Here is a 72,089-nt window from a genome sequence, read left to right on the forward strand (position 1 = left end):
AGACCTATGAAACTCCAAGCCAGTGAGGGAGCCAATGCCCCTTCCACTAAGGGAGCCAATGCCCCAATCATTGCAGAATCACGGTGCCCCCATCTGGTGGCTCTAGATGAAGTTCCTGGAATCCAACCCTTGGAGCTGGTGGCAGTACTTCCTGTCCAGGGCATATTTGTTAGTTTGACAAGGATTAGGGCCTTCTGGAAAAGGCAGTGGGGTATTTTTAGGTTTCAGCCATTGTGTGGTCATTCTCAGGGAAGGGTGAGGGAAGCCCCAGCATATGGGTTTGAGGGGGTCTATGGAGGTTTAACTCTCCCACGGCAGAGAACGCCTCCTGCTGGCTTCGCTAACCACAGTGAAGGAGGCACTGCCTTATCCCCAAGGCAACTCCTTCAGTCAGAGAGTCATGAAGGAGTGTTTGAGAACCCAATGGTGGCATCAGAGGAAGAGTTTTGGATTAAAACAGAGCTATTTAACTCCTCTCCAACGATATTCTGTCACTGAAAGCATGTGCCACTTTGTGAGGGGCAAAGGGATTACCTAGAGGCAATCTGGCTGCTGAGCAGAGCCGCACAGGCCCACTGAAAAGGGCCGTGAGGGTCTCGGACACCAGGCAATCGGTTAGTTGATCAACTGAGTAAAATTGTTTTTTAAGAGTCTGAGGTAGGTTGTGAGAAGGGTGGTCACCCAGGCCCTACCTGTCACTAGAAGGGAAGGATACTGACAATAGCCGAGAGGATTCTAGCACAAAGAATCCCAAAAGGGCCAATGATGACCCTGGGTTATTCCAGTAGATGCCACCTCATGCAGAAGACTCATTAGAGGTAATTACATGCCCAAGACTGCCGGGCTGTCGTGGCCTTTGACACAGGTCAGGGGTGCTTCGCGCCTGCCTCTGGCTGTCAGGGCTGTCATCGTGGGTGGTTAGGACTCCAGACCTCCTGGGCAGCATGATACATGGACTTACCTTGAACCACCCACACGTCTGACTCCTGCACTCTGGCATGTGCCGACTGCCCCCGCGCACCTGGGCCTCCAGGAGCTCCTTGTCGTCCTCTGCCACAAACATTGCTTTCCCACCTCCTCAAATACATCTACAGAGATGGAAAACATTTGCTTGGGAATCCTACTCTGTATATCCATCTGAATTTGTGTGTGTTGTCACAGGGTCAAACAGTTAGTGACCTGGAGAATGCTGTTAACTTCCTGGAGTTTTCCATGTCTCACCTGTAAAAGAGGGTACTGACTTATTGTATTGTTGTGAAGCTTAAATAATTCTGTCTATGAAATTGTAACACCATAGGTAAAACGGGTTTATTAGTAGTACTAACAACTGTGTTTCTAGTACTGAATTTTCCCACTCCATCCATTATGTTTACAAAAAATAAAGATTTTTACCATAAAAAAACTGTGAAATCTATACACTATTTGCTGTGTCCTTTGTCAGATGTTGCTTCCAAAATGCAGGGGATATTGCTTACACCACTGAGAACTCTTACAGTCTTTTAATCAAAAGAGAGATCTGTTTAGATGATTATTCTATCTCTGTAAACAGGATCATTCATAGACCAAGCAGTTTATGCTCAGTTTGGAATGTCAGTTCCTGATGCTTTTACTTGCACTTCACCCTTGTGAGAATCAAGTCTCAGGTATATTCTCCTGACACATCAATAAATAATTCTGAGTGGGATAAATGTGTATGTTGGGTCCCCTTTCTTTTACAACTATCTTAATGACCTGAAACTACTTTTTCATGAGCTGTCTACTTGTACTCAATGGTAGTATATAAAATAAATAAATCTTCTTGACAAAAATGAAAGCATTTTATTTGCACAATCTAAGAGTTGCCTTTATGGATCACTCTATTAGGTTCCAAAAGAATGGATTGGCTTAATTTCTAAAGCAAAATTTATTATTTTTCTCAATGAGCTCCAAATTTAATTGATAATTATCCAACAATTTCATATAGAAGCTATATGTTTAGTGATGACAATTTTACAGAATGTCACTTAAAATCAGAAATATTCAGAAAACTCCAGGGAAAATAATGTGATTCTTTTGTGTTTGTTCATAACATAAATTTTGTAGTCACTCTTGTCTGTCTCCCTTTTAGCGTTGGATTCTAGTTAAGGGTTCAGTGTTGTTTTTGTGGTTTGATGGGACTCTGTGTTGGATATATTCCGTGTGTTCCTCCGGACCCACTCCCCCTTCTTCTCCATCCTTGCTATGCTCCTGGAAACTGATGGGCCTGTGTGGATGGCACCAGCAGCTCTCATTAACCTTTGGCTTCCAACTGTTTTTGGTGGATGTGAAGTCTGAGCAGGAGATAGAGGAGAGTGAATTCAAGGTATTTATTTCTCCAGTTTTGTCCCCTAGAGGGGAAAAACAGAAGTATCTGATTTTCTAAAGGTGGCCTGCTCTATAAGACTCTCTCTTCAGGTTCTACCAAGTCGTCTTCCTCTCCAAACTTTAGGCCTAAGAACAAATTATCATTTATGGTTCACCTACAATTTCACTTTTGTAAACTATCCCTTTGTAAATAAATTACAAATTCCCTATTTTATCTGAGCCATCTATTTTCTTTTGACTTGGATTGGTGCAGACCCACTAGTTCACATCTTTGCATCCTATCTTTTATTCTGGCGGCATCTCTCTTCTTACCTACTAACACTATTCCTTTTTCTTTTTGAAATCACCTTTACAAAATTCTGCTTCAGTTTCACTTTGGAGTGAGACATGATATGAACAAAATAAACTAAATAAAAATTCATTTTTTATTTGCAACTTTTTATGTCACTTCAAATCTTTTGAAAAATGAGGTAGAGATAAGTTCAAGGTAAAAGAGGAAATAAAAAAGAAAAGTAAGAAAGAGTCCCTCAATGTAAGTATATTCAAGATGATTATCCTAATCACCATCAACAAATATATTTAATGTTCTTTTTATGTAATCTGGGCTCTGAAATGAGCAAATGACTTGACCAACTCATAAAGCCTCAGAATAATCCCATAAAGTAGATACTATTCCTCCATTTTACAGATGAAGAGAGGAAGGCTTAGAAAAGCTAAGTAATTTGCCTAAGGTCCCACAGCTAACAGTAGAGCAGAAATACAACTGAATTTCGTCAAGGCATTACATGAGATGGAAATAATCATGGTTTCTCCACTTTTTCTGTTATGAAATGTGGCGCTTTTGAAAATTAATCGGTTAAGCAGATCATTTTTAGAGCAATCTGTCAAATGAACAGCACTGCAACAGTTTCAAACCCTTCTTGCTAACCTCTAGCATATTCTTTGTCTAGTGCCCTGAATCTTAACTTGGAATCAAAAGCTCTTTGGGACCATTTTCCCTTAACCTCTTGACCAGCCTCACATCTGAGTGCTTCCAAGGGACCTATATCTAAGCTGCCTGATTTTATTTCTTTTTGGCTCAGTTATTGATAACTATTTCCTCTGTAAAACTTTCACATGATAGTCTTTGGCAACAGTAAATTTAAGACAAGACTTTTTTATTTCCTGCTATCAGAACAACTAAAGGTAAAAAGAAATTTGCTTCTGAGGACATATATACTGATTGTGGCAGTTGAGAGAAAAATTATGTTTGTAAACTGGTCTGTTTGTTCCTCTGGGTGTGATACCCTTTGACTGTATTAAACTCAAAGGTTTTATGTTTACTTGATAAAAGATTAGGGCTTTGATTCGACCACGTCAGTAGGGCATGACTCAGAATTGAGTCCCCACCCCCTTGGTGGACAGACATAAATGGACACTCACTCAGGAAGACATACAGAAAACATAGGAAGAGAGAGAGCTCCTTAGATGCCAGGGGAGAGAACTTTACCATGTTGATCCTGTCTGCAATGTGACAGAAAGAAGAAGACTCAAACAACTAAAGCTTCAGGGAGAGATGGACTATTTGCCAGATAGTTTACAGCTGACCTTGGGAAGACAGCTGAGACGATAGGGGAAACCCTGAGAGACAAGCCCAGATGAGGAGCCTGAACCCTTGCAGAGATCAGCAACCAACTTACTTCAACGCATGGCAACTAACATTGGTAAGAAAAAAACTTTGAGTTGAACTCTTTAGGGCCTTATAACGGTAAGCTTTTACCCCAAATAAATACGCTTTATAAAAGCCAACAGATTTCTGGTACTTTGCTTCAGCACCCCTTGGGCTGACTGAGCAATTAGAAGGAAATATTTTTCAACTTTACCTCCCTCCTTCTTCCCAAGAGATTTCACACTTACATTAATTTGAAATAAAGACCTTGAGTTAATAGGGTTCCCATGGCAGCTGACATCCTCAAGAAATACCCTACCAAGGACTCTAGCCTCAAAAGTGCCTCAGATGAAAAATTTGCAGCATAATTTGCAAAATGGCACTTCGTAGAGAAGTACATTTGACCATGGTTTTAACAAGGTTTTTGAGAACCAATTTAAATGGTTCACAATTTGACCTTATTAGAATGATAGATTCTAATAGTCACTGAAGTTTCAATTGCCAGCCATACAACCTCACTAGCAATAGTCAAGATTTTCCAAACGTCTGCTTTAATTTATCCTTTTATTTTCTCAGATTCTCTCTGAGTTCATTGGCTGACCTTGACATCATAGCCAAACCCCAAGTCAAGGCATTTATCATTCTCCATTTTTTTTCCCCAAGAAGGTCTTGAGTTTTTCTTATCCAAGCAATAACAGATTCCATCTCCAGGACTTCTTATCTTTTCTTTAGCCACATCATAAATAACTGGAATTTTATGTTGACAAGAGAAGTTCTGTCGTACATTTTTTTGAGGAAACATAACAAGTTAAATAGGTTATCTGGTGACTTTATGGAACCTGGTTGGTGCATCTCCTTTCCAACTTATGATGACAGGCAGGAAATTGGATATATCTACATTTAAATGAGAAATTAATCAAAATTTGATCTTAAATAACATCAATGGATTGCCAAGTTGAAATAATATCAGATGCCTTTGAAAAATTATAATCTGATTATATGTTTAGGAGGACATAAAATTCAGGGGTCTCAGAAGGTTAACCCACAGAAGGATCACAAAATGGTCCTAATTAGGAAGTCTCAAATCTATCTTTCAAATTGTTGCCCCAAAGAAGTTCAATGATTTATCCAAGGTCACATACATGGACTTCTGCCTAAGGGAATCTTCTTCCTGTTTTCTTGGGCACTGTGTCTGAGAACTGAGTGTCTAACTCATTCTTTCCTAATCCCTAGAGGGACAGTGTTATGCAATTCTCCACAGGTATTTGGCAGCTTCTTGGGACATCTGACTCAGGGATCATCTCTATTCCCCTGAGGAGAGAATACACATGCTCCTTATGAACATGAGACCACTACGGCTGACGGTCACTCCCGGAGCAAGTTCATGGCCTTGTAGTATTGAAGGGCACCTGTCTAGGACCTAGGTGCTAATGGCATTTTTTACACACCAACTTTGCATTGGGCACTGAACCAGATGCTTCCACAGGGGCTGTCTGCCTCAGGCCAGGAGGGTTGCATTCCCTACCCAGCTATTGCTAATTAGCCCTGAGTCCTTAACATGAACTGGAGTCTGTTTCTTCTTTACAAACTGGAGAAAAGTTACCTGCTCTTCTTGCTTCCTAGAGTTGTTCTGTGGGTCAAATGAACTGACAAATGGCAAAACACCTTAAAATCATTTTATTGAAACGTAAAGTATATGCAGAAAAGCACATAGTCTTAAACATATGGTTTGATACATTTTCACAAACTAAACACAGCATGTAACCAGCACACAGATCAAGAAACTGAACATTATCCCAGAAACCCCCTCATCATACTCCCTTATGGTCACTATCCCCCAGTGGATAACCACTGATCTGACTCTAACAGCACAGATTAGTTTTGGTGGCTTCTGTGTTGTATGTAAATGGAATTATACACAATAAATTCTTTTGTATATGGCTTCTTTTCCTCAGCATTAGGCTTGTGAATTTCTTCTATGTTGTATCCTTTATAGGTTCCTCATTCTCGTTGCTGAATGAATTCCATTGTGAAAATAGTCAAGGTTTTATTTATTGATTCCACCATTGATGGGCATGTGGACTATTTCCAGTTTTGGATTATTACCAATAATAAGCATTCTAGTACCTGTCTTTTGACGAACACATATTCTTATTTTTCTTTTGGGTAAATACTGGAAGAGGAAATGCTGGGTAATTGTATATTGGGTAGATGTATATACAACTTTAGGAGCTGCTGTCAAATGAGTTTCCAGAATGGCAGTTCAAATTTATATTCACAACCTTGGTGCCTGAGAAATACCAACATCCGGTATCCTCAAGGTTTTTATTTTTTTATTTTTCATTTTAGTTAGATGAAGTAATTCTTAATGTAACCTGATTATCATCAATTTAAATGACTGGATCCTTTTTATCTCCATGTATTAAGATTGCCTGGTATTTCCATACCATATGTGTGGCAGTTTGAGATTATTTTATGAATCCCAAAAAGAGAAGGATTATGTTAGTAAAACTAATTTATTCCTCTGGGCATGATTCCCTTTGATTGTATTAAATTTAATGAGGGACCTCTGATTAAGTTTACTGGATAAAATCAGTTTAGGGCTTCTGATTGGGCTAAGTCAGTAAGGCATAACTCAAGTTGAGTCCCCGCCCCCTTGGTAGGCTGATATAAACAGACACTCAAGAAGACAGACAGGAAGAAAGAGCTCTGTCATTTTTGATCCTGGTGCCCTGGGGAAAGATGAGCCATTCACCTGATAGTTTGCAGCTGAGAAAGAGAAAGTTCTGAGAGGCAAGCCCTATGCCAGCTTACAGCTGAGATCAGGAGGAAGCTGAACCCATGGAGACTTCAGAGGAAAAGGATGCCCAGGAAGGAGAGAGAAGACAGAGATCAGCGACCATCTTGCTTCAACATGTGGCAACTGACTTTCATGAGAAAGCAACCTTGAGTTGAACTCTTTAGGGCCTTGTAACTGTAAGTTTTTACCCCAAATAAATACCCTTTATAAAAGCCAACAGATTTCTGGTACTCTGCAGCAGCACCCCTTTGACTGACTAATACAGTATGTCTTAGGAAATTTTTATTATTTAACTTTGATATATTCAGCATCTGGCTCTGTGACAGCTAACTGAAGTTAGGACAACTTGAAAATAATATTCATATTTTTACTATTATATGGAAATAGGGCAACCCAAATTTGGCTGAATCTTCTGCATTAGAATGTACATTTCTCTGTTGGTGTTATGCCGTAGAAATGGCTATTAACAAAGAATAATTTTACTGAATAAATAGCCAGTCTTTGTGTCTCAGGACGAAGACATTTGGCTTGAAGAATTTCTTTAGAATGTAAATCTTCAATTTGGGGGCATTTTGGAGATCTGTTGGCCTACTCTCTCATTCTGTATGTGAGTAATTGAGGCCCAGAAAAAAAGGATTACCTGAGATGTTGAAGCTAGCTAGTAGCACAGCCAAGACCAGGACCCAGATTCTCAGAGCCTTCCTAGATATCATTCCCTTCCTCCCTGCTACCAATTGACCAAGATTTCTTGAGTAGTTGAGGAAAAGACACTCCTGCGTAGTAAATGACTGTAGAGGAAACCTGTTATGGACAAAGCAGTAGAGAGAAAGGCTGCTGTGATTCAGTGGAGTGAGTGACTGTTGGCAAATGAGGATTCAGACAAACACTGTAGAAGAGTGGTGGTAGGACACCCTACTCAGTCACACCCTAAGGCTACTAGGAATGTCCAGCCAAAGGTTAGATGAGAAATCACCTGGCAAACAGTCCCTATCAGTAGCCCATCCTCCAGCCACACTGGCCTTGTGAAAAATTCCTCCCAGGGCTTGTTCTCCTTCCCATCAGAAGGTTCATGAAGTCCCCTTTGTTCAAATTCCTCTTCCTGCAACATTCTCTCATGCTGCTCCTCCTTCTACCCAGCTAATTCCTATATACCTTTCAGATCTTCCTCCCCTGCCCTGAGAACTGTGATGAACTCAGAGTACCCTGTAGCTGTTAGAGCACTTCATATACTTGACTATATGCCAGACATTGTGTTGAATGTTTTACAGGCATTATCTTGATAACCTTAATCCAAGCCTTTGAGGCATCTGCACTCTCATTTACAGCTGGGAAAAACTGAGATCCAGCAAGTTTATGTAACTTACCCAAGGACAAATCTTTACAGGGAATTGTAAGGTGCAGATTAGAACTCAGGTCTTTTAACTCCAGAGCCTGTGTTTTTTTTGGTTTTAAGTCAATTTTATTGATACATATTAATAAAGCAGCATACAATTCATCCAAAGTGTACAGTCAATGGTATTTGCTATAATCCCATAGTTGTACATTCATCACTTGAATCATTATTAGAACATTTTCATTATTTCAATAACAATAATAAATATAAAACCAACAAACAAGAAAATTCCTCACCTCTCAATCTCTCTATGCTTCCCCTACTGTACATAACTATTGTTTCCAGCTATTCTATCCAAAATGTATAATCACAATGTTGTATATTCATCATCTTAAAAAGTTTAGAATGATTTCATTATTCCAAAAATAAAAACTCCAAACCCCTTAGCATCCCTTCCTCAGACCTACATAACAACTAATCTCCTTTCATCTTTATGAAATGATCTATATTTACATTTTATATAAATGGAATCATACAATATGTAGTACTCTGCATCTGTCTCCTTCACTTAGTATAATGTTTTTGATGGTTTTTTATCTGATATTAACATTGTACAATATTAATTTACATTTATGCAGCTTCAAGGAAAAATAGTCTTATATATGTAAGTCTACCCATATTCATAACATATTTATATTTCACATAATTTATTTAGTTTAGGGCAATCAAACAGTATTTTTCCTTTTAAGGCCAGAGCATGTTTTAATCACCATATTATTCCTCACCCATGCCTGGTACTTGGTAGGTACTCAATAAATAGTGATAAATAAGTGAATGAATAAATAACTATGCTCTTTGGTACAGTCCTAGTATAGCAATAGAGATGGAAATCCTGGCCCTGGTCAACTCATTATAACTTATAACTTCTTGTCCTTTTCTTTGATCTTTTTTCTTTTGGTGGTGGTGGTTATTGTCTACACATAAAAACTTTGCCCAATATTTATTTTAACATGCAGCCAGAGTTGAGAACCACTGGGATAGAGCAACTGTTATCAATCCTGGTTTCACATGAGAATCCTTTTTTTTTTAATTAACATCTAATTTATAAAGTTGAAAGTCAACTTTTATAACTTTTAATTTTTAAATATTGTGTGACCCATAAAGTTGAAAGTAAAGATACATTTTTAGAAGCAAGTCTAAGTGAAGAAGCCCACTTATTTACCATTCTCTCAAAAAGTGATTTTGCTTTTCTACTCCTCTTTGCCTGTCTCCCTTCACCAGCAAAAAAGAAATTTAAAAATGTAGAGAAGAGAGCAAACAAACAAAAAATTACAATGTGGTAGAATGACCAGAGAAGAAAGGAGCCAGTATCAAACTAAGGGAGAGAAATATAAAAACAAAGGGATTAGATGACATCATGTAATGATTTGCTCAGGAGACAAGGAATGTTGGAACGAAAATGGCAAATTCCTGTCCTGAGGGACAAGTTTCAATCTGTAACTGTTAAGCATGAAAATATAATAGGGCTTAATCTCACCAAATATAGATCCACCCCTAGCCAAGTACAGGAATGTAATTATAAGAGTTTTATTTGCCCTTCCCCTGCCCACTGCTTTCCATGATCATATCATGAAAACGGTGCCTAAGTAGTTGAGAAGAAAGTAAAGAGTGAGTTAGTGAATTAGATTCTCCTGGCATTCTCCTAAATGGTTTCTCCATTACCAGTCCCTTTGGGTCATATTCCAAAAGAATATGAATGTTGGAAGGAGGTAATGCATCTTGCTATTAGTATCTGGTAGTCAGTGATATGTCAGTTATGCTGACGGTTTATGCAGCCCTGTAAAGTTGAAGCTGAACACTCAAAGGTGGTTACTTTTCATTTAGTTGGGAGGAAAGAATGAAAGAGTGGTTAAGAAAGCAAAAGCTGGAGGCTCACCCACTTAGTTCTGTGAACTTGGGCAATTTTCCACCTCTCCATGCCTCAGTGCCTTTATCACCAAACCAGGAATTATTAGTAAGGATTGTTAGTAGGATTTAATTAGTTAATTAGCACATGTAAAAAGCTTGGGACTGTGCCCGATACATACATAATATGAGCCCCATATGTGTTAGTTATGATCGCCCTTAGCTACTTTGCTTACATGATCAGCTCTGCAAGAATGCTTGTTTTGAAAACGTGAATTTGTCCCAAACAATTGATATTTCAAGGAACAATTTGAGCACAGTGCAGATTTTGAGTTTGCTATGTACAATTTCTTCTACAAAAAAGAGTAGGTGAATGAATGCAGGAAACTGCACCCAGCTGATCTGAGCCATGTAGGAATACACAAAACGCAGGCACCCGTGCATGCCCTGGCCACCGCAGCTCACCACCAGCATGATGGGTCTCACCCAGCCATATCTGCTGTTGCAATTTTTCCTCCAATTTCCAATAACCTCGTTCCAACACTTCACAATAACTCACAAGCTGCAAACCCTCTGACAAGCAAAGTACTACAAGCAAACTTCAGGGTTATTTTTTCATGGTAAAGCTCTTTGTGTATTGCAGCAGCTAGTGTTTCTAAACCATTCAACATATGTAAAACTAACTGCACTACCATTTTCATGAGGTGCCTACCTTCTCTCTGTCACTGATGAAGTTTTGAGTGCTGTGTCCCTAACCCCATTTTTGTCATAAGCCCTGTGATTTTTGCTGTGCAAAGTTGTATAGCACGGTGATTTTTTGGGAACACGAAACAGCCATTCTAGCAGAACTGCCTGTTATTAGCATATTTTGCCACAAGGCAGATCAATCATGTGGTTAACTGAAAAATAGGCTACTTTTCACTTACTTTATTTGTAACATCACAAAATCCACTTTATTAAAATAAACTCAAATAATATTACTAAATGTTATATATATTTTTTAAAGATTTATTTATTTATTTCTCTCCCCTCCCCCCCACCCCAGTTGTCTGTTCTCTGTGTCTATTTGCTGCATCTTCTTTGTCTGCTTCTGTTGTTGTCAGCAGCACGGGAATCTGTGTTTCTTTGGGTTGTGTCATCTTGTTGTGTCAGTTCTCCATGTGGGCAGCGCCATTCCTGGCAGGCTGAACTTTCTTTCGCACTGGGCGGCTCTCCTTCCGGGGCGCACTCCTTGCACGTGGGACTCCCCTATGCGGGGGACACCCCTGCTTGGCAGGGCACTCCTTGTTTGCATCAGCACTGCACATGGGCCAGCTCCACATGGGTCAAGGAGGCCCGGGGTTTGAACCGCGGACCTCCCATGTGGTAGATGGACGCCCTAACCACTGGGCCAAGTCTGCCGCCCTAAATGTTATATTTAAAGATCCTTTTCATGAAAACTTTCAAAAAAGGATCCAAGGCAGCTCTTTCACTAATACAAGTACCTGTTTCATCTCTCTCTGAACTTATTTCTAGACCTGATTAGAATGACTTTTTCTGATTTACAAGGAATCCCTACCTAGATTTCAGATTTCTGCCCAAATCCTTGCAAAAGCCATTGAACACCCACAAGCTGTCAGCTACAGATTCTTTAGTTTAGGAATAATTTCTGTGATTTTCCCCATCTATTCACTCAACAGTACTGTACAGGCCTACTGTCTTCAAGGAACTAGATTAAGTATGAGAGGTGAAGGAGAAGTTGGGCACAAGGGTGAAGAAGGCACTGTCCTTTACCTAGACAAACTCATGCCTTCATATTCCCCTGATGGAGTATACTGTGTAAGAGTTTGGCTCACTCATACCACTGAATTAAACAAACTAACAAAAATTGTAAAGTATTATAGAAAGAACACCTGCTATTACTTTCTATTTCTCCTGCTAATAGACATCCAAAGTAATAGCCACTGACTAGTTGTTTATTGTTGTAGTTTTGTGTTGTTTTTTAATTATAATAATCTCTATGAACTCCTTTACAGCACACAATTAGGCTTCAAATACTAACTAGTTTTTTTATAAAAGGTGTTTTAATTTAAAAGTAGATGATTACATTTTTTTCATTTCTTTCTTTTTAAAGATACATCGATCACACAAAAATGTTATATAAAATATGTAAGTCCCATATACCCCACTCCCCGAACCTCCCACTCCTCCCACATTGACAACTTCTTTCATTAGTGTGCTACATTCATTGCATTTGACGAGTACATTTTGGAGTACTGCTACACAGCAGGGATTATAGTTTATGTTGTAGTTTACACTCTCTCCCAGTCCATTATTACATATTTTTAATGGGTTTTTAAATAGAATGCCATGTGTTAAAAAATAACTTCAGCCTCGTTTTAAAAAAGAAATAATGAGTTCTTGAATAGAGGATACTGAGCTTTCTCACATCTCTGTTTATATCTGAACAAGAGGAAATATAGTTAACCTAAAAGAGGGTAGGGTGAAAGAGCAAGATAAGAGGACTTGAACAGAGAATACCTTTCCTATGGGGAAAGTGGGAGCAGCATGAGAGTCTCTAAGACAGTGTTTCCAAGAACTTTTGGTGTCCATCTGGTTGAGGTGATTGAGAGCTCATCCTGTGTGAAAGCAGAGGAAGGGACTCTGCCATCACAAGAGGGACTGTGCCTTTCAGTGTCAATATTTGTATCATCTTGAAGTTTTAAGTCAACTTTTGGTGTTTCACATATGACTAAAGGTCATCTCTATGAATCTCTTATATGAGGCTCCTGGAATCTACGTTCTTCTTTTAGTGTAACCTTGGATTCAATGAATTATAACTTTTACTTAATCTCCAATTTTAAGTCTTCAAAATTTTGTCAAGTCAAAGTGTGAATTTCTAATCTCTCCAATTGTCCAAAGTCTCAAAACTGATAAGGAGCAGGTCTAAGATCTACCCAGACAGATTGGAACCTTAATATTCTATCTACCCTATCTTTGATATGGTTAAATGGTTGTTAATAGGAGTCAAGACACCTGAGTGGGAGCATTGTTTTAGTTTGGGGATTTATTGGCAAATCCCAAGGTAAGGTATGCAGTCAGGAAGAAGTCCTGGAAAGCAAGTTTAGTAAACAGGAAAAATAAAACATTTACTGGTCCTCATTTCAAAGCCCTACTTGAATGTTTCAAAGACCACAAGCTGAATGCCAATCCATTAGAAATATTATGAAATATATGAGGACCTAAATTTTGAAAGCCAATATATATTAGACCTCTCCTCTTAAAAAATATCCAGCTGAGGTTGCTGGAATTAAAACAGTTTTTAACCACAGAAGAGTTAATCCAGACTTAAATTTCTGGAGAAAATGCAGAGCAAACTATGTACAAAACAAAAATTGAGAACATTCTTTTATAACCAAGTTAAGCCTTTTGAAAACAAAACATCCTCCCTTCTCCATCTCTCTCTCTCATACTCTCCCTCTTCCTCTCTCCCTTTCTCTCACACACACATATTCACACACTCACTGCCCAAATTAACTTTATAACTACAAAAAGGAAAGATATTTAAATTATACAAAATAAACCCTAAAAGCATCTGGAGTGTAGGGAATTTTATTAATAACAAAAATAAGGAATGCATAGAATTTAAGCCCATTTCCCTTCACACTTGGTTTTACAATCTGTGTGTAAATGTCAATCAGTAGGAAGAAATTGCCTAATGGATCAGAAATCTCATTAAAACGTTTTTAAGTAAAAAGAATATTTTTCTTCTAACTAAATAGTACTGATGCCAAAGGAAGGAAGGCCAAAAAGTCACCACCCTTTTTCTTTGCTAATTGATAACTTCTTGATCTCTCAGTTGAAAAACTGCAGCTATTGCTGCTTCAGATTTTCTCAGAAGGTAGTCATGAAATTACCCCACTGAAATTCACATGTACTAACCTAAAGATTCCAGTGCCCTGAATTTTTATAAAGAACCCTTTCATTTTCATTTAACAAACAAAATCGTGCGTTGAACTCCTGCTACCTGCTACATTTTGTGCTCAGATACCACTCCTCAGCACTGCCTGAACAGGGAAAGTAGTTCTGCTCCATGTGAATTCAGGACCCCAACTTGACCTTCATCAGAGCTTCATGCACACTCAGAGAGAGAGCAGCCCTTGCTTGCGCTTTCAGGACTGCCAGGGCATGTTTAGAGAAAATTGTGATCCAGGGTACATGCCTGTTTTCTTTTCTACCAGAACACAACTCCACAACTCCATAACACTCAGAGGCAGGTTTATCAAACTTTCTGAAAAAGAGTCACCTTGCTGCATTAGCTGCCCTGACATGCAGCCACCCTGCTACCAACACATGCTGCCAACTGTGATTCCTTTACTTTTACTATGAATTACAAAAAAAGACTCTGATTGAATTGTTTCCTTCATGTTTGTGAGTCTTGTTCTGATGCTGTCGATGACAGGTGACAGCCCCGAATAGGTAAGTACTTTTCTGGATTTTCTCAACACAGCCATAAAAAATAATAATAATAAGAGGATGACAAATACAAGGGGGTGAAAAGACTATTTTTAAGACTATGAGTCATCTGGTGTTGGGCACCTAAATCAGAAACTATGTTCTCCTCCCCTTCCCAGGAACATTCCAAAGGAGATGAGACAGGGGATCACGCATGTGTTGTCACACATGTGTCTGATTCTAGCTTGTGATGGGGATACATGAGCAGCTGGTGTCTTGCAGTGTCATGCAATGGAACACCCTTGACCCAGAGCTCTCTCCATTCATCCTTTCGGCATCTAAACCGAGCCATCTGGGTGGACACATGCTGGGGACAGTTCAGAACTTCTCCAGGGGAGCTGATTTCGCTGCACAGACAGACCCAGCACAGAGAGGGAAAATAAACCATAATACAAAGTGCAAGTTCTCTGGAAAGTAGCCAGAGGGAGACTGGCCTTTAAAAGGTGAGGGAGAAAATAATAATAAGAGTCAAGGTGATTGAAGAGATCAGGAAGAGAAGTATCAAGGTTGTTATCCTAGTTCTAGAAAAACACTTAGATTAAAGATTCCAAAGTGTTTAGTGCTGATATATAATTTAGCACATGGTTTGAAAGTTTTAGAAATTCTTGCTCTAACCATTATCAGCTGTTATACAGGGCAGATTGATCTCCATAAGTCTCAGTTTCTTTGTCTCTAAAGTAGAGATAGACTGTGATTTCAGAAAGTCCTAAGGATTCATCCAGTCAATATATATGAATTGAGCATCTACTACGTGCTGGGTGCTGTTTCAAGCCCTAAGGTTACAGCAATGACAAGACTGATAAGGATTAACAGTAGTGAATAAATGAGTTCATATGTGAAAAATCTCCATACAGAATGACACATAGAAAGCAATCAATAAATATTAGCAATTATTATTGTTAACACTGTTGATGAAATTTATTTGAAAGCCTAAAAGGGAAATTTTGAAAATGGCTAGCAAAAAAGAGCCTCCTCCATACATATAGTTAGGAAAATGGTATTTATTTTTAAGAATTTTGTTGTAATATGCCATGATCAAGTTTAAATACTGTTCAGTTTTTATAGCAGAAAGTTACAGTGCAGGAATCAAAGCATGTTTATTGCATGAAACAACACTCAAATTCCTTTGTTTATATAGCCTATATGAATTGACTTGAATATGTAACCCTTAGTGTGAAGTATAAAATATGAAAAGTAAATAAGTGTTTGAAATTCAAAATTCAAATTATTGCCATTCATTTTTAGGTTATAATGAACTAAATTAAGGTAGCCATCCCCCTCAAAGATAAGAGATGAACAAAATCCTAATGCTTGCCCTTTTCAATGTTAATGATAATTCTTATGACATAAATGGTAAAACTGCACTCCTTCAAAAACAATTTTAAATGTTGCATATGCAGCTGTATGTGGCTATTTAGCTTTCAGCCTAACTCTTCTCACACAGAATTGTTACCACTTACCTCTTTCTTTGCCCTGTTTTGGTCTTGCAAAGAATAAAGCATCTCTAGGTCACAAACCAAAACAAGGAAATACATACTGCAACAACAACAACAGAAAATGTTTTTCTCCCCTCCAGGAAGAGGCTGTCATGAATCTCTCAATAGACAATTAAATGGCTCATTGCTTTGTTTCTATTAAGTCCCCAATGGAAAGGCAAAAATGTTTTCATTCACACCATTTTCTCGCCCTCTTATTGTGTCCCTGGAAAGTTCCAATTCCCTTCCTCAGTTAGGACATGGTTTTGTTTTTGTTTTTTTTTTTCTAAAACTGTGTGACATTGAACTCTTTCTCAAAAAAAGATGTGCTGTGCGAAGAACCAATATGATCACTTGAAGTGGCAGGAGTCTTGAATTTAGAAATGGCCAGATTCCTCTCCCTAAGCTGAACTCAGCATATAAATACATTACCTTCCCCCCAGCATGGGACATCATTCCTAGGGATGAGCCTCCCTGGCACTGAGGGTTTACTACCAAGCATCAACTAGCAATGCAATTGGAAAAAGCCCTTGACCAGAAGAGGGACAAGGTAAAGACAAATGAGTTTATATGGCTAAGAGACTTCAAAAGGAGTCAGAAGGTCATTCTAGAGGTTACTCTTATACACATTGAAGCAGGATCTCGTTAACTGCCAAAGTGGATACTATCCCAAATAGTGGTATTCCTGGGGGATCTGGAGACATCCAGATACTATAGTCAGGGCAGATAGTTCAGGAGTTTGGTGCCTTGCCAGTGGGCCGTACTTTGGAATTTATGCTCCCCAGGGTAACAGAGTTGGACTCAGTTGTGGTTTCCCTACACATGGCTCTTCTGTCTTTCTATTTGAACCTATAATTAGTACTAGAGTTGGTAGGTATACATCCAAGAGACTTAAGTCTTTGGGCTTCCCATGTGCCATCTGGGCCCTGAATCTCAACAGAGTTGCAACACCTACTCTCCAGTTCATTGGTCTCACCCAGGACAACTAACAAGGAGGTCATGATGGACAACTACCATATCAAGGAACTGAGAGAGTCTACAACTCCAAGAAAGTAAGTCCAATGCATTGGCCTCGTGGGATCACAACCCCTCTCAATTATAAGTGGAGTGGACATCATCATCCCAGAACCTCAGGATTGGGGAATGAACTATGGGCTAAAGTAGACTTACTGGTATTCTATTATAGACTTACCACGATTCTAGCAATGGAAGAAATCGTATTATTGATGTTGAGACTGTGACCACAGGTGGTTCTGAGAACAGGGAGAAGGAAAAACATGTTTAACACACAGGTATTTTCGGGACTTGGGAATTGTCCTAAATGACATTGCAATGACAGGTGCAGGCCATTCTATATCTTGCCATGATCTGCAGAATTGGGTGGGAGAGAGTGTAAACTACAATGTAAACTTTAATATATGCTTAGTGGCAATGCTCCAAAATGTGTTGTTCAATTGTAATTAATGTACCACAACTAATGAAGGATGTTGTTAATGTGGAAAAATGTGGGAGGTGTGAGGAGCGGGGCATATGGATATATATATATTTTTTTTTTTTTTCCCCCTATCTGGTTACATCATCCTCTTCATGCCCTGCAGGGATATGCACCTCACTGTGCAAGTCTGGGAAGATTTTTTTTTTTTTTTTATGAGGAGGTCCTGGTGATTGATCCCGGGTCTTCCATATGGTAAACAGGAGCTCAATTGCTTGAGCCCACCACCACTTTCCCCCCTGTTTTTTATGTAACATTTGTGTAATCTAAGTATCTTTTTAAAAAAAGAAAAAAAAAAGAATTTTAATCTGGGGATAAAAAAAAAATGGCCAAATTCCTGGGAGTGGAAGGTCTACTGAGGGAACCCCATGAGGCTTTTTCTGGGAGTACAGAGCAGATACAAGCCATGAAGTAGCACTCAGCCATCATAGGAATTAAACTGAAAAACAAGTCTCATTGATTTCAACTCAAACCTAGCTCCAGGGCCAAGTAACAATATCTCTCTCAGGAAAAGAAAAATATAGACAAGATGCAGCATGGAAAACATCCTGGTCTTTATACCTTCTTGTGTAAGTGGATTTCAAATGAGCCTTCAAAGTATTTCTATGCCTAGCAAGTTACATGGAGATGTAGGTGAGCATGCCGCAAGACTTTTCACCATGAAACCAATAAGTCAACCCTTTTTCAGGAGAGAATGGGTCATCAGGGTAGAGTGACAAGCATGGACTCCATCATTAAGTATCCACCTGAGTCTTTGCAGTACTCAATTAAAATGAAGGTTTTTTTTAAAGATTTATTCATTTGCTTACTTATTTATTTCTCTCCCTTCCCCCCGTCCCCCCCCCCCCCACAGTTGTCTGCTCTTCTGTGTCTATTCGCTGTGTGTTCTTCTGTGACTGCTTCTATCCTTATCAGCGGCACCGGGAATCTGTGTTTCTTTTTGTTGTGTCATCTTGTGTCAGTTCTCTGTGTGTGTGGTGCCTTTCTTGGGCAGGCTGTACTTTCTTTTGCACTGGGTGGCTCTCCTTACAGGGCACACTCCTTGCGTGTGGGGCTCCCCTACACGGGGGACACCCTTGCATGGCACGGCATTCCTTGTGTACATGACTGTGCATGGGCCAGCTCCACACAGGTCAAGGAGTCCCGGGGTTTGACCCTTGGACCTCCCATGTGGTAGACAGATGCCGTATCCATTGGGCCAAGTCTGCTTCCCTGCAGACCTCCCATGTGGTAGGCAGACTCCCCTTTAGCCCTCAATTCACCTTGTTGGTTTGATTTTTGCTGCCTCACATCCCTGCTTCAAACTCTGGTTCTTCTCTTCTGAGTCTGGAATCCTGCCTGATCCCTTCCTGCTTTGAATCTGGCCTGACATCTTGTCTTTTGCCAGGCCTCTCACTGAAATCTCCAATTGGAGTCCTCTCCATATGGATCCAAAAAGTCATCAGCAATCAAATTTTTAGTATTTCTGCTATAAGAACCCCTACTACCAATCTCTACACACCAGATCATACCCAAGGAACAAGAACAGTGAGGTCAGCTTGAGTGACAGTCCTATCACATAGTGTATTCTCCTAATCAGGAGCCTTCCCCATCACTGGGTTTTGCCACCCATCCTCTAGTCTCACTTCTTTCCCCACCAGAATTGGTGTCACTGAGGTTCCAGGATGCTTTGAGTCTGAGCTGACTTCCTTAGCTTTGGAAGAATCATTTCTAATGGAGTACCGTATGCATCATGTCCCAAGCAACACCAGACAATAAAGATATCTTAACCTAAGCTTTAGAACCATGATATCTCAGGTCAGGACATAATTCTAGAACAAGAATGGTAAGCCACAATAAAATTGGGACTACAATATTGGTTCCCTCTTTCTCTCTTTAGTAATTATTTCAAAGTATTGTGTGACTAACCATTCCCTGCACCTCCATGTAGAGAACAAATTCATAACTATTTCTCTGGAAAGGGCCACATGCTCTGCCAAGATGTCATGCTGCACCCAGGCACAGTGTGCACACACACGGATGTCTCCCTGCCATGGAGAACTTTGGCCTCTTGGCCTTGAACCAGACTGAACCAAAATAGGAAATGAGACAGACAAAGCAGCAGACGGAAAGCTGCTGGTAGGGATGAGTCAGTCCATGAACATCTATACATCCAAGAAATGAGCACAGGTTTTCAATACACTAAGGCACACCTGAGGCAAGTGGCAGGAGGAGGTGTTTGTTTGAAATATTTGGACATCTTGAAACATCAAACCAGGACTAGGAATAGTATGTTACTGCAAGAACCAGGACCATTTGTAGTAAAATCAAGTTGTCAGTGGTGGGGATTGGAGGCTGTGAAATTTAAATCTTATTGGTTTCTTCCTCTGTTCTTACATTTGCTTTGCTACTTAAAAAGGTGGTTTTCTTTAGTTCTGAGGATGCTCTGCAAGGAAGATTTCCTAGACATTAATAAAGAAATGCCCAGTTCACAGGAAATAATCACCAAAACTCATTCTTCTCTAACACAGTGAAATCCTCAAACCATTTTCACAAGAAGTCTACATCACCAGAAATCCTCCCTGATAAAAAATGGAAGTAAATGAGCACAGAGATAAAACTTAAAGTGCTCCAACTATTTTAAGGAATACAGAGGCTAAAATATTGCAACCATTTTAAAGAACACAGAGCTAAAGCCTAAAATATGGTGATCATTTTAGGTTATATAGATCTAAAGAAATATTTTCATATTTTAAAATATAATTTAAAGTGCACAATGCCTCCTTTTTTAAAAAAAAAAGATTTAATTTTTATTTATTTCTCTCCCCTTCCCCTGCCCCCCCTACCCCCAGTTGCCTGCTCTGTGTCAATTTGCTGTGTGTTCTTCTGTGTCTGCTTGTATTCTTATCAGCAGCACCTGGAATCTGTGTCTCATTTTCTTGCGTCATCTTACAGCATCAGCTCTCCGTGTGTGCAACACCAGTCCTGGGCAGGCTGCACTTCTTTGCGCTGGGCGGCTCTCCTTATGGGGTGCACTTCTTATGTGTGGGGCTCTCCTACGTGGGGGACACCCCTGCATGGCATGGCCCTCCTTGCACCCATTAGCACTGCATGTGGGCCAGCTCCACATGGGTCAGGAGGCCCTGGGTTTGAACCTTGAACCTCCCATGTGGTGGACAGATGCCCTATTCATTGAGCCAAATCTGCTTTCCAATGCCTCCTTTTTAATTATGGATTCATGGAGATATAGTCCACTGAAGAATAGTTAAATACAGATGTTCTGTAGCTTTTCCAGTGGTATTGATGGATTTCTCTTAAGCTATCTAATCCCTTCCACATCAGTCTTAGTTTCCTAGCTGCTAAAACAAATACCATACAATGGGTTGGCTTAAGCAACAGGAATTTATTGGTTCATAGTTTGAGTCCAGGAGAAGTCCAAAATTGAGGCAGCATCAAAGTGTTGCTTTCTCCCCAAAGTCTGGCATTCTGGGACTGGCTGCTGATGGTTCTTCGTCTTTGACTTTTCCACCACATAGTGGTGTCTTCTTTTTCTTCCGGGTTCCATTGACTTCCAGCTACTGGCTGCTGCTCCCTGTGGCTTTTCCTTCCATGTCCAATTTCTTTTGCTTATATAAGGACTTCAGCCATATTGGATTAAGGCCCACCCTTGTTTCATTAACTAATAATATCTTCAAAGTTTCTATATACAAAAGGGTTCACAATCACAGGACCAGGGCTTGGGACCCTAATATGCCTTTTGTGGGGACCTGATTCAATCCTCAACAGCATCTTTGATTTCTGTTGGCAAGAAGGCAGGTTTCTGGAGCTTTAGTTCTTTCTGAGCTCTGGGCCATTGCAAGGGCCATTGCCAAGCCCATGCCCACCAAGGAGTTACAAATGCATGAATCAGAGCAATAGGAATTATTCTCAGATATCACCAGAGAACACAAATGGGCCAGGATGGTGAATCAGAATACCATGAACAAACTTTAAAGCCATACTTTACAATGAAAATAACGTCAAAAGTCTTGAAATGCACCACCAACAAAGTAGAGCCATGTGCTTTTCTTGTAGAGGGCAAGATTCAGATTTACTAAAGGAAGCATATCCACTGTAAATGTACACCCTTAGCAGTTCCAGGCTGCTTGGGAATCAATGAACCCTACATCCAAACTTCTGAGCTAAGGCTCTTCCAGAGAAATTTGCCTTTACATTTCTGTCAATAATATATTCACTGCATAACTAAATTAAGGTAGGCTAGAAATCAAGTTGTATATAAAAATAGGCCAGCCTCCATCTGATTATGTTCAAATGATACACTAAGAATAAAAAGCAAAAGTCAGCCTTATAAATGTTAGGGATTGGTTTCATTTTATTTTATCTTTGTGGTTCATGAAGGTCATACAAATGCTTTGCTTAAGACAGTATCACCTCCAATAGGATCTTCTATGTAATTGCAAGCTTTGTCCCTATTGTCATGTAATGATGCCTACATTTCTACTTCTTGCATAAATTAGGGTTTCTTCATGTAATAGTAAAAAGTAACTATCACTTGGCTGGTATTGTAAAACTTTCTTTAGAATACCCTGGGGAAATTTGGAATAGGTCTAAGAAGTGGGCTTTAGAGGAACTAGAAGTCCATGGGGTGGGCCTTGTGCCATTTGAAGTGGCCAGTGTTATAACCATTACTCTGACTAACCAAAACAGTATGTGTAACTGGTTGCCTGAGTTCAGTCTTCCTGACAGTGTCAATCTAAATCATGTTTTTATTCCCTTAGCAAAGGGGGAAATTTTCTCTGTCTGATACTTCCTTGCATGTGGAGGACCATGCATTATCATAGCATTTCTAGCTTCTTTCTATATCCCCACTCTTCCATTGACAGCACAGAAAAATCACACCCTCTAATACCAGCTTTATCGGTAATAATGGTGATGCTTTGGTCTCCATTCACCTTACTTCTTTGTCTCATTTCTCACTCATTTTTGTATTTGGGTACAAAAAGGGGATTTTCCCTAGAAACTCTCCATACGGGGTATATTGGTTGAGAACTCTGAGAAACAAAACTAAAGAGTGGAATTTGGGGAAAAATAAACATTTCAAAGATTTTAAAGGACTTTAGCCTTTGGATTTTTGTGAACTGTTTTGATCTTAGTGGATGATGGAGGGATTTTACAATTTTACACTTGGCTTTTATTTCTGAGACTTGGAAAGAGGGCCTTAATCTTTAGGCTGCATGATATTTTGACCCTAATGGGTGATTGCAGCTTGTCCAGTAGTTGCTTGATATACACAGACTGTTTTTTATATGTGGCTCTTTTATTTTGCTTATTTGTTTCTTTTATGGATGGTGCCAGTCTAAAGCAAAGTTTCATGATGCTTGGCATAAACAAAAGTCCCAGAAAAAAATGTGGGACCTTTGGGCCTCAGCATAGTGGTGGCTGAGGGCCTCAGAAAACCTGGGGCTTATCCAAGACACTTGTGTTGGAATGGCCTCAGCAGACACCAACTGCATGGGGCCTGGTAAAGGCCCAGGCCTCAGTAGGCATAGGCAATCTCATGGTGAAGTCTTACCTCTAAACAATACAACACCGCTGGTCTGGTGGTTCAGGGACCTCAGCATAGTCTAATAGGCCCCAAGGTCACACTTTCAGTAGTGGCTGAACTGGGATTGGAAACAATGCTCCAGGGTCCAATATCTTAACCACTGGTATTAGGTTCCTATGGCTGCTGTGATAAAGTACAACAAAGAGTGACCTAAAACAACACATATTTATTATCTTACAGTTCTGGAGGACAGAAGCCCAAAATGGACTATGGTAGACATTCTTTTATAGACTTATTAATATTCTAGCAATGGAAGAACTCTCATCATTAATATAAAGGCAGTGGCCACCAGAGGTTCTGAGGGATGAGAGAGGGAAGAATAGGTGTAATATGGGGAAATTTTCAGGACACTATATTTGTCCTGCATGACATCACAGTGATGGATACAGGCCATTGTATATTTTGTTATAATTTACAAAATTGTATGGGACAGAGTGTAAACTAAACTGTAAACTGTAGTCCATGATTAGTAGCAATACTTCAATATGGGTTCAGCAATTGAAAGAAAGGTACCACACTAATGAAGGATGTTATTAATGTGGGAAAAGTGTGGAGGGGCGGGAGTGTGGCATATGGGAATCCCCTATATATATGTAATCTAAAACTTCTTTAAAAATAAAAAAATTAAATTAAAAAAAGAAGCCCAAAATGGGTCCTATTAGACTAAAATCAGGGCATTGGCAGGAGCATGTTCCTTCTGAAAGGTCTAGGGGAACATCTGTGTTCTAGGAGCCTTCTCCAGCTCCTAGAGAACACCAGCATTCCCATGCTCCTGGCCCCTTTTTCCGGCTCCAAAGCCAGTAATGTAGCATCTTCCAATCTCTCTCTGACTCCCTGACCTTGCCTCCCTCTTATAAAAACCCTGGTGATTATATTGGCCCACCCAGATAATCCAGGGTAATCTCCACATCTCAAGATCCTTAATTTAATGACATTTATAAAATCCCTCTAGCCATACAAGGTGACATACTCACAGGTTCAACAATCAGGATGTGGCCATCTTCTGGAGGTCATTATTCTTCCTAACACTCCAGCATATATACAGCCTTGACTTCACTTGCACATTGCATTTTGGGCCATGGTCTTTGACAATCCACTAAGACCCACATTCTGGAAATGCAATTTTTTTTTCTGGGATAATTGCTTTCGAGGCTGAGTTTTGGCTTCTTTTCTAAATCTGGTGGGTGTGGCACATCAGTGAAATATTAAGTTTTTGAACCTTTTAAACTGTTAAGTTCATTAAAAAAGACATCATTGAACAATATCTTATTTGAGGTCCTGCAGAAACCACATCAGTCCCAGTGAGAGAGAGCTGCGGCTGCAGGCACTGGCAAAACCCTTCACTCTACCATGGCTGTGGAAATCCCTCAACCCTGCAGTTATGAGAAGCTGGAAAGATTTTAGTTACTTTGGACTTTTAATTCACAAGAGCAAGAGGATTTGAGTTCAGATTTTATTTCCTTTGGGTTTTATCATGTTTAGACTTAAACATATTAAGGGATTAGTGTTTGGATTTTAACTTTTCTGAGGGAGTTTTACAATGAAAGGACTCAGATTCATATTTGGTGCATCTCCACATAAATGGCACTTTATTAATGGCGTTTCTTTCTTCCTTTTCATTTAGTTTTATGCAGAACTCTTGATAGACTATATCAGACAGCTGTAGTAGGGCAGAATTTAGAAAGGGAAATAGAATAGGGAGAACATTTTTGGCCATGGCACCAATGTAATTAATGCATGGTTCTGACCCCTCCTCTCTGCAGAAGGAGACCTGCCCAAAACAGCCCTGCTGGGTACGTTGGTTTAAGCCCAGGAGTCACTATCAGACAGCCCACCTTCTTGTGGATATAAAGAAGACTTCAGCCCGCAGTTTTCTGCAGGTTATATTCTTGAGGACTCAAGTGGACACCACTACACAGTCCTCTTGAATGGTACCCCAAGGGTTGTGGAAGCCAGTACATGAGTGGCTTCTCTAATACCAGGTTTGTCAGTTATTCCATCTGGTCTATTCTTTTGTTTTCATTTCTATTGCATTTAAACTTGGATGGAAAACTGTGGTTTTTGTTTTGGACTCCTGTGAACTTCCCAATAATTCTTGTTTCTCTAGATTATATTGGGCTCCTAAATGATGTTTCTCTTTCCATTTATAAATCCTTTTTGCTATCTGCTTGCCCTGTAAGTATCTGAGCTTATAATTTTTGCTTAGAGCAGGAGCTCTTAACTTTTTGTGATACCATGGGCCCCTTTGGCAGCCTGGAAAACCTAATGATGCCCCTAAGACTAATGTCTTTAAAAATCACAAAATTCAATGCTTTACTGAGTAAACTAATAATACTGGAATACAGTTCTCAAAAATGCTGAAAAACACATTTGAGATATAATAACGTATATGACACTTTACTGCTGCATTAAATACCAAGCTCTAGTAGTGAATTTAATAAGTATCATAATTTCAATGTATTAATGAGCAGAAATATTTCCACCCACTGCAATAGAAGAAGGAAGTTATTTGTAATATAATTGGTGGTAGAAGTCACAGGTACTGATAATACTGCTGTCATGTGTTGCCCACATTTATAAATGAAGAAAATTTAAGATAGAGGTTAGTGAAAATAAATATGTAATTTGTTCCTCTCCAAGTTCATGGACACCTTCCATGGAAACCCAAGTTTCCTAGCTTAGAGTGGCTGTCAGTTGCTTATCCAAGTTATTCTACTTTCTCTTTAAGGTTCTCTGTCATAACTAGCCCTAGTCCTTCACATTCACCAATACCATCCTGCATCACTCCTCAATGTCGATCCACTTTTATCTGAAACATCTGATTTTTAACACTAGTATATGAAATATTTGGATCTGTACACATTCAGTTTCTTCATCTTAAGTGATTGTTCCAACTCCTGAGGCTTATGTACTATGCATGAAACTGTACATGGTTTTGCTAATAATCTACTGTCTATATATGTATATGAAAATGCCATAGCACCTCATCTAATTGAAAAGATGTGAAGACACACTGAGTTTTCATAGGTATTAAAGTTCTATGATAGCAGAAATTTCATCTGTCTTATTTATTGCCATATCCCCACTTTCGGGGCATATAGACAGAGCTCAACAGATATATGTGCAACGAATAAATGATCCATGATTCAATGATAAATTCAGATTTCCCAATGAAGTGAATACTTATTTTAAAAGGATAAAATTATTTGGTGATGGTAGAACAAAGTAGTAAATGTAGTTAACACCACTGATTTGAATACTTAGAAAAGGTTAAAGGAAATTCTGAGTTTATATATATATATACACACACACACACAGATGAATATATGCATGCTGTAATAAGTATAAACTTAAAAAAAAAAGTTATTTGGGAGACAAAGGCACATTCTTGAAGAAATTGGCCTTAATTCTTAGAATGCCTATTTCCTTATTAAAAGAAAATATACAGGTTTCTTCTTGCAAATGCTACACATATAAACAGAGACTGAACAACTACCTTATTTATTACACCTACAGAAGATACAGTGAAAGTGTATTAATTACCTTATTGTCTTTCATGGAGATAAACGTAAGTCCTTTTCTTGGAACTGTTCCAATCAGGGTCTTCATAGCTACCTCCTGTGTTGGTGTTCCAGGTGCTTTAATAAGCATACTTGCTCAATGAATCATGTAAACCTTTGCTCCTTTCATGTTATTCAGTATTTCAGGACTTTGCTATTTTTTCCTGTAAATATGGATCATTTTTCAAACAAAAAAGTTGTCAGTAAAATGTAATCTTAAGTATTTTGAATATGTATAGATAGGGCAGTTGTTTTTCAGTGGTGGTTGTTATGAGTAGGGGGTTGGCTTGGATGGGTTTATCTTTGAATGGTGATAAAGTTTAATGCTAATATATCATAATTTCTTCCTAAGAGGTGAAAGTGGCTTTCAAACTGCAGATTTAGATCCATCAGTGGGTTATGAAATCATTTTAGTGGGTCACAGACATTTTTTAAATGAAATAGAACAAAGTAGTGTAGTGCTTGGTGAGAATTTTAGTGAGTTGCAATATAAACTCTATTTTTTACTATGGGTCAGGATAAAAAAAAACATTTAAAAAACATTAACTCTACCCGTTTTATTGCATTTACAGACTAAGAAAAAAACTGACTCCAACAGAACCCCACCTAAGGTCACAGAGTTATAGACTATTTAAAGACTTGTGTCTTCTGACTCTGATTCCAATCCAGTGTTCTCTCATACAGAGAGATTTTTGTTTTTGTTTGTTTGGATTTTGTGTTATGTTTTATTTAAAATGAATCAATTCTGGAGAGAAAATTGTCTGGTTAAGTCACAAGAGATTCTGTATCAACTTTGGATTTTTGTTTCTTGACTCAGCATGTTGCAGTGAGCTGCACTTTACTGTGGGTGTCCAAGCTCTGTGTAGAATGTATTTGTAAGATTCATCACAGAGATGCTATAGGAATTAAATAACATAATATATGAAAGCAATCTGCACAATGATTGCACCTTGGAAATACTCCATAGATATTTAAGGCTTGATATGTAAATCCTTAAGTTTGCCTTTCAAAGGCATTTAATAGTATAGCTAATAGCTATATTTAATAGTATAGCCAATAGCATGAGAACGTAAACTTATTTTGAAGATTGTAATATTATTTATTCATCAAACATGGCCAGACAAGCAAAACTGTACTACTAAGATAAATGCTGTTCTGTTAATATTGCATTTTAACACAATCAAGCCTGTCTATGGTGATACACACAACTATTAAAATATTTACATTGGGCTTAATTACATTACACATAAATATACGTTTCTGACTATAGCTAATGGATAAAAATACATTTTAAGTACAGAATATTAGGATTGAGTTTAGGTATGAAAAATAATTTTTGGTTATGGGTATTAATTCTTTATAGAATTCTTTAAATATTTTCATATTTTACTATTTCAAGCTCAGCCAGCATTGATTAGAAATCAGGGGGCAAAATAAATAACTTGCAGTTGTTTATCCAAGCCAATATTCTGTGATTCCTTTTTTTAATATTTTGAAATAAACTTTTAATATTATTTTCTAAAAGGACACGTTCATAAATAAATCACATTTAAAGTAGAAGATTAAGCATCACTACATCAGGCCAACAGCCTCCCACCCAATGACCTCCATAATTTTCTTGAGATGAGACAGGAGCTAAATCATCCAAGAAAATGATTTTCTATCTTATTTGAAGATTCCTATATGTGGTGACTTTAAAACCTCCCACATTGTAACCTGTGTTTATGTTTAATACCTGTTACTAAGAATAACACTCCCTTTTTTAACTCTAATATAGTCTTTCATTAATAAACATTGATATAAAACACCTGTCTGATTGCTCTGAAGACAGAAAATGAGGCGCTTTATAGCTCTGAATGTGTTGAAATGCCACATGTGGATCAGGGTGGGCAAAGGAGAAAGGGAAAGTAGGCCACAGGCCAGCAACCCATACCAGGACATGACCTGAAGGGAAAACAGGAAAGCAAGGTCAGAATTTGACTCATGATCCAGTGTTAGCATCCGAGGTAAAAACATCGCCCACAAACTCGACAAAGAGCTGGGTATAAAAGGGGGTCTTGGGAAGGAGACCTCTTGTCCACAATTACCAGAATTCCCTGTGTCCAGACCATATTCTTTTGCATGTCACTTGCCTTCTCAGAAGAGAAAGGAAGACTCGGGACCCCAAGACTGTTTGGGAAATCACAGATACCTGTTAAGCAGCCATGCTCAGACCTCATCCCAGACCTTCCTTCTCTGGGGAAGTCACAAATATGGCTAAGCAGTCATCTTCCCTCCTTTCTGCTTTCCCCACCTCCTTTCTGTTGTATACCTTTCCACAACCTGGGGGAGATGTTAAGTCTAAAGAAAAGGCCCAACTAGACCTTAAACGTGGAAACCAGGAACAAGTAGCCCTAGATGCTTATAAGAACAGGAATTCTCAGGGACAGAACTCCACCCCCCACCCCATCCCTGTGGGTTGGATAAAAAGCACCTTAAAACAGTATAGATTTGTCTCTCTTATCCAGCATAAAGTGGGGCATGCAGAGCTGCCACCTATCAACCCCAACACAGAGCAGTTCCAGCCACCCTAGGGGCAGCAGTGATGGGACTTCCTCCCCTGCTCTTTTGGACTCTCTGTGCTATGTACGTGACAAGGAGATTATTTTGTCCTTTCTGGACTCTTTATTCTGTGTAATAAGGGTGTCACTTGCTGAAAGTTCCTATTGTTCCCTGAACTTCTGTTCCTACTTTGCACCATTGTAACACCTTTCTCCACAAACTTTCACAATAGGTCAAAAACTCATCCTCTCCTTGAACTTGAAGATGATCTCTTGCACCATTCCTTGACAAGCAGCAGACTGTGGAAACAGGGCAGTGTTTTTCCAGAGATAAACAAGGTTAATGGATATTCCATGATGGAAAGCTGCCAGTTCTGGATGCTGCCAACTCCCATCCAAAGGAACTTACAGAAAGGTTGTCTGGCTTTCACTCATTTCACCCCGAGGCATCAGATTACCCAACACAGGCAATAAAAAGTACCTCTTCCTCATTTTCCTGACAGGCTAGGCTCTTTAATGGGATCCCTGAGCTGGAAGCTGGCTCCTTGCTCCTGTCTCAGGTCCCATGCAGCAGGTCCTTCCTGGGTCATATGCTATGATTCTGTCAGGAACTCCAGGTCCCAACATGCTAAACTCAAGTGGAAATGGCAAAAATAGACAAGGGTCCTCCCCTACCACCTTTTTTAGATTGCTTGAAAATAGCAATAATTATGACCAAGAAACCTCAAGACTCCATCATGAAAACACTAATGATGCATGCAAGTCCATTATTGCTAAAGAAAGAACATTCAACAATGTTCAACTAATTTATTCCATCAGAATGAATTCTGTACCCAAACTATCAAACTTCATCAAGCCAGAGGGCTAATGGGAGGCCCTCAGGATGCTTACTGCCTGAAAAATAAGCAAAGCAGTTGAGTCTTTGTTAAAAGCTCAGGTCTAACTGTCTAAATAAATCTGATATCTGATACAAAAACTAAGATTCTAAGCCACCTTCAAACCACAACCTTAAATGTTAACAGAAGAAAGAGAAATGTCACAATTATGCTAAGTCTCCCAAAAGAGTTACCCCTTGCTGTAAATCCCACCCTGTATAAATTGTGTTTCTTTGAATTGAAATTGGCCTATAAATTCAAGAAAAATAGATCTGAAAATGAACAAAAGTTCCAATGAATCCAGTCATCTTAGTGGTCTTGTATGTGCTCACTAAATATTTGTTGAAAGGATGAGTGACTCTGCTGGTGAAGACTGGCACAGATCAAGAGGGGAGTGTGTGAACCAAACATCCATTTTGAAGACTGGCGATAATTTTGTTCCAAATCTTTGCAAAGCATAGATGACTATTATGCCAATATTAATGGGCAATCAATCCACATTTAACTCCCTGGAGTTTTTGTTTTCTTTTGCTTTGTCTCATCTGGGGTTTTTGTTTGTTTGTTTGTTTTTAATCCTTCTTGTAATTTAACTGAGAGATGGGACAATTTGCATGTTTTGTAATTACTCAGGGCAGAGAAGTGATAGAAAGACCTTCACACTCCCAGACACTGTGGCTAATGTGCTAGGGTTTGGCTATCCAACTCTATCCAACTGGACATAGAACAAAAGTTGGTGCCAGATTCATTATGACAGCAAGCCCAATTCTAATGGCATAGGTGATGGTGGTACCTGATTTTTATTCAACAGTTACTGACTACTTACGATATTAGTCCCAATAGGCTAGGTTATGCTGCTGCAACATATAAGCCACCAAACCTTAGTGCATTATCACAGCAAAAGTATACATCTCAATAACACAAAGTATATTGCAGTGCCAGGGATTCATCTGGGCAGCTCTCTTCATCCAGTAACTCAGGGATTTAGGCTCCCTCATGACATGACCCCTTCTCAACATGTTATTGCTAAGGTTTATTTATCAGGGGAGAGAAAGAGTGAGAAGCTACATCTACTCTTAAATATTTAACTCCAAAGTCACACATATTTTGGCTCAGAGCCAGACCTAGTCACTTACCTGTGTCTAACTGGATTCCTGGGGAGAACAAAATATTTCTTTCATAGCTATTATATGTGAGAAATTTAGATAAATGCTGGGGGATATTTAGGCATATTAAAATATATACCCTAAAACAGCTGGGATTTCTGACCATCTAGCACTTATCTCTTAGATTTCTTCCATTTCATTCACCCATTCATTTATTCATTTATTCTCTAAGTCACTCATTTATTTATTCATTATATATTATTGAGTCCCTGTCTGTCAGGATTTCTGCTAGGGAATGGCATAAAAATATGATTTAAACTGATCTCTTTCATTAAAAAAGTTAATAGTTTAACAGGATAATAAATGTGTAAATGCCTACCATAACCATAATTTAATGATATATATTATACCTGTGTATTAAGTGTTACGGAAATATACTAATTCACACATCTATTCAGCCAACACTCTACCTTTGCATGTGCAATGCACCCATGCTAAGTAGTGGAACTAAATAAGTTGCACTGAATGCAAAGGGGAGGGCATTAGATGAGGTGATATTTGAACTGGACAGTGAATGACTACTATGAGTTTTCCCTAAACATGAAAATCTTTATTTAGGTCTTCAAATGATAAAATGCTTTCAACCATATTTCGCTGAGAATATAGTATTAAAAGCATGGGCCAAAGTCAGATGCTTGGCTGTAAATATTGATTCTATACTTATTAGCTATTTGACTTTGCCTCCCTGGCCTCTGCTTTCCTCATTTGTATGATAGTAACAACAATACCTATTACATTAGATTGTTCTGAAGCTCAGATAAGAAAATAAGGGTAAAGTCTTACTAAGAAACCAACATGTGTTAGTATTATCATTGTTATAATATTAATAAAGTATTTGCTAAGACTAATATATCTGCAAATGCTATTGCCAGCTGGATCAGTTTCTCAATAGATTCCAAACTCTGCCTCTGAACTCTATCTCAGCTGTAGTAGAAACAGGTGAGCAAGATTTCTTACTACCCTCTTACTGATGGAATTCACTTTTATCCTATGTTACAACATAAGCTATGAGACAACAGGAGTATAAACCTTGGGACCCTGTGAGTGAATGTTGGCTGAAGAATACTACAGTGTTAGACCTTGGATCAGAAACTGAAAATCCGTTGCCTAGAACAACCTTGACCACTACCTTCCCCCTCACTTTTCCTCTTCCTGCTTTAGGTTTTAGCTTATATATTACCTCCTCTAGGAAGTCTTACCTCGCTCACCATCCCAATAAGTTATTCTGTGCTCAAGTTTTATACCATGAGCCTCCCTATAGCAATACTAAATGAGGTATACTATATTAGCCCACTTTTTTGTCTGTTCCAACCAATCATCATTACATCCATAGTGCTTAGTACAAGGTGTGGCATAGAGTAGGTGCTCAATGGATTTTGAGGTTAGAAAGCATAATTATACTAGGAATGAGAAAGTGTGAAAGGAGTCAAGAGGTTCTGAACATTTCTACGATAGATCTTATGAGGTGAGAGTTTGATGAATTGATGAGCCCTTATGTAGCCACAAAGTATTTGAATTAGAGGAGAATGTAGGTATAGAAATCAGGAGGTGGCGAAATTTCAGTACTGAGCACCATGAATATAAATGTAGAAGTAATTGAGATTCATGGATATAGACTTTCTCCTACAAATGTGGTAGTTTAGTCACATTTAGGGATCTGATGATTTGTTGAGCCTTTGAAAAAAAATGCTGGTGCGAAAATTCTTCTACCTGGCCCAGTATTAAAAATCAGCTAAATTAAAAATATATATATTAGAAGTTGTAAAGCCAGAATCTCACTCTTTGTGACAGATCTTGAACCCTAAAAGAGCTATTTGGAGTGGCCATGGTGGCTGCTGGGGGTAGGGAATGGGAGGAAGAGATGAGATGTGGGGGTGTTTTCAGGACTTGGAGTTGTCCTGGGTGATGCTGCAGGGACAGTTACCAGACATTGTATGTCCTCCCATGGCCCACTGGATGGAATGTGGGAGAGTGTGGGCTATGGTGTGGACCACTGACCATGAGGTGCAGCGGTGCTCAGTGATGTATTCACCAAATGCAATGAATGTCTCATGATGATGGAGGAGATTGTTGTTATGGGGGAAGGAATGGGGTGAGGGAGTTGGAGGGGTATATGGGGACCTCATATTTTTTTAATGTAATATTAAAAAATACGGACAAAAAATAAAAATAAATAAAAATAAAAAGTTTGCTTACATAGACCTTGTGCTAACATTTATAGAAAATATGGTCCTGCATCTGGAATTCTATAGTTGAGTTCAAAGATGAGGACCATCCAAGCCAGTTTCTCAGTGGGCCCTAATCACAAATTGTAGCAGCATGATTCCATTCAGCACATTGAAAATTCCACTCCATTATGAAAGTAAAGTTTGTCAACCTTACCCTTGCTCCTCTAGCATCTTTCCACCTTCCCGGGTTTTCAATCCCCACATATTACACTTCAGCTTCCCTCATACAGTCTTCAGACTATCACCATTCCAAACACAGGACAAAACTATAAATCCTGCCCTCTGTAAATCATTGACTCTTATTCCAGAATAATTTTAAACAAAAGAAATTGGTTTTAGGGGTGATTTGGAGCTATGTACCCCAGAAAAAAATATGTTCTCAAACTTTTTTTTTGTCTTTATTTTTTTAATGTTACATTAAAAAAAATGAGGTCCCCATATACCCCCCAACCCCCTCACCCCACTCCTCCCCCCATAACAACAACCTCCTCCATCATCATGAGACATTCATTACTCTTGGTGAATACATCGCTGAGCACCGCTGCACCTCATGGTCGATGGTCCACATCATAGCCCACACTCTCCCACAGTCCACCCAGTGGGCCATGGGAGGACACACAATGTCCAGTAACTGTCCCTGCAGCACCACCCAGGACAACTCCAAGTCCCAAAAACACCCCCACCTCACATCTCTTCCTCCCACTCCCTACCCCCAGCAGCCACCATGGCCAGATGTGGAGTGGACACAACCATTCCAGGGTCCACAGGATGGAGGAATAGAGTATGGATTACAGTGGACTTACTGATATTCTATTCATGAACTATTGTGATCAGTAATCGAAGAAAATGTGGCATTGGTGTTCTCAGACTTAATCCATTCCTGTTGGTGTGAACCCATCATAAGTAGAACCTTTTGATGAAGTTCTTCAGGTAAGGTGTGGTTCAATTCAGTCAAGATGGGTCTTAATCCTTTCACTGGAGTCCTTTATAAGTGGAACAAAATTCAGACAGATAGAAAGAAAGTCACAGAGGGTGCAGCCAGAAGCTGAACATCAGTGGAACCCAGAAGATAAAGGAAAGGCCAGGAGGGGCTGTCAAGTGCATTGCCATTTGACAGAGGAACCCAGGACTGACAATAACTGGTTGTCAGCCCCTGAATGCCAGTTTTGGGAAGAAAGCATTGCCTTGATGGTGCCTCAGTTTTGGAATTCTCCTATCTTCAAACCATGAGCCTACAAAATCCCATTGTTTAAGCTCCACCCCATCCGATGGTATTTGCTTAAATAGCCAAGAAAACTAAAATACTTCTCTGACCCCCAAACAATGAAAAATATGTAAACTATGCAAAACCACATAACAGGATTAGAAACATTATATGAATAATTTTCTATAGAGGGAATCTGATTCTTCAACTTTTTAAATTGATAGCAATAGGTAAAAATCAAAAGGTTAAAAAAATTGGAAAAGAGTTGAAAAAAATCCCTTCAAATATAAGAAAAGAAAAGACTTTGGCATATTTGGGATTAAAGATGACTTCTTTTAATATGGCCAAGGGGTCATGGCATTCTAACAAAATTTTCTGATGTCCAAGGTCACTGTATATCTCTGGTAATGGAAACCCAAATTAGGAGGAGCCAGGATTGGAGAAGGAAGGGGAAAAAAGCAGAATAGCATTTTATATTGAGAATGGCCCTGGATGAAGGATCTACACAATGATGAAAGTTGTTCTGGCAGCAACAGCCAAAGTATATTACTCTCTTGATGTCCTTTGTTGCTTTAAAAATTGACTGTAGGGATAAAGTGATATAAACCATTTTCCAAAGCATAAAGTTATATACTTCATTAATAATTATACTAGGGAAGTTGATATATCTGTCTATTCATACTCCATTGAGAAACCAGGTCAGTAAGACATGGGGTTTGAGTTCTGATGGTACCTGTGTTTAACAGAGGTATAGATAGTGTGAAAAAACATGAACAAATGTCAGTATGTGCCTGTATTATGAAGACAGGGGGCCTATTTGATAACCTAGGTTGATATACAAAAAGCTTTTATTTAAGATACTGAATGAAAATGAATTAGTTGTGATTCATCGGGAAGAATAAAGAATAGTCTCTTTTGGAATTCATGTGTTAAATATATGGCAGTAGTTATAACTATGTTCCTCATATGAGGTAATGTTTTCCTAAAGATATTTAACAATATTTAGTCATCAAACAATTGGCATCTCCTCAAAAGAAACACCTGTGTCCCCACTATTCTGGTGTGGTTTCTTAATCACATCAACAGTATGCTAGCAAAACATTGGACATGTACAAGAGAAAATAATGGAAAACTCTACTTTGTATCACATTGTTTTGTGGGACCTATAATGGGCCCTAATTTGTTTACATTTGAGAAACTGAAAGTTCAAAACAAATCTATTATCCCATATTAATAGTCTTTAGAAACTGGAATCTATCACGTAAGGGACAAAGAATCTTACTCACAAAAGGGGTATAATTTAATTAAATAATAAAAGCGTTTTTTCAAAAGGCAAGGTCAAAAGCTCTCCTGTGGACATAGCAAGTACAGTATTTTTTAGAAGAATGATAACCTATGTTTAACCTCGAGGTTTCTGTGATTGGAAGAGGGAGGAAAGATGAACCATTTTGATGCTGAACACTGTAATGATGGCAGGAATTTCAAAGTTTTGGAGGATGAGAAGGGTTCTCTTTCTCGAGGAGCCGGCCTCAGAGATCTGTTGAAGCACTTGTCTTCCCTTTTGGCATATTATTTGTATCACAATAAGTTCAATACCTGATTTATCTTAAAGATTCCCACAGCACCTATTACAATGTTTTATATATTGTAAAAATTCAGTAAAGATATTTAGTGACCTAATACTTATGTACTTTTAATGCATTCTGTTATCTAGGCACTTCTTTATCCTAGGTGTCTCTCAGTTTATTCAGATCCAAGCATAGGAATTTACATTTATTATTTTTTCATCCATGCATTCATTTATAATGTGTACATACAGTCATGTATTATATGCAAATTTCTTTAAACCCATGGTGCTATAAATAGGTGTTGAAGTTAATATCTTCACTAAGAACTTATAAATGAAAATATTTTCCATATTGGTGGAAAAACTCTATTTCAGAACTGATAACATAATTATATCTCAATCTAATTGAATCAGTACTTAATTGGTGCTCACTCACCTAATTGGTTTATTAAACTATATTTTTTGGCACTGAATATTGCTTTCCAGCCCAACATCATCATTAATAGAGTATAAGGGAATGATTTTAGAGAAGGATAAAATGGGTCTTACCCACTCAGCTTTGAAATAAAACTTAGGCCAGTCTCAGTTACTCTAGAACAGCCAGTGGGTGCCTGGCTGAAAGCTTCTGTACCATGGTATTGTTTTAGTCCAAAAGAACAACTGACCTGTGGAGAGGTGCTGAGAGAGAGAGATAAGCAAAAGAAGAGAATGCACAGCTGTGGATTCTCTGAGTCCATCTCCTTGAGGCCTCTTTCTTTGTTCTGGGAAACCCACCCCTAAAAGAAAAAGGCAACTGTTCAAGGTGAAAAAATACCACTTCTTCAATATGAAGAACAAGACTTTTGGTTGCATACAGGTAACACTATGAACTAGATAAGAACACACATAAACTCCCCCAGAAAGAAAGCATCTATTCAAGGGAAAAGAATGCTGAATGTTATATGTGCCCACAACCAGAAATTTCAAGTGTTAAGTGGAGCAAGGAGGACCTGCACAGGTCTAGGGTATGAGCTGAATGTAAAGAATGCAGCTTACAAGTGTCTTACATTCTTGAGGCACCAGAATGACTCTATTCTGAGCAGCCACATCAATAGGAGCCTGTCTCTGAGCTGATCCCTTGGCAAAGGACTCTGCAGTCCTGACACTCAGAGGAGATAGGCTATCTGCTGGGGAAGAGAAGCTCTTTTCAGGTGCATCAGAATGGCCCTGTCTCAAATAACCTTCCCCTGCCTTTGTAGCTAAACGTCCAGAAACTCTGGGGGTGGAGGGGGGGGAATCAGAGAGGCTGTCCTGGAAGAGGGCAGAAAGCCTGCAGTTAATAAGGGAGACCCAGCTGGGCACCCCCATAGCCTGGGAGTTTGATTCAGCCGTGCCTTAGTCACATTTGAGATGAACAATCTTTTATTAGCCATTCAAAGAGCCTCCTGTTATTTTTTTCTGTGGCTTCATTTACTTTTTGGTGCAGGATCCCAATTCGTTGACCTCAACCCCACTTAACTTTCGAAGTTTATGGCTACTAAAATGCTGATGGGGGCCTCTGGATGAGAAACTGGATTATGTCCTCCAGTGTGAAAATGAAGTCTCACAGGGAATAACTTGTCAGAGGAAATGAGCTGTTTTAGAAAGATCAAGGGATTGGGCTTTTGGAGGTGTGGGTATAAATCCCTACTCGACTGCTTGCTACCTGTGAGACTTGGGGGAAGTCACTTCAATGTCATGTTCTTCACATGTAAAATAGGGGTAATAATATCTAGCTTAGCAATTTACAGTTATCTTGAGAATTCAATGAGGGGAGCCATATGAAAAGTGCTACATAAACTGTAGTACTAGGCAAATATACATTCTTATCATCATACCTCTTTTTCTGCATGTACCTAATATCTTTTTAACTCTAATCGCATTCCACTTTATAGTATAGCAACATATAAATATTTCTCTTTCCCATTTGAGAAAGCAAGTTACTTAAAAGAACTCATACTATTATGTCTCCCAGAAGATGAAGTCCAGAATTTTGTACATTCAACCAGTAAATACTGGAGGCAATAGTGACTAGGTGGTAAGTGAGACCCTGTGGCACACAGTTTGTAGCTCTGGTGCTTGTTTTCACTACTCAGATATTTTAAAAATACATAATTGAAGGGAAAATATTTTACATATTTCCTTTCAGTGTGGTGATTTTGGCAAGTATTCAGGAAACTCTCAGATACAAAATTGCTTCTAAAATGTCATATTTAATAGTAATTACCATGTAGAACTCCTCAGTTATAAGTAGCAGTTTGTTTACACTTTTAAAATGAGCTCCCCCTATCCCCAAGTATCTGAATATCATCCTTGTTCACTTAGTTGCTACCCCTATTAAACGGTAGCAATCTCATATCCCTTTTAGACGTTAATTCTTTTTTACCTAGTTAACCATTCTTTATTTTAAATTTCCTGGTTCAAATCACTGATGTGGTTCTATCTCCTGATTGGATCCCTTACAGCAAGGTTGGCACCAACTGGTTTTCCAGTTCTCCGTTTGCAGCTGTAATCTTAAGATTGCTGCTTCCAGAGGAAGGTACAAAGTGGCTTCATCAAATACACGTGTCTGGAAAATCAAGATCCTTTTAGCAATAGATCATAGCATTTGGAAATATTCTGAAGGGACTTTTTTTTTTTTTTTTGCAATTGTGAGTGTGATGGGAGTCAAGCCTTTACTTTAAATTTCTACAGTTTGGCTTTTAATTATGTTTTTATTTTAAAATGTGTTGGTGATTAAATAGAAACACCCATTTATACACGAATGTGTGTGGCATACATATGAAGCATGTACATTATAACTTCATTTTAAATGTACAACATACCATTTCTATAACAACTTTTCTAAAGAGACACATAATTTTTTGTAAAATTTCAGATAAGATTATGCAGCTCTTTTCTCATAAAGATATAGTTCACCAAGCAGAGACTATGGCAGCTTAGAGGGGACCATGACAGTATAAAGCTAAGGGAATAAATGCTTGTATTTTCCACGTGGTAGGGCATTTCTTTCTGGAGGAGGATATTAAGATTCAACATGGGCCCAAATAATTTTTTGTAAATTATTGTCTTGTTAAACTGTTTGAATTTCCCTTAATGTGTAAAATTTTTATAAGCTACAGAACACTAGCCTAATCAACTCCTGTCCCAAACCGTGAGGTAGGCACAAATGACTTTTCATGCTCATTTTACAGGATAGAGTGGACTGAAGAGTTTAAGGAATTTAGCTGATGCCACACAGATAATAAGAGGCAGGGTTAGAATTGAAACAGATATTTTCTGACTCTTTTCTATTCTACAATGCTCCTTTTTATGTTTCCTTTTTTAAATAAAGGAATCAATATAGTATTTTAAGAATTGGAATATTATTAAGAATATCTACCATCTAACTGAATAGGTACAATGTACATACATTATGTACATACATTATGCCAAGTGCTTTTCCATGAATAAAACTATAAGAAACACATCCTAGGAGTTGGTATAATTATAATTCCTATTTTACAGATGAAACTTAGAGAGAATAAGAAAATTGTTTAAAGTCACACAACTTTTAAGTGCTAGAACGGAGTTTCAAATCCAGGCAACCTTGCTCTAGGAGTCTTACATTTATATCATACACAATCATTATTCCTTACCAGATAGATATGTACTGATTAAAGAAAAAGGATCAGGCATTTCTTTTAATAAAAGAAAGGGAAAATGTCACAGAAATCATTAATGCAAACGTTCAAGAAATCTGCTAATCTTTAAAATATGGAGCTCACAAAGTAAATGTATATACAGTATAGTAATTAGCCTAAACAAAAACTGACTTTTGGAAAAGTCATGTAAGGGTGTCACTGAGAAATGACAAAACACTACATAAAAGAGAAATATTGATTAAGTAAATATAAAAACTATTAATGTCCTACTTACTTTCATTTTGTTTTCAAAGAAGTTTTAGGGGAATAAATGGAAGAAAATGTTACTCTATATACAAGACAACAGTGATGAAAGGCAAAATGTCAAAAAAAAATTTTATTTTTTTATTATTTTTAATATTCCAATTTTTTAGTTTTATTTTATTTCTAGTTTTTAAAATTTTATGTTTTATTTCTTATATTTAAACCTATCATTTTATTTCATTTTCCTATTAATTGTATTTGGCTGTTTTATTGGCTTCATTTTCGAAGCTTTGGATCACAGAAGGGTTACAACTGGGGCAGGGGATGATCGTTGATGTGGGGTGTCAGTGATGGGGGATACATGGGAGAAAGTTCACTTGGGCATACATATAAGGTATATAAATGTGTTCAAATGTTCACAGGGCATTGCCACAGTGACTGGACACTCATACAATAACTGAGAGAATACTGAATTCCCATCCTGGAGAACTCTGCCATACTCTCTAATGGAGCAACAACAGTCCCCAAGTGTGGGGGCAATGACTGGTGAAGGAAGATAGTCCATTGATGGGCCCTTGATATTGATGACTATGCTTGTGAGCCTTTGCTCTTGAAATTGAAACTTAGCCTCATGTTGTGAAGTGCCTAAGAGTTGCCTCCTGAGAGCCTCCTTTTTGCTTAAATGTAGCATCTCTCTAAGCAAAACTCAGTATATAAATGCATTACCTTCCCCACAGCATGGGACATGATTCCCAGGGATGAGCCTCCCTGGCATCAAGGGATTACTACCAAGCACCAACTAGCTATGCATTGGAAAAAGACCTTGAATAAAAGGGGGGAAAAGGTAAAGACAAATGAGTTTATATGGCTAAGAGACTTCAAAGTGAGTCAGGAGGTCATCACAGAGGTAACGCTTATGCACACTTAAAGCAGGATCTCATAGACTGCCAAAGTGGATACTACCCCAAATAGTGGGGCTCCTGAGGAATTTGGAGACACCCAGGTGCTATGGTCAGGGCAGATAGCTCCAGAGTTTGGTGCCTTGCCAGAGGGTCCTACTTGGGAGTTTGTGCTCCTGAGAGCGACAGAGTTGGACTCAGCTATGGCTTCCCTGTACATGGCTTATCTGTCCCTTCTATTTAAACCTATACTTGATGCTGGAGTTTGTAGTTGTATGTCCAAGAGACTGGAATCTTTGGGCTGTCCATGTGCCAGGTGGGCCCTGAACCTCGGCAGAGTTGCAACACCTACTCTCCAGTTAATTGGACTTACCCAGGACAAATAACAAGGAGGTGTGTATTGACAACCACCATACCAAGGAAACAAGAGCGCTTACAACTGCAAGCAGAGAGTCCCATCCATTGTCTTAATGGGATCAAACCCCTCCCCTGCTCAATTAGAGGAGAAGAAGACCTCACCATCACAGAATCCTTGGGATTAGGGAATGAACTATGGACTAGAGTGGATTTACTGGTATTCTACTATAGACTTATTGTGATTCTAGCAAATGGAAGAAATTACAACATTGATATGGAGGCAGTGGTCACTGGAGGCTCTGGGGGCAGGGAGAGGGAAAAACAGGTGTACTATGGGGTATTTTGAGGAACTTGGGAATTGTCCTGAAGACATTGCAACAACAGATATAGGCCATTTTATACCTTCCCATAACATTGAGAATTGTGTGGGAGAGAGTGTAAATTACAATGTGTACTATGGTCCATGCTTGGTGGCAACGCACCAGGATGCATTTATCAATTGCAATGAGGGTGTGGGAGGTGTGGGAGGTGTGGGGAGTGGGGTATATGGGAATCCCTGTGTTGTCTGTGTAACATTTATATAATCTAAATATCTTTTTTTAAAAAATTTTTTGCATTTAAATTTTTTAATTGTATTTTTAAAGATACATAGATCACAAAAAATGTTACAGTAAAAAATGTAAGATAAGGAATATAGTTGGTAGTAATATTTTGACAATGCTCTTGCATAGTTTGTAACAAATATTTCACACCAATGCAAAGAGTTGGTGGAGGAGTGATGTATGAGACCCCTGTATGATGTTATGTATGTTTATTTTGCAAGTTTACAATCTTACTATACAGTTATTGTTTGTGTGTGTTCATGTATGAATGATATACTTTAATAAAAAATATATAAATATATATATATATAACAGGTTCCCATATACCCTACACCCCACCCCACTCCACTCCCCCATGTCAACAACCTCTTTCATCATTGTTGCACATTCATTGCATTTGATTATTATATTTGGGAGCACTGCTGCACAGCATGGATAATAGTTTACATTGTATTTTACGCTCTCTCCCAGTACATTCAGTGGGTTATGGCAGGATATATAATGTCCAGCATCTGTCCCTGCAATATCATTTAGGACAACTCCAAGTCCCAAAAATTCCCTCATATCACATCTCTTCTTCCCTCTTTCTGCCCTCAGCAACTACCATGGCCACTTTCTCTATATCAAAGCTACAATTTCTTCCATTACTACTCACGATAGTTCTATAGTAGAATACCAGTAAGTCCACTCTAATCCATGTTTTATTCCTGCATCCTATGGACCCTGGGATGGTGATGTCCATTCCACCTCTAAATCAAAGGGGTCTTAGATCCCACATAGTTGATGGATGCGATTCTCCCGCTTGCAGTTGTAGGCACTCTCGGTTCCCTGGTGTGGTGGTTGACCATCTTCACCTCTCTGTTAGCTGACAGGGGTATGTCCAAAGAACCGGAGAGTAGGAGCTGCAACTCTGCTGAGGCTCAGAGCCCAGCTGGCACATGGCCAGTCAAAAGATTCAAGAGTCCTGACTATACACCAACCCCAGTGCCAACCACAGGTTCAGTAAAACTGACAGAAGAGGCATGTGTAGAAAGGTAACACTCGGAAACGGAAACACAAATTCCAAAGTAGGGCCCACTGATAAGGCACTGAACTCCAGAGCCATCTGCCATGACTATAGAACCTGTGTGTCTCTGTAGCCCTCAGGAGCACCAGTACATGGGGTTGTACCTACTTTGGCAGTCTCTGGGATTCTGCTGAGGCATGAATAAGTGTGACCCCTCTGATGACCTCCCAACTCCTTTTTAAAGACTCTTAGCCATATAAACTCATTTGTCTTTACCATTTCTCCCTTTCATTAAAGGTCTTTTTCTAGTTGCATCACTAGTTAGTGATTTGTAGTAATCCCTCAGCACCAGGGAGGCTCATACCTGGGAATCATGTGCCACACTGTGGGGAAGATAAAACATTTACATGCTGAGTTTGGCTTAGAGAGTGGCCACATTTGAGCAACATGGAGGTTCTCAGAAGGTAACTCTTAGGCATTCTGCTGTTCTAGGCCTAGTTGAAATTTCAGGCACACAGGCTCATAAGCATAGTCATCAGTATCAAAGGCTCATCATTGGACCATCCTTCTTCACTGGTCTTTACCCTCGCACTTGTGGGGTTGTTGCCGTTCCATTGGGGAATGTGACAGAGCTTCCCTGGGTAGGAACTCAGCACTCCCTCAGTTGTTGTTTGTAAGTATAACTACTATGAAAATACTCAATGAATATCTGAACATTTTTGTATACCCTATATAAATGCCCTGGAGAACTCCTTCCCAACCGTGTGTCCCCCATCAATAACACCCCACACCAGAGCTCCTCCCCTGCCATAGTTAAACCCCTCTGTGGGCAAAAACTTCTTCAAAAATGAAGCCTAATATATTGCCAAATTCAATGAGTAGGAAAATGAAATAGTAATGATAGGCTTAAAGATTAGAAATAGAATACATACTAATTTAGAAAAACTAAAATAAAGTAAAAAATAAATTGGGGTATTAACAAATGAAAAATATTATATAACTCTGTTTTTGATGTTTTGCCTTTCATCACTTGTAATAGGTATTGCCCTCCATGTACAGTGGCAAGGCAATTTCTTTCATTCCTTCCTCAGTGTTTACATCCTTTTTTTTTAATTTTTAATTTTGTCTTCAAAAAAGTTTTAGATCACAGTAAAGTCACATATACAACATATGGGTCTCCTATATATCTAACATCAAACCCTTTTGTCCCTTCCCCAGCAATGATCTTTTTACATGTTAATGTTATATTTGCTATAGCTGATGTACAGATATTGAAACATAGCTACCAAACATGGTTCCATTTTGGTTACAGTATGGTTTATATTTGAGACTGTACAATTTTCTAAATTTTTAGTTACATTATGATTTACATTATGGTTCACATTTTAGCCTATAGACTTTTATACATTTTTGGTGAAATTTAACATGTCCTATATCCATCATTGTATGATCTTGTGGAATGCTTCCATTGCCCCCCAGTTACCTGGCTTCCATCTATTCTATTCCTCTTTCTTTCTCCCCTTAGGGCCCACAGTGACAACCAAGCTTCACTGCTTGAAGGACCAGATTCACAGAGACTTGCAACAACACTGGGCGCTTTACACACTAGACTGTCCTTCCCCATTGAGAGACACCAATTCTCTTTTGAGACACAATTCCCTTTGTTTGAGAACATCAGGCCTCCCCAAGTTGGGAGTACACCTTCCCATCCATTATATGGGTCTTCAGCCAATGATATAACACACTATGACAAGATGAGCACTCACACACTCCCTAGAAGCCTGTCCCTGAGCCAGATGGCCCCCATTAAGCACCTTAAACAGGTAAATCTTCCTTATTATATTTTCAAAGATTTTTCTCAATATTATAGTTTCAAATACATACTCGACAATCTCCCATGTTCATCTGTTCTCCCCAACTCTCCCCCCAATTTCTCAGGCCATCTGACCCATCTTCACAACCCTAGCCCCCCTCAAGCCTTCAAAGCCCCACCCAATAGTAGCCCTATGCCCCCTTCTTATTCCTTCCCTGTAAAACTACTTACCTCTACTTTATCATAGATTTCACCCATGTAGGCATTAGCTCACAACCTTCCTCCCCCCCCCCAATTTTCTGTAAGCCTGTCGTCTAGTCTCTAGCTCTCTGTGACAGCCTGGTTTACTTATTTCATATCAGAGAGATCATGTAGTATTTGTCCTTCAATGCCTGGCTTGCTTCACTCAACATAAGGTATCTTTTAAAAAATATTATTTAAAAAAATAATAGTGACAGATTATAGTTTTGCCCTAAAATACTGCTATTATTCCACTCACTATCAATCACTTCCTCTGGTCTTAGAAGTGAAGGTGAGCAGAGAGGAGTTAGAATTAATGCTACATTAAGAAAAATGCAATGAGCTGCAAAGTTTTCATCAATGATTAATTGAAATGACACTGGATTAGAAAGAGAAAGTGCCACCATATGCAAATGAGGCAAATTAAAAATGTCATGGAAAAATCATTCTGTAGGAAACAACTAGCAGATTTTCACACTTGGAAATGAGAGAACAATTGAATTTGCTCACTCTCCATAAACAATTATAAAAATGGGGAAACATTTTTCAGACATAGATCTATAAGCATTAAAGGACAATGCTTTTTTTAGAAAAGGGAAACCTATGGTGTGTGTTCCATGTATCCCATGGCTTTCTGACTGGGGCACACCCTGGACCACAGTTCAGGAGATTGAAGCTCAAGAGAAGATAGTTGTCTCACTGAGATGAAGAGGAAGACATTGAATTATTTTGAAGCCAGTGAAGTAGCTGGAATTTGCCAAACAGGGTACCAGGAAGAGAGGATTTGTGCAGATAAGGGTGTTGCCAGGTGGTGTTGACCATAGGTCCTTGGCTGAGGGCTAGGTTGTGCTTGTGCAAGGCTAGACTCAGAAAGACCTACTTCAGATGGCCTGCTATGCAGCTGAAAGAGCAGAACAGAAACACAAGAGGCCACAAAGTCTTGTTAGAAGTCCATGTTTGTGTACAACTAGAGTGACGAGAACTTACTAAGCACATTATATATTCATCTGAGACTCCAGATAGGTCATGCCTTAAGAGTAAGGAAACTTACCCTTAAGTGCTGTATTAAGTGCTATACCCTAGGACAATTATAAAACTTAAAATAGACCCTCTCTAACAAGGAATAAAACCAATCCTGATAGGAACAATAGAAACCACCAGAAATTTAACTGACTATTAGAACAGATGTTCACACTATTTCAAGGAAGGCAAACATAATCCAAATATCCTACAAAATACCACTCATAATGTCCAATATAGAATAAAAAATTACAATATAGAATAAAAAAGTCAGGAAAACATGATCCATAATAAGGGGAAAAATTAGATAAGAGAAACACATCCCAGAAGAGCCAAAAATATTAGACTTAGGCATTAAGGACTCAAAAACAGCTATTATAAATATATAGAAGAACTAAAAGGAAAAGATGTACAATTATTTAACAAGATAGAGAATATCAGAAGAGAAATGCAAGTTGTAAAAAAGGAAATTCTAAAACTGAAAGTTACAATTTCTGAAATGAAGAATTCACTCTATTGACTCAATAGAAGACTGGACATGGAAACTTAAGGAACAGTGGACTTTAAGATCAATAGAAACTTTCCAATCTTAGTAACAGAAAAAATGAAAAGTTTGCAAAATAGTTTACAGAGACACATTGACATGTAGGAAAACATCAAGTACCTATAATTGAAGTCCCAAAGGTGAGGAATTGGGAGGGGGGTGGGAGGAGAGAGGCAGGGGAATAGAAAAATATATGTGAAAAAATAATGGTGAAAATTTCCAAAATTTGGCAAAAATTACACAACTAAGAAGCTCAGTGAACTCTAAGAAAGAAAATTACAGAGGAGACCCTACTTAGCACATTACAACCAAACTGCTGAAAACCAAAGTAAAAACAAAGTTTAAAAGCAGACAGGTTGTTCTTTAGACTGAAACTAATGATTCCACTTGGAAACTCAAACTTATAGCAAGGAAAAAAGAACACCAGAGATGGTAACATGTGGGTGAATATAAACCCCCTTTTTTTCTTCTCTTGATTTCTTTAAAAGAACAGATTTCTGAAAGCAAAAATAATGACATTGTATTTTGAGGTTTACAAGAAGCAAAATACATGATTCCAGTAACACAATGGCTGGGAGGTAGAATTACACTGTCGTAAGTTTCTTACCTTTTATGTGGAGTATTATAACATTAGCTCTAAGGAGAAAGCAGTAAGCTAAGGTTGTGTATTTTAGACCTTAGAGTAATCACTAGGAGTTATAACTAAAAAGTCAAAAGAGAAAAAAAATGGACTAGTGAAAACATATTTTATTACCCCAAAAGTGACTGGAAAGGAGAAAGAGACAAACAATAGCCGAAATAACAATAACAAAACATATGTAACAAATAGAAAATAAATAGCAAGATGATGGATTTAAATACAACTGTATCAATAATTACATTAATTAAAGTGAACTAAACACTTCAATTAAAAGGCAGATTGTTAGCTGGTATAATAAAAGTAAGATCTAATATAGGCTATTAATAAGAGATGAATTTTACATAAAAGACACATAGGTTGAAAGTAACAGGATGGGAAATGATACACCATATGAAAAATGAGTGTATGAAAGCTAGTATAGTTATAATAGAATCAGACAAAGAGAACATCCAGATGAGCAATATTAACTCCTTAAGAATATAGAAGATTTGAACATTATCAATCATCTTGATTTAATTCACATTTTAGAATATTACATACAACAGGCAGAATACTCTTCTTTTCAAGAGCATATGGAACACTCATCAAGATAAAAAATACACTTCTCTATAAAAATAGGATGCCCAATAAATTACAAATTACTGAGCATGTTCACAAACCACAATGGAATTAAATTATAAATTGACATCAGTTAGGATTCCTGTTAGATCCCCACATATTGAAAATTAAACATTACATTTGTAATATAACCCAAAGGCCAAAGAAGGAATCACAAGGGAAATTAGAAAATATTTCAAACAATAGTAATGAAATGCAATATATAAGTTTTGTGGGATGTAGGTAACACTTAAAAGGAAATGTACAGCTGTTAAGTCCTGTAGTAGAAAAGAAGAAAGATTTTTATTGACGATCTCAGTTCCCACACTAAGCTGCTAAAGAAAAAAAGAGAATATTAAGTAGAAAAAAATGAAATAATAATGGTAAGAATGGATAATAATAAAATAGAAAATAAATAATAGAAAATATTAATAAAACCAAATTGATGGCAAATTGTTACAGGTACCTTAAGAAACAAGCCCTTACCAAGCAGACAAAAGAATAAGTAAAACATCTGAATAGCTCTCCATATATTAAGAATTTGAAAGACCTTCCTACAAAGAAAGTAATTAGCAAAGGCATGGAGAGGTCATTGAGCCCCACAAAGTTACCTTGAACAAGTTGGGTGGATGCATTTCTCAGACTTGCCGAGGAGGAGGATTAGAATGGATGGTCCCAGGAGGGTAGGATACTGAACATCTTGCTTGCCCTTTATATCCAGTCTCCACCCTGCTCTCTACCCCACAGGCTGACGTGTGGAGATTACATCAAAAGGACTCTTGTTCCTTTTGCTTCTGGAAGAAGTCTGAGGGAAGGTGGAGAGAGAAGCCTGTAGGTCCAAGGCAGGCTGGCTGCTTCCCCTTGATCACATAGCACAATTCCTGTCAGGTGGCCTTTCAGCACAGCTCTGTGTCTCCAGGTTCCATTAACCTCTGCCTCCATCCACAGCTTTGTATCTAAAGCTGGCAGCAGTATTGCCCACTGTTAATAGTCACAAGCTTCTAATACCTTTATAAATAGTCTCTTTATTAAATTCTCTTTATATTACCTATTTTCAGGATATCACATGTTTCTTGATAGGATTCTAATTGATATACTTGGTAAATGATCAAGATTTAAGCCTAAAATTCTTGAATAATTTCTAAAATAATATATTTGAGTTGCTTTCATAAGAAAATATTAGATAATAAGCAATTATGGTAAACACTTTTCAAATCAGATACAACAGATGAAGGAAGTGAGAGCAGAAGAATAGTAAGGATGGCTTACAAGGGAACATGTTGCAGAGCCAGAGTTCCCAAATGTATCCTTGCTTTTCAGCACTCCTCCTGTTTCAGCTGGAAAGGTACTTTAGTTGAAAAAGATGCACTGGACCTCCAGCCGTGGGCATCCATTGCATCCACAAATTATTAATTAGCTTCTGTTGAGAACTGAACTTCCAAAAAGCAACTCTTTATCATGTTGCATAGAATTCCTTAGGTAATTGTTTTTCTCACTCTCAAGTCTGTAAACCAATCTGGAATACTACTTGTATGTATGGAAAACTTCATATTAACTCAAGAAGTTAGAGAAACAACAAGAGTAGCAAAATTCCAAGGGAAAGAGAAGAAATAATAAAGGCAAAAGCATAAATCAGTGAATGGGAAAACAGAAAAAAAATGAATTTAAAAATATATATAAGATTTAGGTCCTTGAAACACACACTTGAATACTAAACACTAGCTTGCTTGGTCAAGGGGAAAAAAGGGGAAAAAACACAAAGATAAAATTGCAAAGGAGAGCATAGTCAAAGACACAGGATCCATATGAGATTACTTTATAGAGCTCCATTCACATAAATTAAAGACATGGGTGAAATAAATATTAGAAAAATAGTATATGCCATAAAATATCCCAGAGGAAGTAGAAATTCTAAATATACCAATACCCTATTGATAAATTTTAGACAGACAATGGAGAAGCTGGCAGAGAAAAAAAAATCTATGTGAATTAGAGCAGGTTGTGAGAAGGATGCTTTCAACAAGATCGAATGTTTAAAACTTTTAACTTGAGCAAAAGAAAGGCAGTAAAAATTCCTAGGAGAAAGGAAGGAAAAAAGCTGAACTTGAAGTTCTTGAAGTTCATGTTGATAAAATAGAAAAAAAAAAGGAGAATTTTTTTTCTTATGTCAAGGCTTGCAACATTCTTCTTTGTGTGACAGTTTAAAAGCATAGTATTACATACCAAATCTACAGGTTCAATTGGCTGAGCTCTGAGCAAGAGTTGTATCATCAAAATAGTAAAAATCCTATTTATTTGTTTTCAAGATTTAGAACCAACCTAAAAGAAAGTATGGGACATTTAGGCATAAAACAGAATTTTGAGAGAATAAAAGTGTTACTAGATGATGAAAGTGCTAATTTCCTCTTTTCACATATTGGGAGTTAAAAGATAGTATCTAATATAAATGGCTTAAGAAATAAAAGTTTATTGAAATACTTGATAAAGTTAAAAAATTGAATATATTTAATTATAACAATAATTGATAGGAGGATGTAGTAAAGAAAAGGACATGTAAATAAATTATATTCTTAGGTCATAACTGGAATTGGTGATATTATTAAAAGGGGATAAATCAGAAAATAGAGATAAATGCTGATTTTTTAGAATTATGTTTAAATTTGGGAGAAAGAGTGGGGTCGGAGGTACAGATGGTACAAATGATGTACTTTTTCTATATTCTACACATTTTCATTTAATTTCTATATATATTTTGTATTTATATTAAAATATTTTGAAAAGGACTATTACCAAATATTAGAGAGAATTTAAAACCAATAAGGAAAATATCAACTACCTAAAAGAAAATTGGGTTAAAGATTTGACAAGCAAATGGCATTGTAGACCACAACTGACTAATAGCCAATGGAAATATGCTTACCTTCACCTTATAATTAAAGAAAAGCAAATATGATCTCATATACCCTGATAGAAAATATTTTAAAAATACATTGATTGACAAATATAAAAATATTGGTCAGCACTTTATCTGTGAATCTCCACCCAGCAATATGTGGGGACTCATCGTCCTAATCAAAGCCCTAATAATAACTTAATCATGCCCAGGTACAGACCAGATTATAAACACAATCCAATGTCTATTTTTAGAATTCATAACCATATCAAACTGCTACACTCCACCCTCTGAATTCCAAAAGACATTACAGTATTTGAGAAAAAACTTAAAGCAGTAGCAATGCAAGTACTAAATAATCAATGTTTTAAAATGCAGTTTGTCTTGGTGCAAAGTCTTGTCTGGATGTAGACCTCTGAAACTTACAAAACAATTTATCTGTTTCTAATACACAAATGGACAAAGGAGAAAATTTTCTTGGTTCCACCCTTATTAAGCATCTAGGTGTCAGACCAAACTCCAGACCTCTCCCTCCAAGAGTGTTAGGGGCCATACCTTATCCAATCTTTGGGTTAGAGTGTTGACCCCCCTACTACAGTGATGTGAAGACACCATTCCCCCTAACCTTTGCCATATAGACTCAACACTATGAGAGCAATGAGTTGACCACCTGGCCTTCCCTAACCTTTGGGGGACAGATCCAACCCTCTCCTACCTGTGGGGTGCTGACCTTAACCGCCATAATCCTTGGGGAATGTGCCCCACCTTCTATGTACCCTGGGGCAGCAAAACCCTCCCAGAATATTAGATGGGAACATTCACCCTCTTCAACTGCTGGTACAAACTCACCCTCTCTATACATATGGGCGGGGTTCTTCTCTGGGCCCAAGGTGATGTCTTAATTCCAGATCTCAGCTTCCATGGTTTTCCTCTTAAAGCTGTTTCTCCTTCATTCTCTCCTTTCTGTGTCCCTTTTAGTCCAAGCTGACAGTGGTTTCGTTCATACAGCTCTCTCAAAAACTTTGTTGGTTTAGCATGCAAGAAGCAGGGGTCCAAGCCATCAGACAGTAAGACTTTCCACCAGTCTTTCCAAGATAACTGCATCTTCAGTCCTGACTTACAAGTTCCAAGTTTAGTTAAGTCCCCCAATGGGGCACTTTCTTTGGGAGCTTGATTTCCAGAGGCTTGGAATTTTCAGAATTAGTTTCTGTTTTCTTTGAACCTGACAGTTCGGTCCTCAGTATATCTCTCTTTTCTAGCATTTTGCTATAAGCTGCAAGCAGAAACCAAGCCACATTCTCCAGGTTTATTTTGGAAATTTCTTCAGCTAAATGACCAGGCTCACCATTTTCAAAATCTGCCTTCCATAAAACATCAGGATTTAATCTTGCTAAGTTCTCTTCCACTTTAAAATATGGATCACCTTTCCTCCAGTTTCTAATAATAGTTTCATCATTTATTTCTAAGGCATCATAAAAAGTCTCTTTAGCATCCATATTGCTACCAACAGTCTCTTCAAAGCACTCTAGGCCTTTTCCATCAAGCATCTCACAGTTCCTCCAAAAAATACCCCATACCCATTTATAAAACTGTTCCAGCATTTTGGTAATTGCAAAAGCACTTCCCCACTCCTCAGTACCAAATTCTGTATTAGTCAGCCAAAGGAGTGCTGATGCAAAATACCAAAAGCCTGCTGGCTTTTATGAAGGGTATTTATTTGGGGTAAGAGCTTAAAGTTACCAGGCCATATAGTATAAGTTACTTCTCTCACCAAAGTCTATTTTCATGTGTTGGAGCAAGATGGCTGCCGATGTCTGTGAGGGTTCAAGCTTCCTGGGTTCCTCTGGGCTCAGATCCACTGTTTTCTCCACAAGGTCAGCTGTAGACTATGAGACTCTCTAGACTTTGCCTCTCTCTACAAGGTCAGCTGTAGACTATCAGGTGAACAGTTCTGTCTCCCTGGGGTTTCTGTCATGTCTAAGGATCCTTCTCTATTCCTCTGTGTTCTTCTCCTGGCTCAGGTCCTCTCTTCCCGGGGCTTGCTTCTAAATAATTGTGCAAAATAGTCAGAAATAACAGCTATGTACATCAGGGGAAACAGAAAGATTGAGAGTTGAGGAATTTTCTTCTTTTTCTGATTTTTATTATTATTATTGAAATAATGAAAATGCTTTAATAATGATTGAAGCAATGAATGCACAACTATGTGATTATACCAAATACCATTGATTGTACACTTTGCATAAACTGTATGCTTTATTTAAATGTATTGATAAAATTGACTTGTTTAAAAAAAACATGCATTTTTCTGTCATATTAAATCCATTTTACTATTATTAATTTTAAGAAAATCCAATTTTCAAATAACTTAGAACACATCTCATTTATCTATGTTTATATTTTAAAGAAATTGTGGCTTTCAAATCTGAGCTTTTGTGTGTTCATTTTTTTAAATGTTTTTGATCCTTTCTGGGTTCCCCTGCCCACACACACGCCATGTCAGGTGCCCACTCCGAACCCCTGGGAATAAGTCCTGGATTAAACAAAAGCTCTGAGGGAACTTTTAGAGAGAGAGTTCAGGAAACAGGGTAGCATTCAAGAAAACTGGGTCTGTTTCCATTTTAGAACTATGCAGACTAAAGGGAACATAGGACCAGTAACACATTCAGCCACTTCAGTAGTCATTGTTTTTTGCAGGAGGCAATTGTATTTCAGTAGATGGACATAAACATAATATGAGCTATCAGGGCCTCAGTGTCTGCCCAAATCAGGAAACAACAAGTCTGATTGTGACACAGAATTCCAGAGGAAGCCAACTAGTTACTTGTTTGCGTTGGTCTGACACATGCCTGCGATTAAGTCTCACACCACACATTCTCCCCTGGGCACTAGACTTTAGTTCTTCCTTACCTGTAAACAGAATCAGGATGTGTTCTGAAATTTGGCCAAATGCATCTGACCTTGGATAAGATATATTCCAAAAAAACATACATATTATATGTAGGTAGAGAACCATGAGAGAAGAGAAAGACAAGTCAACACAAGACTCTGACATCCATTTAATTATAACAAATTACATGGGATGCAGTATTGTCCTGCCACTTGGAAGGAAAAAGCAGGAATATACCCATGAAAGACATTAACCTTCTACATTATGAAGTTTTAGGAAAACAGTACAACCAAGTGCCAAGTGGAGAAAGGGGAAAAAAATTAAAAGAACTGATTGAAATCTTTAATGCAATAGAAGACCACTTAGATAGTTTATGTTACATAAGATGAAGAGAGCGTGAAGGCACAGTGATGAGAGGAAAGGTTTGGCGAGGGCTAGTGTATAAGCCTACAGATGTGTATCTGAATAGGTGTTTCAAACACTTCTTCGTGCCTCAGTCCTCTTACCTGCAAAATGGACATCAATAGAATTTCCATTTTTAATGGAAATTCTATTCATTATAATTTTTTTTATTATAATTTTTTTCCAGCCATTTTGCCAGGCTCCTTGGTAAAAGAAAAAATAGGTAATTACATTAACAGACATCATGGCTCTATCTTGCTTTTTAAAATCATAGTTCTAAAAGGAGGAAAATTATTGTCATCCTGGAAAGTAGTTCCAGGAAAAAGGGAGATCTAACAGGGATCTTATCGATTACTTTTGCAGAAAGCAAGGTGATGTCCCATTTATGTCAGAGAATAGAAAATTTGTCCTATACAATGAAAGCCAAATAGTCTTTGAAATCAGTAACTGATTTTTCTGAATTGATTGAAATGACCATAAGTTTGAGCATTGAGTAGACTCCTTCCTAGATAGATACAAATCAGTGAGCAAAGCAGCATTATTTATATTCTAATGGATCTGACCATTTATGTGCTACTTGTATATTTAGTATTGTGAAGATTACTTATTATCATAAGTTAAAAATATGATTTCTGGAAAAGATTGTCTATCCAACTTGTTTCACAGATAAAGTGCTGGCATTCAGGTGACATTGGGCAAGAAAGAAACCGAAATACCAGAATCCTGGTATTCTGACCCAGTTCTGTGTTCCATTACACCCATATGACTTACTGATTAAAAAAAAAAAATTGAGGCCCTTTTATACTCTATTGTGTCCAGGGAGTAAGCTTTTTAATCCAGACATCTTCTCCATGCCAACTGATGTGTGTGGTTGGAAAATATTGTAAGCAATTAGTTCTTGTTTTTCTCTTTCTGAATTTTTCCCTTTCTTCTACCCAATCCAGGAGCAGACTGTGTTTTGATGCCTTAGGGAAATACATGACTGAGCAGAAATAAAAGTAGCTTACAAAACTTCCTGAATTAAATTTTCAGAAGCCTGAGCTCATCGAGAAGGAGAGTATTTGAAGAAAAAAAAGCATAGAATCTTGAAAAAGCATATGGCAGAGAGGAGGTTTACTCCTACACTAAAAAGAAACCCCCCTGCCAAGGGCAGGTCCGTGGAACTCAGGCCTGGCTTTATGGCAGTGTTCCAGAAATGACTTCCAGTGGCTCCTAAGGGGGTGAGTCAATGGTCCCTGGGATTTCCTGCCTTGAAGAACATTCCTGTGCACTGACAGGGCCATGAAGCAACAAAGAGCCCCTGGCCTGAAGGGGACAATAGATGAGTACAGATGACCCCTCCCCAACACCCCTGATGCCTTGACACCTGATGTTTTCACAGTGATGATTCTGGAACATTCACATAACCCCAATGGGAGAGGAAACACCAAGACAGACTGTGATGAAATAGATTATTCCACCAACACAGCCGTGGAAAGATGAAATTAAATTGACTTTTAGAAAATGAATACACAAGCTATTTTGGCATAACCGATTCTGTTGACTGAGTCTCATTCCCCCAATGAATATAAGAAGATAATGAGTACCAACTTTATTATTTAGCCGATGGAAATGTAATTAAGACAACAATTCTGGGGAGAGAACTCTTACCATGTGAAACAAACAAACGTCTAAGATGATTCTACATAAGCTCTACGCCTAGTCCTTAGCATGAGTGATGAAAAATGACAGCCAACTACAAAATATTTAGATTATAAATCCCCCAGGTAAAATGGTAGAGAAAAGTTCATGTTCAGTTAAATCAGCATGTGTATGTTCCCTTTGGAGAAAACTTTCATTCTGATCAATGGAGTCCATACCATGAACATGAGCTTAATATGGATAATAGAATACAAGCTATTTTTTCTGCTGCTTAGCATTTTTTCAAAAGATGTACTTTGATGGTGGTTGGATTGTCTGATAATTGTGTTGAAATTCAATAGGGCTTTCATGCATGGGGAAGATACTAAACTCATATTTAAATAAGTATCATATAAAATCTTAAAATCTTGCGCAACTAGAAGAGCTGCTTGGGAAGTTCTTTTAAATGTCCTCAACCATTTTTCCCTGCAGAATGTATCCCCACGTTCAAGGAAAACAAGAATAAGACTTTTGCTTCTATCCACCTAAGTAGTCTTGATAAATTATATGACCTTTCTTTCCAGCAGAAAGAAGAAAATTCATAACTGAAAGCAGATATGATTTAACAACCTCATGAAATTTGGTCTTGAAAGGAAATTCGGTTTCCATTTTATCTCTCAAAATTCTCCCTTTCTCATCTGTACATTGTGAGGTGGTATCACTTTCATTTCATACTTTGCTGATCAGTGAAAGGAATTTTCTCTCTTAATTTACAAAGATGATTAGGTGCTATCACCAAATTGTCCAGTTTCTTTGAGTGTCAGAGAAAAATTCAGCCGAAAGTTCTATTTGTTTGATCCATTCAGTCCTTAAACAAATTGATCCAAGGTTAAAAACTTGTTTCATTTAGAAATCCAGATTTATAACTTAAAAAATGAACAGGGAATAGCAGCCCATTACTTAGCTGTGACATGTGCCCTTCAGTCTACCACAGTCCCGAAAACTTCCTAATGCTTTTCAGCCATTGTACTAACCAAACCTCTGTGCTGGGAAGATTAACCTCTTGAGGGGGCAATTTACTCTAACGCACAAGATCTCCTTTCGAGGACAGCCCGGTACTTGGGAAAAATCTCCTCTGTGTCACCATAAACAATAAGCTTCTTTCCAGATGAATTAAGGAAACAAGATGCAGTTGAGGAGAGATTTCTTTAAAAATCCTTTTTAAGTTTTGGGTCAGTTCAGCTTTCAAGGGAATCTCTAACTTAGCTGAGGAAATGCCTCCAACGTTTTTAAGGATCAAGGGCAGAGAAGCTCACGTCAGCCTTTGCCAGGCTCTAACCCAGAGACTCCTGACAGGGACAAGGGAGGCGTCACTGTCTCATCCCGACCACCAGAGGCCTGCCATGCCGCCATGGAGTTGCCTAGCTCTCTGCCTGGTGACAGACCACACTTGGTGTACTCGGAGAATTTCCAGAATTCCAAAGAATTGAGGACAGTACACTTCTCGACCCTGCGGCACGTTAGGGAGGGGGTTGGGGTTTGAACAGAGTTACAGAGAGCTTGGTTGACAAAAAGTAAGTCCTTTTAGCAGGGTCACCTAGGCAAGTCATGTGTTTTGTTTTGTTTTTAACAATTCAACTTTATTGAAACATTAATAAGGCATAAACCTATCCGAAGTGTGCGTCCATGGTATCCGGTATCATCATATAGTTAAGCATTCATCACTTCAATCATTTTTAGAGTATTCTCATTATTCCAATAATAATAGTAGTAGTAATAAACAAACAAAACTCATCACTTCTCAATCTCGCTAGGATTCCCCTGCTATACATAGCTGCTACTCTGTTTACTTTTCTCTAGTATATTTGAATTTATATCTTACAAAAACAGCCTTATATATGCAGTGTCATACATATTCATGTTTTACTTGAGGTTTCACTATGTATACAGTCCCATGTTACATTTTTTTAACTTTCCTTCTAGTAATACACACAACCTTAGACTTAGCCTTTCAACCACTGTTAGAAATATTATGATGTGCTTTCACCATTTCTATTCCTTTACAAAGATTTACAAGCAACTTTTTTTTTTTTAACCTATTCTGCACAGATTAACACTCAGCTTTCCATTCTCTACCTTCATTCTATTTTCTGGAGACCTATATTCTAAGTATTAACTCCATGAATTTACATAATATTTTTAGTTCATAATAGCTCAGTCTTACAGTATTTGTCCTTTTGTGTCTAGCTTGTTTCATTCAACATAAAATCCTCCAGGTTCATCCATGTTATCAAATGCTTCATGACTTCATTTCTTCTTCCTGCTGCATAATATTCCATTGTGTGTATACACCACAATTTATATATCCATTCATCAGTTGATGGACACCTGGGTTGTTTCTAACTTTTGGCAATAGTGAATAATGCTGCTTTGGAAATCAATGTGCAGATGTCTGTTATTGATCTCTATTCTTTTGGTTATATACCTAGTAATGGTATTGCCAGGTCACATGGCAAGTCTATATTCAACTTCCTTAGGAACTGCCAAACAGTCCTCCACAGTGGCTGAACCATTCTACATTTCTACCAACAGTGAATAAATGTTCCCATCTTTCCACATCCTCTCCAACATTTATAGTTTTTGAACTTTTTAATAGTGACCAGTCTAATAAGTGTGAAATGATATCTCATTGTACTTTTACTTTGCATTTCCCTAATCACTAGTGATGTTGAACATTTTTTCATGTTTTCTTCATCATTTGTATTTCTTCTTTGGACAGTTGTCTTTGGACAACTGTCTTTTCAAGTCTTTTACCCATTTTTTAATGGTGTAGTTTGCCTTTTTATTGTTGAGTTGTATTACCTCTTTATATACCATGAATATTAAACCCTTATGGGATATGTGATTGCCAAATATTTTTTCCCATTGAGTTGGATACCTTTTCACCCTTTTCACAAAGTCCTTTGAGGTGCCAAAGTGTTTAATTTTTTTAATTACTTTCTTTGTAAAGTCTGTACACAAAATGCCATGTCTAGACATTTTTCTATTGCTTTTTAAAAAAAGAATTATTTACTTTAAACATTTTTTAATTTATCCCTCCTTCCCCCAGATGGTTCTCTCATCTCATCTCTCATTATTTGCTTGCCTTCTCCAGGAGGCACGGCAAACCATACCTGGGACCTCCCACATGGGAGGCAAGTGCTCAGTGGCCTGAGCCACATCCACTCCCCACAGGCTGAGATGTCTGCTGGTTTGTGGAATCTGCTCATTTAGGCATCTGCTCATTGCAGCAGGTATGGCATCTAGTTTGTTGCAGCAGGTGCAGTGTCTAGCTCGTTGTGGCAGGTGTGGTGCCTGCTTGTCTTCTTTAGGAGGCACCAGAACCCAAACCCAGGACCTCCCATGTGGCAGGCAGGCACCCAACTAGTTAAGCCACATCTACTTCCCCAAAGTGTTTAATTTGAGGAGGTCACATTTATTTCTTTTTGTTGTTGTTGCTCGTGTTTTTGGTGTAAGGTTTAGGAAATTGCTGCCTACCACAAGATCTTGAAGATGTTTTCCTACATTTTCTTCTAGGAGTTTTATTGCTATCACTTTCATATTTAGGTCCTTGATCCATTTTGAGTTAATATTTGTAAAAGGTGAGCTAGGGGTTTTCTTTCTTTCTTCTGCATATGGCTATCTGGTTCTACTAGCACCATTTGTTGAATTAGACTGTTCTGGCACTGCTGGGAGGACTTGACAGCCTTGTCAAAAATCACTTGACTGTAGATGTGAGGGTCTATTTCTGAGTTCATGATTTGGTTCTATTTGTCAATCTGCCTGTATTTATGCAAGTACAATGCTGTTTTCACCACTGTAGCTAAGTAATATGCTTTAAAGTCAGGAAGTGAGAATCCTCCAACTTCATTCTCCTTTTTAAGAGATTTTTGCCTATTTTGGGCCCCTTACCCTTTGAAATAAATGTGACAATTGGCTTTTCCATTTCTGCAAAAAAGGCTGTTAGGATTTTTATTGGGACTGTGTTGCATCTGTAAGTCATTTTGGGTAGAATTGACATCTTAATGATATTTAGTCTTTCAATCCATGAACATGGAAGGTCCTTCTATTTATGGAAGTCTTCTTCAGTTTCTTTTAGCAATGTTTTACAGTTTTCTGAGTAGAAGTCCTTTATGTCCTTGGTTAAGTTGATTCCTAAATATTTGATTCTTTTAGTCACTATTATAAATGGAATTTTTTCCTGATTTCCCCTCAGATTGCACATCAGTAGTGTAAAGAAATGCTATTGATTTTTGTGTACAAAATTTGTATCTCGCCACTTTGCTGAACTCATCTATTAATTCTAATTGCTTTGTTGTGGATTTTTCAGGATTTTCCAGATATAGGATCATATCATCAGCGAATAGTAAATGTTTTACTCCTTCCTTTCCTATTTGGGTGCCTTTTATTTCTTTATCTAGCCTAATTGCTCTAGCTAAAATTTCTAGTAATATACTGAATAACAGTGGCGACAGTGGGCATCCTTGTCTTGCTTCTAATCTCAGTGGGAAAGCTTTCAGTCTTTCACCATCCAGTATAATGCTAGCTGTAGGTTTTTCATACACACACTTTACCATATTGAGAAAGCTTCTTTCTATCCCTACCTTTGGAGTGCTTTTGTCAAGGAAGGTTGTTGTATTTTGTCCAATGCCTTTTCTGCCTCAATTGAGAGGATCATGTGATTTTTCTTTTTCAATTTATCAATGTGGTTGATTACACTACTTGATATTCTTGTCTTGTATTCCCTTTGCATACCTAGGATAAAGCCCACTTTGTCATAATGCATAATTTTTTTAATGTGCTTTTAGGTTCAATTCGCAAATATTTTGTTGAGGATTTTTGCATCTATGTTCATTTAAGGTATTAGGCTGTATTTTGGTTTTTTCGTAGTATCTTTATCCGGTTTTGGTATTAGGGTGATGTTGGCTTCATAAAATGAGTTTGGTAGTGTTCTTTCCTGTTCAATTTTTTAGAAGAACTTGAACAAATTGGTATTAGATCCTCTTTGAATGATTGGTAGAATTCACCTGTGAAGCCATCTGGTCTAGGATTTTCATCTTTGGGAGGTTTTTGATGACTGTTTCAATATCTTCAATTGTGATTGTTTTGTTGAGGTCATCTATATCTCCTAGGGTTAGTGTAGGTGATTTGTGTGTTTCTAGAAATGTGTCTGTCTCATCTATATTGTCTAGTTTTTTGGCATCCAGTTGTTCATAGTATCCTCTTATAATCTGTCTTATTTCTGCAGGGTCAGTGATAATGTCCCCCTCCCCCTCTCATTTCTTATTTTATTTATTTGCATCTTCTCCCTTTTTTCCTTTGTCAATCTAGCTAAAGGTCTGTTGATTTTGTTAATCTTCTCAAAGAACCAACTTTGGTTTTGTTGATTCTAGGTTTTTTTTTGTTCTCAATTTCATTTATTTCTCTTCTGATCTTTACTATTTCTTTCCTTCCATTACATTTGTGATTAGTTTGCTCTTCTTTTTCTAGTTCCCCCAGGTGTGCAGTTAGATTTCCACTTTTAATCTATAAATTTCACTCTCAGCTCTGCGTTTGCTGTGTCCCATAGGTTTTGATATGTTGTGTTCTCGTTTTCATTCATCTTAAGATATTTGTTGAATTCTCTTGCAATTTCTTCTTTGACCCACTGATTATTTAAAAGTGTGTTTTTAATCTTCACATATTTACGAATTTTCCCTTTGTCCACCCATTATTGATTTCCAGTTTTATTCCATTATGATCAGAGAAAGTGTTTTTGTATAATTTCAATCTGTTTAAATTTATTGAGTCTGTCTTGTGATGCAACATACAGTCTATTCTAGAAAAGGATCCATGAGCTCTTGTAAACCCTGCTGTTTTGCAGTGTGATGCTGTATACATGTCTGTTAGGTGGAGCTCATTTATCATATAATTCAAGCTTTCTGTTGTTTCTTTATCCTCTTTCCAGATGTTCTATCCAAATCTGAGATTTGGTGTATTGAAGTCTCCAATTATTATTATGGAGACAACTATTTCTCCCTTCAATTTTGCCAGTATGTGTCTCACATATCTTGTGGCACCCAGGTTAGGTGCCTAAATATTTAGTATAGTTTTTTCTCCTTACTGAATTGCCTTTTAGTAATATATAATGACCTTCTTCATCCTTTGTAAGAGTTTTGCATTTAAAATCTATTTTTTCTAAAATTAGTATTGCTATGCCAACTCTTTTTTGGTGTTATCTTTTTCTACCCTTTCACTTTTAACCTGGTTGTGTCTTTACATCTGGGGTGAGTCTCTTGTATACAGCATAAATGGCTCATATTTGTTTAGCCATTCTATCACATTGATATTTATAACTTTTACAAGGATTGGGAAGTTTTTGGTCATTATTTCCTCAAATATTCTTTCTGCCCCTTTTCCATTCTCTTCTCCTTCTAGGACACCAATAATATGTATGTTTGTGTGTTTTGTGCTGTCATTCAATTCCCTGAGACCCTGTTCCATTTTTTCCATCCCTTCTCTTTCTGTTCTTCTGTCTTTTCCAGTTCAGATGTTCTGTCTTCAAATTCACTAATTCTGTCTTCAAGCACTTCAAATCTGCTCTTATGTGCCTCTATGTATTTTTAATCTCATCCATTGTGTCTTTCATTTCCAGAAGCTCTAGTACTTTTCTTGTAGGCTTTCAAATTGTTCTTTATGCTCACCCATTATCTTCTTAATATCCCTTATCTCTTAAGTCATATTTTCTTTCGATTCTTTGAATTGATTTAGGAGACTTATGTGATTTTCATTGTTTAATTATCTTAAAAGCTATATCTCTCCTGGATATTTGGTTTGTTTCTTTTGCTTGGGCCATCTCTTCTTGGTTAAACTTATTCTAAGTCTTTAAAATTGCCTAGTTTAAGTTATCAAAATCATGCCAGGGACTCACTAATGGGGCACAGATTTTCTTCCACCTTTCTTCCTGGAAGTGTACAGGGAGAACCAAAAGCAGTTTTGTCCATGCAATTTCCAGACAGGTTAGCAGATGGCCCTCAGCACACTTTCCCACATAGTTTCTTTCAATCTCTGCTTTCCTGTGTTTTGGTCTGGCCAGAGATGAGATTCAAAGTGGGTTCTGCTGGCCAAATTCACAGAAGAGAAGATCCCTGACTCTCCCTCCCTTTTCCGTTGTAACAGCTGACAGGGGAGAAATCTGTTCCCCTTGCAGTCAGCTGAAGTGAGCTAGGGGTTTTATCCCAGCTTTAAATCTTTGGAGTGGGAGAGGGTAGTCCTCCCTAGTTGCCATGGAGTTTTAGTATCTTATGTTTGTTGTTTCAGATTATTTACCTCTCTGTTCACCTCCTGGGAGTTGTGTAGCCTTTACTGATCTGCTAAGTCACAAAGTAGTTCCCTCCAACAGCTTTTGACCCTTCCTCCATTGTTTTTGTGAGAGCATTGAGCCCTGCATACCTACTCAGATGCCATCTTCCTAGAACTCCTCAAATCATGTTTTTTAAACAATGTTTCAGATTCCTTTGGAAACAGGGTTGAGGACAGATAAACAAATTAAATCAATAAGTAAATTCTCTGAGCCTCAGTTTCCCTAAATCTGTATATACAAAATACCTGAATTGCAGAACTCTTGTGAGAAGTACAAATGTGTGTGCATGTGTGTGTGTGGTTGTGTGTGCACATCTATGTGTATATATCTAGAAGAGGACCTGATATCACAGCCCAATATATTAAAGTTTTTATTTATGTTATTTGCTTTAAATCATGAATGAAGGCAGAAAGATGGATTCTATAACTTCTTGAGGTTCCATCCTGGCTCCTGGTTTACTAGCTCTCTGGTTTAGAAGAGAAAGACCTTATAACCCTTTTTATAAATTAAGAATCATTCATTTAACAGGCAAAGTGAGAGCCCTCATTATCTCAAAAGCATAGCCGTCAGTGATATTGAGCAGAAAGAGAAAAATCAGATAGTGATATTTAATAATTACATCAATTATTTATTCATTCTTGAAAACATGGTCACTAAACGAAAATCCATTAAATGAAAAAAATTCTATTAATTTTAACAGGAAAAATAACAATTTCACTGGTAGAATAATAGATCAACTGTAGAATAAATGCAAACTTACATAACTAATAAACAAGAGTTCAGAAGTAAACAAAAATATTTGTAAATAAAATGTAATATCATGAATACTTATTCTCACCAAATAAGAGAGACCTAATAGTGGAAGGAAAAAAAGTCATTCTTGGGAAGGTGTGTTTTTCCTTCTGCACCATTTTGTTCTCCAATTTTTCAACCTCTGAGGGGTTCATGGTTATCTCATACCCAGAATACCCTGAAAAGTAAAGTCATAGTATAAAAAAACAGAAAACTGCTTCAAAGTACATGAATAGTACATGAAAAAGAGAAAAGAGATTAAAATGTCTTTAAAATTTTACCTCTTCACCCTTCTAGTGTGGCAAACAGACAAGGTAAAACATTTTGCTTAAGTAGTAGTAAGTCTAATTTGGTCCATATGATGTTTACTAACTGGAAACTATTGCATTACATAAATTCTATCTTTGTCTGAAGCCATTATGTTGAAATATCACTTTTATAGTGTTCTCATTTTGTAAGCTTGGGGTTACCTTGAAAAGTGAAATCACTGTCCAAAAGTAATGAACTAGACAGGCATTGTATGAAGTAAGAGTAGAAGAAACAACAATACACTGTATTACAATTCCTTAACTGCTCCTCAATAATGTGCTGACCCTCTACTGTTCAGAAAGAAGACAGGGCCAGGAGCCATTCCTCACCTAGGTTAACTATCAGCACTCCCATAAGCCAGTTAAAGGAGCCTTACTGAGTCCCTTGAGATTGCAGAAAGAAGATTAAATCTCGGTTCCTCATCTTTTCCAATATCAACACACTTCCAAGTGGAAGGCAAATTTTATTTTTTCTTTACATTTTTCATGAATAGAGAAGTAATAAATTTCTCTGGAGTTATGACTGAGAAAGGTCTTATATGCCAGAACACCATATGGAATCAGATGGCAAGAAATAGAAAGCCTCAGATTCTTAGGGATTGTGGTGGTTAGGCTAAACAGTCAACTGGGCCAGGTAATTTTGCCCAGTTGCTTCATCAAGCAAGCACTGGGCTAATTGTAATACAAGGACATTTATGGACTTTAATCATCAGTGAATGATTGCATAGATGGTCATTTACATCTATAGTCAACCAAGGAGATTGCCATCAGCAATGAGTGGTGTTCTGTTCAATCAATTGAATGCCTTAGTAGGAGATGTGATTTTAGCATTCAGAAAGAATTTTCCAGCTCGAGTTCAGACAGCCAATATCTCTCCTGGGAACTCATCAAAGATCTTTATTGGAGCCCCTGATTTGCAGCCTGCCTGCAGAATTTGGACTTGTGCATTCCCATGGTCACATGAGAGAATTTTAGAAAATTTCATACTATTTACAGATATCTCCTGTTAATTCTGTTTCCCTGGAGAAGCCTGACTAATACAGCTTGGTACCAGAAGTGGGGTGGTTCTTGAGAAACAGAATCTTAAATATGGGATTTCTGAAGTGATTCTGGGAGCTGTGTCATTCTCTCTCTACTCTAATTGGATTCAAGGGTACTAATGGTTCCCTTTCTGATAATCCAGAGGCCACCGCCTTTCCGTAGTGTGGTTGGCAATGGAGATACACAAAATATCACCACTGGATTCCCCTACTTCCATGCTTATAAGAGGCAAAAAATCTAGGTGAGAGTGTTTTCAACACCTTAACAGAGTTTTGCAGGATCAAAAGGTACAATGATGTTGGCTGACTCAGCCTAGATACTCTGGATACAGTTACAAAAGAAAGTGATGAGCTAAAGGCTTCAAATTTGCAACTAAAATGCTACATGAATGATGTGAAAGTTTCTATGCATGATCTGAAAGAAAATCTTGTTTCATATAGCCATGGACTTGAGATCTCTGAAAACCAGACTCAAAATCTCATTGTACAAGTAGCAGAGTTACAAAGGAAACTAATCTCAACCTCGCTTGGTGTCTGCTCTTGAACTGAAGGCATTGATTACAAAGGAGTGGAACCCTGAGGATTGGGATGGAGACTTATGGGTTGATGATGATATCAGTGGGAAAATTGGAACCCTAAATTCTGCTGAGACTTTGCCAGATAAACCTTTGATGGCCTGCCCCAGGGAGTCCAGACTTCCTTCCATCCCTGAAGTGGGTACCAGCCAAACTAAAGCCTGCACTGCCCAGCGTCCTGCCTGCCCCAGGGAGTCTGAACCTCCTCCCAGCCCTGAGGCAGATACCAGCCAAATGCAAGCATGTACTGACCAACCTTCACCTTGCCCTGAGGAATCTGCTTTCCAACCCCTCCAAAGGAATGTTCTGAGGTCAGTAACTTGAAAGGCATTTCTAATCCTTCTCCTTACCATCCCCGCTACCCCTTTTCTCTTCAAGACCTATTACTAGAAGAAAATCACAACAAGCCCCAAAGGCGAAGTACAAAGTGTGACCCATGAAGAAGTACACTATACTTTAAAAGAATTGCATGAGTTTTCCTACTTATATGGACAGAAATCAGGAGAATATGTGTGAGAAAGGATACTAAGGATATGTGATAGTGGTGGAAGGAATATATAGTTGGATCAGGCTGAATTTATTGATATGGGTCCACTAAGCAGAAATTCAGAATTTAATGCTGTAGCTTGACAGGTTAGAGGGGGCTCTAACAATTTGTATGGGTGGCTGACTAAAACATGGACCAAAAGATGGCCTAGAATGTCTGCATTGAGATGCCTGATTTTCCCTGGTGTACAGTAGAAAGGGAATTCAAAAGCTCAGAGAGGAATACTAGAATGGATTTACCATTTAAGGCCTGCCCACCCACCCCAGGAATGTCTAGAGGACATGCCTTTAGCCAGAACTGTGAGGAATAAATTTGTAAGAATAACTCCATCTTCCCAGAAGACCTCTGTGGTGCTTGTCTCTGTGGTCCAGATATTACTGTAGTAACTGCTGTAATGGAACTAGAATCCTTAAACATTATGGGAATGATTGGATCTTGGACTGGTAAATGTCAAATGTCAGCAGTTAATCATCAAAGACAAGGTGAGCGTTGGTACTGCAATGAAAGACAGCCTTAAAGCGGCAACCAAGAGATCTATGTATCTTTAAAAAAAAAAAGGACAATTAAAAATTTTTTTTAAAATAGAGAGTCTGAATTGCATAGAGCTATGGAGTCAGCTAATACAGCATAGGGTACCTAGAAGTGAAATAAATGGGCAGCCTACTAAATTCCTACTTGATCTGTATAAGCAGAAGAGGTCTAGGTCAAGTGAACAAAATCCTAACTTGAATTACAGACATAGAGAATCATGGCCTCTTAATCAATTTCCAGACATGAGACAATTTAAAGACCCAGAGCCCCTTAAATGAGAAAAAGACCAGGTCCCTTGGGGAAGGATCCTGTTACACTGCCAAAAATGTATACTGTTACTACTCCTCCCAGCTTTCCCCAAGGGAACCTACAACCTTTTACCAGACTAACTGCACACTGGGGAAAAGGAAATGATCAGACATTTTAGGGATTATTAGACTGGGGGTTATTAGACACTGGCTCAGAAGTGACATTAATTAATTCCAGGAGACCTAAAACATCACTTTGGTTCACCAATCAGAGTAGGGGCTTATGGAGCTCAGGAGATTGATAGAGTTTTAGCTCATGTCATTCTTACAGTGGATTCTGTGGGTCTCTGGACCCATTCTATGGCTCCCAGTTCTGAATGCATAATTGGAATAGACCTACTCAGTAACTGGCAGAATCCCTACATTGGAACTCTGACTTGTGGAGTGAAGGTTATTATGGTAGGAAAGGTCAAATGGAAGCCACTAGAACTGGCCCTACCTAGCAAAATAGTAAATCAAAAGCAATACCAGATTCCTGGAGAGATTTCAGAAATTAGTGCCAACATCAAGGATTTAAAGGATGCAGTGGTGGTGATTCCCACCATATCCCCGTTCAACTCTATTTGGCCTGTGCAGAAAACAAACTGATCTTGGAGGATGACAGTAGATTATTGTAAACTTAATCAGGTGGTGATTCAAATTTCAGCTGCTGTCCCAGATGTGGTATCATTGCTTGAGCAAATTAACAAATCACCTGACACCTAGTATGAAGCTATTGATCTGGAAAATGCTTTTTTCTCAATTGCCATTACTTAAGTACTACCAGAAACAGTTTGCTTTTAGCCTTCAAGGCCAGCAATATATCTTCACTCTCCTGCCTCAGGGAGATATCAGATCTGCAGCCCTATGTCATAATATTGTCCACAAGGGCCTTGATTGTCTCTCCCTCCCACAAGACATCACACTGATCCATTATATTGATGATATGTCGATAGGACCTAGTGAGCCAGAGCTAGCATGACTCTAGCTTATTGGTAGCACATTTGTGTGAGAGATGATGGGAGATAAATCCAACAAAAATACAGTGACCTTCCACCTCAGTGAAATTTCTAGGTGTCCAGTGGTATGGGGCATGTCGAGATATCACTTCTAAAGTGAAGGATAAGCTGTTGCATCTGGCCCCTCCTATGACCATAAATGAGGCACAACACTTAATTGTTCTCTTCAGATTTTGGAGATAACACATTCCTCATTTGGGTGTGCTACTCTGGCCCATTTACTGAGTGACCAGAACAGCTGCTAGTGTTGACTGGGGACCAGAACAAGAGGCTCTGTGACAGGTCCAGGCTGCTGTGCTAGCTGCACTACCACTTGGACCATATGATCCATCAGATCCAATGATAGTGGAAGTGTCAGTGGCAAATAGAGATGCTGTCTGGAGCCTTTGACAAGCCCCCATAGGAGAATCACAACACAGACCTTAAAGATTTTGGACCAAGCCCTGCCATCCTCTCCTTTTGAAAAACAGCTTTCAGCCTGCTACTAGACCATAGTAGAGACTGAATGCTTAACCATGGGCCATCAAATTTCCATGAGACCTAAGTTGCCTATCATGAGTTGGGAATTGTCTGACCCACCAAACCATGAAGTTGGGCATGCACAACAGCACTCCATAATAGAATAGAAGTGGTATATATGAGAGAGGGCTCAAGTGGGTCCTGAAGGGGAAGTAGACCAAATGACCAATTGGTCACCAATTCTACCATATTACCTTCTTTTTCCCACAGCTTTGGCCTCTTGGGGAGTTCCTTACAGTTGACTGAAGAACAGAAAAGTCAGGCCTGATTTACAGATGGTTCTGTATGATACACAGGTACTGTTTGAAAGTGGATAGATGCAACACTGAAGCCCCTTTCTAGGACATCCCTGAAGGACACTGGTGAGGGTAAATCCTTGCAGTGGGCAGAACTTCAGGCAGTATACCTGGTTGTTCATTTTGCTTGGAAGAAGAAATGGCTCAAGGTGCATTGTGCACTGATTCATGGGCTGTTGCCAATGGTTTGGCTGGATGGTCAGGGACTTGAAAGGAATGTGATTGGAAAATTGATGATGAAGAGGTATGTGGACAGACCTTTTTTGAGTGGGCAAAAAATATGAAAATATTTGTGCCCCACATGAATGCTCACCCGAGGATGACTTCAGTAGAGGAAGATTTTAATAAATGGATAAGATGACCTGATCTGTGGCTAATGCTCAGCTTCTTTTCCTAGCCACTCATGTAATTGCCCAATGAACTCATGAACAAAGTGGCCATGGAGGTAAGGATGGAGAATATGCATGGGCTTAGCAACATGGATTTTCTCTCACTAAGGCTGACTTGGCTACAGCAGCTGCTGAATGCCCAGTCTGACAGCAGTAGAGGCCCACACTCAACCCCCATTCCAGGAGATGATTAGCCTGCTACCTGGTGGCAGGTTGATTACATTGGACCACTTCCATCATGGAAGGGACAGCAATTTGTTTTAACTGGAATAGACACATACTCCAGATATGGGTTTGCATTCCCTGCATGTGAAGCTTCTTCCAAAACTACCATCCATGGACTTACTGAATGTCTTATCCACTGACATGGCATTCCATACAGCATTGTTTCTGATTGAGGAACACATTTTACAGCAAATGATGTGCAGGAATGGTCACATGCTCATGGAATTCACTGGTCTTACCATGTTCCCCATCATCCTGAAACAACTGGATTGATAGAATGGTAGAATGGACTTTTGAAGACTCAATTATGATGTCAACTAGATAGCAATACATTGCAGGGCTGGGGCAGTGTTTTCTAGGAGGCTGTCCACTCTTATGGTGCTGTTTCTACCATAGCCAGGATCCATGGGTCCAGGAATCAAGGAGTGGAAATGGGAGTGACACCACTCACTATCACTTCTAGTGATCCACTAGGAAAATTTTTGCCTACTGTTCCTGCAACCTTAAACTTTGCTGGTCTACAGGTCTTAGTTCCAAAAGGAGGAGTGCTTCCATAAGGGAACGAAACAGTGATTCCATTGAACTGGAAGTTAAGACTATCACCTGGCCACTTTTGGCTCCTTGTGCCTCTGAATCAACAGACAAACAAGGGGATTACTATACTGACTGGGGTGATTGATCCTCAGTATCAAGGGTAAATAGGACTACATCTACATAGTGGGGGTAAAAAAGAGTTTGCCTGGAATATAGGAGATCCTCTAGGGTGTCTCTTAGTACCGTCATGCCCTGTGATTAAAGTCAATGCAAAATTGCAACAACCCAATACAAGCAGGACTAACAATGGCCCAGAATCTTTAAGAATGTAAGTTTGGGTCATCCCACCAGGCAAGGAACAATGGCCAGCTGAGGTGTTTGCTGAGGACGATGGGAACATGGAATGGGTCGCAGAAGAAGGTAGTGATAAATATGAACTTTGACCACATGACCAGCCACAGAAACAAGGACTATACTAACCATGACTATTTCTTCTTTGTTTTGTTATGAGTGTGATTGTATATGTACAAAAAATGAATATCATTCTTTTCTTCCCTTTTTCTGTTATCATATGATATGTTATATTAGTATCAAGTTGTAACCTTTAAGAATGTGAAGTTTAAGAGTGAATACCACCCAAGGACTTGCACCTTATTCTGTAGGAAATTAGTGCACTTCCTGTTGTATACAGGACAGCTGAGTATTGTTAGGCAGAAATTTATATATGTATGCCTGTTATTGTTTCTATTTAGAGACTAAGTATGATTTAAGGTGATGGATATGGCTACCAAGTTGGCAAGGGGTGGACTGTGATGGTTAGGCTAATGTGTTAATTCAGCCAGGTAATTGTGCCCAGTTGTTTGGTCAAGAAGCCCTGGGCTAATTATAATACTAAGACATTTATGGACTTTAATCACCAAGGTCTTGATTGCATAGATGGTTGATTACATCTACAATCAACCAAGGAGATTGCCATCAGTAATGAGTGATATTTTATACAGTCAGTTGAATGCCTTAAAAGGGGAAGTGATTTCAGCATTCAGAGACTTTTCTAGCTAGACGTCACACAACCAGCGGTCTCCTGAGAACTCATCAAGGACCTTCATCAGAGCCCCTGGTTTGCAACCTGCCTGCAGAATTTGTACTTCTGCATCCCCACAGTCACGAGAGAATTTTAGAAAATCTCATACTATTTACAGAAATCTCCTGTTGAGTCTGTTTCCCTAAAGAACCCTAATACAGGGATATAATGTGAAAAAGGAAATCATCACAAAAGGAGAAATTCCATAAAGAACAAATACCTAATTATCCCACAGTCTCTCTCTCATAGCAATTCTTCATTCTCCAATTGAAGCTCGAGAAAATAATGCAGGAATGGGTGCTTATGCCTAAGAATCATCTTCTTCTCTCTACCATCTGAGTAATTGTCACTTCCTCAAACTACTGTTCCTACTGCCTGACACAGTCCTTTCTTTTCTGAAGAGAAGAAACATTCTGGTCACATCAGGGGTTGTATTCTGCAAGCAGTTTAGGGCTTTCATCCAGTGTTGGGTTCCTCTTCCCATAAATAGATCTTGCCACAAGGGATGGAAAGCAATTTACTATTGAGTATCTAACATAAGCTGGTACTATATAATTGCTTTTATATACTTCATCTTATTTAATCAACAGAACCACCATCCAAGGTGGTCTCATTACACCAGGAAACAGAAGTTCTGGAGAAAGTTATTTACTTTCTTAAGGTAATGGAGCCTGTGAGAACTCCATGTTTTTATAGAAACCACACATATAACTACCTTCTATTCCCAAGATTGTTAGGTCAGAAACTTTTGGGAGTCTTCTTGGAATGGACCTAACACTTGGTCCTTCCATTAGTATTCCAGATGGAACAGGAAGAGAATTACAAAGCAAAGGATGAGAAGATGGAGGTGCTGCAAAAATGTTAAGACATGAACTACAAAAGAAAGTGCAAGAGAGAGGCAGATTATGCCCCCACTGATCGCATAG

General features: G+C 38.4%; 1 long non-coding RNA gene across 2 annotated transcripts; it reads left to right on the forward strand.

Moving 5' to 3' along the window:
• The first annotated feature begins 6,693 nt into the window (after nt 1-6,693).
• Nucleotides 6,694-55,803, forward strand: LOC139438694 (uncharacterized). Of its 2 annotated transcripts, XR_011648404.1 has the most exons (3): nt 6,694-6,967; nt 24,838-25,056; nt 29,408-29,665. It is a non-coding gene; the product is annotated as an uncharacterized lncRNA (long non-coding RNA). The 2 variants fall into 2 exon arrangements; XR_011648403.1 differs by lacking the exons at nt 24,838-25,056; nt 29,408-29,665 and adding an exon at nt 54,964-55,803.
• Nucleotides 55,804-72,089: the final 16,286 nt, after the last annotated feature.

Source organism: Dasypus novemcinctus, chromosome 3, assembly GCF_030445035.2.
Source record: "Dasypus novemcinctus isolate mDasNov1 chromosome 3, mDasNov1.1.hap2, whole genome shotgun sequence".
NCBI lineage: Eukaryota > Metazoa > Chordata > Mammalia > Cingulata > Dasypodidae > Dasypus > Dasypus novemcinctus.